At 38.9% G+C, this 62,318-nt stretch overlaps 1 long non-coding RNA gene across 1 annotated transcript; it reads left to right on the top strand.

Moving 5' to 3' along the window:
* Nucleotides 1–2,347: 2,347 nt before the first annotated feature.
* LOC126514227 (uncharacterized) lies at nucleotides 2,348–27,795 on the top strand. Its single transcript, XR_007595529.1, has 4 exons — nucleotides 2,348–2,439; nucleotides 7,523–7,598; nucleotides 25,336–25,534; nucleotides 27,454–27,795. It is a non-coding gene; the product is annotated as an uncharacterized lncRNA (long non-coding RNA).
* The last annotated feature ends 34,523 nt before the right edge of the window (nucleotides 27,796–62,318 follow it).

Below are 62,318 nucleotides of genomic sequence, written 5' to 3'. Positions count from 1 at the left end.
AAAAAAAACTTTAATAAATAAATAAATAAATTAAAAAAAAATAAAATAAAATTCAAAATATTAAGGTTAAAATGACTATAAATATCATCTTTCTGTGAGCATATGTTCAACTAAAACACCCTTAAATTGCTAGGAATGTAAACTGATATATTCATTTTGGGGAAATATTACATGGTACTTACTAACTTTGAATGTTTATTTCATTTATGACCCTGTTATTGTGATTCTAGATAAATACACAATAGAATTAACACCGTATTGACCCAAAGACCTCTATAAGAATGTTTCTAGCTACTTATCTGCAATATCCAAACACTGAAACAATAACAAGACAAAATATAAATTCCTATCAAAATAGATTAAATGCATAATATATCTTCAAAACAAACAAGGGTAACTACTGAAACATGAGACACAATGGATGAATCTCATGAATCTAAACTGAATCAAATAAATCAAATAATTATGAATATGCTATCACTTCTATTGAAGTAATCAGTGAATGGAGCAGGGATAACTCAGCAATGTGAAACCCACCACACTGCATCAAACTACACACACTCAAACACAGAGAGAGAGAGAGAGAGAGAGAGAGAGAGAGAGAGAGAGAGAGAGTCCAAACAAAGCAGCTGGTCATTCTGCCCTAATAACTCCCTAGCAACAGCCTAGCAACACATCCTGGAATGAAGGAAGTGAGCCAATCCAGCCTGGCCAGTTTTAGGTGAATATGCAGTAAGGGGAACTGTGTCCTTAAAATGAAGTTTTAGAAGAAAATCTTCTACTTGTCATGTTATTCCTGTGCATGATTGGCCTGTATCCCATGCATCACAGCAAAGGATACACTCAAACAAATTCTTATGTGACTCAAGACTAGGAATCAAAGGAGAAAATAACCCACACCCTAACCCTATCAATTAGTTTTCCTTCTTCCTGTACCCACAAAACAGAAGCTCAGAGGCTCTTAAGCAAATCTTTGTTAGGCCTGTTTCCCTTACAATATACCCAATCTATCTATACTTTCTCTTTGCTTTTCAGTAAAATCCTTTGTTTACCTTGTCTTATTTTACATGATGCCAACAACCTGAAAACTCATGGTCCATTCATCAAACACCATTAATACTTTGGTACTATATAAGTATCAGCCATGATTGATTTGAGATGGCCATAATTATAATAGTGGTTAAGCATTGTGGCATTGTGAGGAAGGAATATAGAGTCTTTTGGAATTATGTGACTGTTTGGAATCTTAATATAAATGTTTATTACTTTAGTTTAGCAGCACCTAAAGACTTTTAAATATGAGCTTGCACACATGTTATCCCTTGAAAAAAATCAAAGCAAAAAAAAAGAGAGAAATGGAGCTTCAACAAGAGGCACTTAGAGCAAGTGAAAAGAAGTAAAGAAATATTACTGCTTACTGGAAGCCAAAAGAAATATGAATGAAAAGAAGGAAGCCATATACCAGCTCATAGCATGGATGAAGATGGCAGTTTAGAACTGATCCCTAGATGTAGCCATGGAAGTCATTAGAAACTTTAGTGAAATTCCTTTGATAGACCAGTGAAGGAAAATCCTTGTTTGTCATGGGTTTCTAGAGAACTTTGTTTTTTATTATTTATTTATTTATTTATTAAATATTTCTGTCTCTTCCCCACCTCCACCTCCCCTTTCCCTCCTCCTCCCCCAATCAAGTCCCCCTCCCTCGTCAGCCCAAAGAGCAATCAGGGCTCTCCATCCCGTGGGAAGTCCAAGGCAAACCCTCTAGAGAACTTTGAAATAAATGAATTGAGATTACAAAGATGTATGATTTGAATACTTTCACAGAGCAGGCAAAACAAAGGTGGAGGAGAGTCAGGATTTAAGAAGGATGAGAATTACAGAGGCATGGTTCTGGGGGTGAAGGTAGCTTCAATCCAGTTCACAAATGTTGAGAGTAGCTTGGGAAAGAAACATGGACACTAGGCACAGGGTAAGAAGGCCAACATTGGTGAGAAAATGTCATGAGAAGTCTTATTCTGTTCTTATTTCTCTACTTTTCCCAATTACATTATTTACTTTCTTATTACTATGATGTAAATATAAAAGAACTTTAAAAAATAGTTTTTGTGTTATAGTCAAAAGAGGGCACATGACTGATGGGAAACACAAGCTGATAGGACCAGAAGTCTAGTTGATCACCTTGTAGCCCTTCTCAGGAAACAGAGAAGTTGGGCCAGGCTAAAAGTCTTCAAGGCCCATTAATTATGACTCACTTCCTCCAGGAAGGCTACACCTCCCAATTGTTCCACAATGGTCTTGACAACAACAACAGCACCTGGGGGAAAATACACAACTGCAGAATATAAAGCAAGAACTGATGCTGGAAGTAAGACATGATCGTGAGATAGGATTGGTTTGAAGAGAGAAAACAATATGAAATACCATCAGGGAGCATAAAAGGTAAGTTGAATTGGGGCATTGGAGAGATTGTTTGGCAGTTGAGAACATTTGCTATTCTTGTGAGGAGTCTGAGATTTGTTCCTGGCACCTATATCAGCCAGCTCACACCCTCACCTCTAGCTCAGTGATGTAGGAAGGTCATCCATCTATGTGTTACTTTCATTGGTTAAATAAAGAAACTGTCTTGGTTTTTTGATAGGGTAGGATTTAGATAGGTGGAGTAGACTGAACAGAGGCTGGGAGAAAGAAAGCAGAGTCAGGCAGATGCCATGCTTCTCCTAACCAAAACAGACAGTGGTTAGACTCATGATGGTAAGCCACAATCAAATGGTGATACACATTAATAGAAATGGGTTAATCAAGATGTGAGAGTTAGCCAAACAGAGACTAGATATAATGGGCCAGGCAATGTTTAAATAAATACAGTTTCCATGTAATTATTTTGGGATTTAACCAGGTGGCCAGGAGCTGGGAGGTGGAAAGTGGCCCATCGCTCCTTTTACAGAGTGGAGCCCTGTGATCCCACACTTTTCTCTGGCTTCAGAAGACACCTGTACTCACATGCACTTGTCACACTCAGGTACACATGTTTATACAAACTTCTTTTTAAAAAAAATTAAAAGGAAGAATAGAGTTGGTGAACTGAGTAAGAACACTCTGAGCACCAGACAACATTAGAGGCCAATGGAGACTCTGAGGTGTGAATTTGGTCTGGAATCAGCTAGTATAGTTGAGCAGAGAGAGTTGAAATTCAACCAGAGCTGTAACTTTGCCAACTGATGCCTAATAGTGCATAAACTCTCAAAGTATATGAGGTCCTATAGTCTAGAGCTGGTCTCCAGAAAAAGCCTCTACTATCCTCCAAAACATGATTGCTGTGGGATATCATGTAAAGATTTGCCACTTGTATTGGTTTAATAAGGTGCTGATTGGCTAGTAGTCAGGCAGGAAGTATAGGAGGGGGTGGGGGAGCAGACTATGAGAATTCTGGGAAGAGAAAAGGCAGAGATGCAGTTATAAGAAAGACACTGAGGAAGTAAGATGAAAATGCCATACTGAGAAAAGGTACTAAGCCACGTGACTATATNAAATTATGGATTAATTTAAGAGTTAGAAATAAGCCTGAGCTAAGAGGCCAAACAGTTTATATTTAATATAAGCCTCTGTGTGTATCTTTGGGATTGAATGACTGTGAGACCAGGTGGGACAGAAACTCTTTCTACACATGCTGGCCTTCTACCTCCTTTAAAACTGCCCCAACCCAAACAAAGGCCTCCCCTACTTGTCATTTCTCTTATTTCAACTTGAACTCTTCCAGTTGTTTTTCCTTATCTTCCACCTCAGCTATCATGCTCCATCCTCAGAGAGACCTTACCACACTACTTTCCTTCCTGCCTGCGTCCCCTTCTTCATCTCTTACAAGTTGTTACGCTTGGAACTGTATTCTGTCCTTCATTTGGTTTTGTCTTCCGCTTCTACCATGCTGAGAGCAAAGACCTTAATGGTAACATTTGTTTGTTACTGAACTCACTACCTAAAATGCTAGGTGGGATCTGCTAGTCTAAAGATAAACTTTAAGTTCATGAATTATTACTGCCTGTATATTCAATCTAGTCAAGTGAATAAAGATACACAACTGAAATAAGATTTCCAAAGTTTATGGTTCATTAGGGAATTCTTATATGATGTTGAAAATAGGGTCAGATCAGGAAAGAAATGGAGGCTTCCCCACAAATGCTTGGGACCCACACCTTGTACTTATAATTGTCTTATTTCCTTTATGATATTTTACAAAGAAAAATAATATCAATATTTACCCTCTTCTTGCCCATAGAGACAAAAGCTAAATAAAAGTGTAAACAATTATATTCACTATACAGACTTCAGAGTCCTCCTCCTCCGAGACAGTTAAAATACAACACAATTCTCTATTTTTTAAAAAATATTATTCATTTTAGAGTACTGTTCCTGTTGGCTGTTTTCTCAATACCTTTATTTAGCCATTTTCCTGTTCAAAATTCTGGCATTTCCCTGATGTGTTAATTTTAGCTGTAAACACCTAATCAGACCTTTAAGAATAATTTGTAGCTTGGCTAACTTTCTGGAAGAAATATGAGTGGTGTTTCCAAGAGGCTGGCATGTCTCCAATTATAAAGATGGAGAAAATAAAAACAACAGGATGGTAAAATGCATCAAGGAGCAGATCGCATTTTGTAGGGGAAGATAACGTTGTTTAGTTTCAGTCTTCAAGTCTTGCAATTATTCTCAGCACCACAGCATCCCATGGGTCTCAGCATCAATATTTATTTGCTGGGATACTTCACTGCCTCATAAACTAGGAGGTAACGGACCATTTTTATTCTCAGGGGTTGGGAGTCATACCGCTGAGTTTCCCAGAGTGCCATATCTCCCTCACATTTCTGTGAATGGGTTCTCACAAAGATGCAAATGGATCAGTAAGAAGCATTGGCCTGTGTGTGCTTGTCCCCTGGCTTAGCTATCAACCATTTCTAAATTTCCATTAAATATAATTCAACTCAAATTGAGGCTTTGGTTATCAAAATTTTAAGGTTGTCTGGTTTGGGTTTTGGTTTCATATAAACTTCTAAAATCTTTATGGGGAGGAATCATACCATTTAAAACATTAATTTTGAAACTGGTACTCTTGCAAAATGTAAAAAGAAAGATGTCTAAATATACAATATCTTTGGGGGCCTTTAAAACTTGCAAAGAAATCCTACACTAAATAATCAGAAGCAGTGAGTACATCTCACTGTTGCATTAAGGCTGCTTCATGAGAACAAGAGTCCTGTGGAGCCCACGGTGGTGTTTTCTGTCTCAATTTCTTAGACTTCCCAGGACATATAAAGTTATGTATAAATGTATTCCCTAGAGGAATCCTAGTCTTTGCATATCTTCTCTCCAAGTTACCTAGATGCCCCCCCTCCCAAACGTTTTATCCAATTCATACCTTTCATCTCTGCTATACTGCTGTGCAGAATTCAGGCACTGGACCAGAAACATCTCAACCATCAGATTGTTAGTCATGTATTTCAACAAGCAAAGTCTCTCAATAAATTGGCTGGTTCACACATTAAGCTCCATAGTACTGTGTTTTACAGGGTGTGTGTGTATGTGTTTCTGTCTGTCTGTCTCTGTCTCTCTATGTTCCTTTTCCTCTATCTTTACCCCTCCCTATACTCTCTCTACATGCACACATGCATGCGTACAGACACACATACATACACATTACTTCTTTTATACCAACCTCTGTTATTCACACATATACACATAAGAAGTCTAAAAAGATGTAGATTGAAAAACAAAGAAACTGTTTATATGATTTCCCAAAGATTCTGATATATTAGTGTGCACTAGCCATAATGAAGAACATGATATAGGGTGTAGTATTTTCCAAACAGACATGGCCACTGGCCTTGTTTGAAAAGAAAAATCTTTCATTTCCACAGTTATTGAGTCCTACCTATTATGCAGCATCTCCTGGCTTGAACAGCACACAGCAAGATGAGTAAGATATTTCCCCTACCCTAAAGAAGTTTATACTTCAGAAATCACATCTTATTCACTAGAAATGTACCCTCCAGAAAGATGGTAACTTTCCAGACAGGGATCCCTAAGTTGGGTTAAGTAAAGGAATAAAGAATTAAACATTCTTAACTCCAATAGAAAGGAGACCTTGAGAGAGGAGGAACAACTACTTGTTTGTTTGTTTGTTTGTTTGTTTGTCTTCCCTCTTGTCCTCTCGGTTCCTCCTCTACAGTCCCCCTCCCCCAATTCCCATACCCCCATCCAGTCCTCCTCTGTTTCTGTTTAGAAAGGAGCAGGCGTCCTGAGAGCATCATCAAAGCACAGCACATCAAGTAGCAGTAAAACAAAGCACCTCCTCATGTAACCCAGTAAGAGGAGTAGTCTCCCAAAGCCAGCCAAAAGATTAGGTTCAGCCCCTGCTCCCATTGTTAGGAGTCCCACAAGAGGACCAAGTTACACAACTGTCACATAAGTGCGGCGTCCTAGGTCAGTCCTATGCAGGCTCCCTAGTTGTCAGTTCAGTCTCTCTGAGTCCCTATGAGCCCAGGTTAGTTGATTCTGTGGACAGATTTTCTAGTGTCCTTGACCTCTCTGGCTCCTATAATCCTTTCTCACCCACTTGATTCCCAGAGCTCCACCTAGTGTTTGGCTGTGGGTCTGCATCTGTTTCCATCAGTTGCTGGATGGAGGCTCTCTGATGACTCTTGAGATGTTGGAAAGGAGGACCAAAGGAAAGAACAATAGAATACATGGGACACAGAAGCAAAAAGGGGCTATTTGGAGAAGGGCAGGAGGCCAGAGAAAGGAGGGTTGGGGAAATGGTTAATATTAGTGGGGTGGAGGAAAATGACAAAGCGAAGTGTCATCTAATCAAGGAAACAGCAGAATCAACCCTGTTACTTTCTAGACTTGCAAATTTTATTTTTTTTAAAGTTCTCAGTTCCTTAGAGGTACTGTCATATTTTGAGATCTGAAATAGCCACATAGTGACCAAGAGCCACCTTATTGCATGGTGCAAATATTATTTCCCCCATTGTACTATTCTCTATTGAGCAGAATTGTTCTAGAACATTCTGTTGCATCTGTTAATCCTACACTAGACAATATGACAATTCATGTTTTATATAACTGTTATTTCAAAGAACATAACTGTTTTCCACAATTTATCCAACTACTTTCTGTATTTGCCCTCATAAAATCTTAAGAAACTTCTCTCTTAATAGGTGAAAGTATTCATAGTTCTATTAATTTTTGTTTTATTTTCTTTCTTTTATTGAAAATTGGTTCCTTTTAATACAATGTATCTGATAATGATTTCCCCTCAACCCAACTCTTCCAATATCCCTTCTGTCTCCCTTCCCAGCCAAATCCTTCCTGTCTCTCATTAGAAAAACAGGAGGGCATATAATGAGTAATAATAAAATAAACAAAAACAAATCAGAATTGAAAAAAACAGACAGAAGGAAAAAAGCCAAAAGAAAAAACAAAAGAAACACATACAGACTTAGAGATATACACATGTTTGTGCACACAGGAATCCCAAAGAATGCGTTTTAAAGATGAAAAAACTTGAATTTGAAGAAATTGAGGACCACGTATTTCTGAGTCAGGTGAGTATTCAAAAGCCAAAAATCAAATTCAAATCATTTTATCTCTAAAATTGATGTTCTTCCTACCACAAGATACCTGTGGCCCTTGTAAAACCATAATAACATGTCATACCAGAGAACATATCATTTTTGCAGCCCCTAACGTATGTAAAAATAATTCAGCTCTAAATCTTTGTTCAGTGTTCTCCAGTTGTGTATCAATGACTCTGAGAGGGTGTCACGATTTTCAGAAGTTTTCATTAGATATAGGGTCATTTCATTTTCTGTTTGAATCTATACACTTTCTCCAATTATTGTTTTCTTCATAGGTAGAAATATTACAAAACAAGTTTTCCCTACACCAACCATTGAATATACAGAGTTCCTATCACTATATCGCAATAAAACTCTGAATTAAGAGCAAAGTTGGAATTTTCCAATCAAGCTGAAGATCACAGTTGCAAGGATGGATGTGGTTTTTAAAAGAGCACATTTTGAGTGGGTGTGTCAGTGTCTTGATGGATTGAAAAATTTAGGAATATTTATGAAATCTCTCATTTATGAATACATTGTCAAAGTAGTATGCTGTTGAACTTAGTCACACTGTTCAAGGAGACTGTGAAAGAGCAGTTCAGAAAACAACAAAGAGTAGAGTCTTAGGGATCCGATGCAGAGGGGGTTTCTTTTGAAGATTCAGGGAGAGTTTGTTTGTTTTGGATGTGTGTATTTCATAATTTTTGTTTCTTTGTTTCTTTTTTTACCTGACATTAGATGATCACATGTACCACTGTACCACTTGGATTTTACATGAAATTTCAGGACATTGACTTATAAATAGGATGATAGATAGAACTTTTTAGTCTTTTAATACAGAAGGGAGAAAAGATTCCTCCATAACACAGGCATGTAGATTAGAGAGTTTTGTTATTTCTTTTTCTGAGATTATAATATATTTACATAATGTAGACCTTTGATTTCTTCCCTTCCAACCCTCTTATCTATCCCTCCTTGCTCTCAATGGTCTCCATGGTCTCAAATCCTTCACCTCTTTTTCATTGTTACTCTATAGATATGTGTGCATGTAAACAGAGGTATAAAGTGTTCCTAAATAAATAAATGCAACCTGCCTATGATGTTACTTGTATATATGTTTTCAGAGTTTAGGATTAGATAAACAGTTGGCATGATCCTCCTGGAGAAGACTACTTCTAGTCTCAGTGTTTCCTTGCTTGCTCACAGTACTTTGTGCAGATTTGGGGCCCCCTGTGCCCTCCTCTGTTTACTTGAACATGCCTCTTGTTGTCATCCTTGCTCAGCTCATGTTTTAGACTAATTGGACTTAAGATCCACTCAACAAGAAGGAACTCATGCCTTGAACTGGAAGTTATCAACCTAGCCAGAGACAGTGAAGTCATGGATCTAGTAAACAAGCTACAACTGACACTCTACTAAACCAGCATACCTCCTAATTACCTTCTAAACATATTGTCCTTGTGCCCACAAATAGGTGTAGTCCTCTCCCCTCAGCAAAGAAACTTGGCTTTGTGACAGACAGAGACCAATTTAGAGAGTGTTTAAAAGCCCTTCTTCAATGTGCTGAACCTGTTGGCACAAGACAGTTGCTGAGGTGGAATTAGTATTGTCGTTCATCTGCATCTCGGCATTTCCCAATGGGAATCTCAAGCCTTCAAAGGAAGACACAGTGGCTTCCATTCAAGAAGGCTGAGTTGAAAAGAGAGAAATGGGTCCCTTGTGGAAATCAGCAAAGTTATAGGAAATCTGCACATAAAATTCCATTTGTCTCAGTTAGCAGGATTTTTTTTTTACAAGGTGGTTGTAGAATGAATGTATTGCAAACTCTAACTGGTCTTAATTAAAAAAAAATAAAAAATAAAAAACAGAGTCAGATATTGGGGTAAATGCTGAAAGATGAGAGTAAGTAGAGGAGCCAGCCACTAAAGAGACCTTTTATCTCTACTGAATCCTCAGACAAAAGTAGACAAGATCCTGTCTCCACAAATCCTCAAACTGAAGGCCTTGAGATCCTGTCTCCTCCCTCTTTATAGTCCTCTCTCCACTCAGCCATATCCTCTCCTGTCTCCGCCTCCCTAGTGCTGGGATTAAAGACAAGAGATTCCCAACTACAGGGATTAAAAGTGTGAGCCACCACCGCCTGGTTGTTTCTCTTTGAGACTGTTTCAATCTAATATAGCCCAGGGTGGTCTTGAACTCAAAGAGATCCATCCGTCTCTGCTTTCCTTGTGCTGGTATTAACAGTATTGCCACCACTGCCTAGTTTCTATGGCTAACTAGTGGCTTGCTCCACACTCTGATCCTCGGGCAAATTTTATTTCTTATAGCACAATCAAAATGTCATTACAAATGGTGTTAGGATCTGGCACATGTCTCTATCATAGAGCACTTAGCAACATGCACAAGGCCTTGATTTCTATTCCCAGCACCAAATGTATAAATTATTGAGTTCTTTAAAAACAGGTACTTACAGAGTTTTAGAGTTACTCATTGCATTAGTCAGGGGTCTCTAGAGGAATAGAACTGATACAGTAGCATATACTACAAAATAAATGTATTAGTTTTGCTCACATAGTGTGTTCTGAGTAGTCTAACAATAATGGTTGTCTTTGCCTTGGAGAGACTGAGAACTGAGCCTGCATGCCTAAGGATTCCCAACCTGGCACTGAAAGTTAGAAACTTCCTGAAGGAAAGACACTTTCAGTCCATGTTGAGAGTGTCCTGATGTTTATGAAGCATCAAAACAGCAGCAGCAATAACCCATGTAGTAGTAGTAGTAGTAGTAGTAGTAGTTGCTGTTGTTTGTTCTTACTATATGTTCTTTACTCTTTGAGTGGCCCGCCTCCCACCTCCCAAATAACCACATACTTAAACTTATTCTTTCTTATGAATGTCTGGCCTTAGCTTGGTTTATTTCTAGCCCGATTTTCTTAATTTAAATTATCCTGTCTATCATTTGCCTCTGGGCTTTTACCTTTCTATATAATTTCATTTACTTCTTACTCCATGACTGGCTGTGTAGCTGGGTGGCTGACCCCTGACGTCCTCCTCTCCTTCTCCTTCGTTTGCCACTCTATTGAGCTCTTCTTTTCTCCTTATATTTATTCTCTCTGCCTGCCAGCCCTGCCTATTTCTCTCTCCTGTCTAGCTATTGGTCACTCAGCTCTTTATTAGATCAATCAGGTGTGTTAGGCAGGCAAAGTAACACAACTTCACAGAGTTAAACAGATACAACATAAAAGAAGGAAACACAGCTTTACATCATTAAATAGATGTTCAACAGCATAAACAAATGTAACACTTCAGCTACTATTCCACAACAAACACTTACGTCATGATGAATTTGTTTCCAGAGCCAATCCATTTGACAATCAAGATTAACCTTTCCAGACACACTTTATAAGATTACAAAACAAGATCCAATAAATAAACAGAAAACAAAGCAATCAATGTAAAAGTTTAGGCCAAGAGACTAAGGACAAGGCTTGTGGCTCAGTAGTAGAGTGGTTCCCTACCATTTGTGAGGTCCTATGTGAGATCCCCAGCAGCAACGTGGGGGAATGTGTGTTAATAACATAGGTTAATATCCAGACAATCTGGCATATATTTCCTAAAATAAGTATTCTCCAGTATGCTTCCAGATAGATGGACCCAACAGTATCAAAGACCTACCCATCAAAATCTCTTACAAAGTTCTTTCTATTTCCCCTTTGGTAAACTAAATGTTAATGACTGCAGCAACCATGAGAGTTTTATATCAGCACATCCTGATCATACAAACCCAAATAATGTCAGAGCCTCCACCCTCTGTGTCCTCAAAAAGAAACCTGCGCTGCTGAACCTACCTACCAGAGACTGCTGCATAGACAAAAAGCAAATTCTTATTAGCTTAATGCCATTGTCTATCAAAGTCTGTTTGGTACAACAATCAGCACGACCCTGGCAAATACAGACATGTGCATACAGGAAAAAAAATCAGGGTTTATCCTTCCTCAGCTCTAAGATTTGCATGCCATCTTTCAGGCATTTTTAATTCTTTATCTAAAGTTTTGAACTGCTTGAAAAACGTTAAGCTTTCTTTTACTTATGGTGTTTCATGGGGAACAATAAAGAGTGTAGGATCAGAGCATGACTAGAATTTTATTGATGACCCAAGGCAAAATAAAATTCAGCCTTCTCTTTTGCAGAAATATTAGATCTGCTGCTCTTTGGGCAGTAAAATCTTGTTTTGTCAGCAGCTACTGAGAGTAGATATGACTCAGAGGACACATAAGAGCCTGCATGTTAGGTAACTAGCTGTTATGCTTGGAAAACTTCTCTTTTCTTCTCTTGCAATGTAAGTGCACTTGGAATAAATAATCACATTGGCTCTCAGAAGGGAGATGCTCGAAAATGGTGTGCCCCTCTATCTGTGTCCTAATTCCTTAAGGTAGATGAGTGATATGAGACACAATAAATAAAAGACATGCATCAGATCACAAGCGTTACATAGGTGAAGGCCTTAAAGATCACTGAGTGTGACTCCTTTTACTACAGAAGAGAGAGAGGCCCAGAAGGAGTGAGGAAACTGCACAGAGTTCCAGCTGGAATTGGCGGTTCCTTCAGAAAGCTTGTTTTACGGCAACTCTCGGCTCTCAATGCTTTAGAACTGTGGTTCCCCGTCTGTTGCTGTGACATTGTTTTTATTTTTCCTTTATAAACTGATACTATAACATGAAGATTGCATTAGGCTAACAAAGCAACACTTCCAAGACCTAAGAATAAATAGCTGGTACATAGATGATGCTCAACAAATGCTGATTAGTTAAGGTTATTTCCTTCACTTTTGACATACTGGCACAATGGCCTTGTGGTCTAAAAGCTTAGAATTTTTATTTTTTAAGTATTTAGAAAGAGAGACAAGAGATAAAGATGAAGCATATTTTAGAATTTAAACATGCTTTAAAAGGCTTGTTCTTCTCATCTTAATATGGATGTGTGTGGATTTGTACATAAGTGCAGGTGCCCATGCAGATAGCCCTAGAGCTAGACTTACAGGTGATTGTGAACCACCTAACATGGATATTGGGAACCAAACTTGGGTCCTCTAAAAAAGTAATATGCACCATTAACTGAACCATCTCTGCATCCCCAAACATCATGTTTTATAATACAACATAAACTACTTCTATTTTAAACTAAAGCCAAATAATTTTAAATGTGGCCATGATAACAACCATAGACTTAGGGTTTATTCTAACTATAAAATAAAAATATAACTGAATAGAATATATAAGTAATGGTTTGGGGACACTAGACGATTGACAATGCAGATTATGAAATGTAGACTATTGAGAAAAGCAAAGAGCTGGAGGCGGAGGAGGAGGAGGAGTCTGTCCTTCCAGACTGGAGCTTGGGAAAGCAAATGAAGACTTCACTTGTAGCAGAGGAAACAGCACAAACACCTCACTAATCATAAAGCTGTAGAACATCATTTTTAAAACACTGAAAATGAAACACTGTGGTCCCAGGTTTTATGTTTCAGAATAAAGACGAAATAATTAAATTTTCAGAAAATAAATGCAGAATACTTGTCATTCATTATCGGTCACCTTATAGAATGAGTTTCAGATTGAGGTTGCATGACCCCAGCTCTGAGGTCTGTACCTTAAAAAATGAGAGTCAAGTGCATTACTTTATTGTTCAAGAGCCAGAATGATTTCCATATACTTATGTGATTGGGAAAAATCAAAAGAATGACATTTTAAAATGAGCCAAAATTCAAGGTTTAGTAAAAACTATGTAAAACAAAATTATGTATTTATAAGTAAAGTTTTATTGGAAAAGAACCACTATAATTTTCTTTAAAATCATCCATGGCTTTTTCATTTCTCCTAGTGAGAGTTGGACCTTGTGACAGGGACTGTTTCACCCATACAGAGCTTTGCAGAAGCACCATGCAGAATGAAGAGCACCACTGGCAATAAATGTGTGTTTCCTATCTTTACATGTCTTAAGTTTTATTTAAAATACTGCTTAAAGCAAAATCAATGGCAATAGATTGTGTATTTAGCCTAAGTAGAAGTAAAAAACACATAAAACAAATAATAGGAGGGGGACAATAAAACCACAATGGTATGTGAATCTTAACTAACCTCTCAAGGACAATCTATGTTTAAGGGTACGGTCTCAAATAACATGAAGACCTTAGGAACCATCATCTGGGAGGCTAAGATATCCAAAGTAAAGTGTCAGTCTATTTAGGCCATGAAGGAGAAAGGGAGTGGTAATCACATCTCTTCTTTTTATAATTTTTATTTTATTTATTTATTTTACATCCCCTCCCTTCTCACATTCCCTCCCTCCCACCTCCCCTCTGTACACATCCCCTCCAATCCACTTCTCATCTTTCTGACCAGAAAGGGACAGGCCTCCCACGGGTATAAACAAAGAATGGCATATCAAGTTCCAATAAGACTAAGCACCACCCCTGCTAGTAAGACTGGGCAAGGCAATCTAATATGAGGAATAAGTTTCCAAGAGCCAGCCAGTGTTAAGGACAGCTGCTGTTCCCATTGTTAGGAATCCCATAAGTATACCAAGCTATACAACTGTTGTGTGTGTGTGTGTATGTGTGTGTGTGTGTGTGTGTGTGTGTGTAGAAAGCCTAGATCAGTCCCATGCAGGCTCCCTGGTTCAGACTCTGTGAGTTCCTATGAGCCAGGATAGTTGTTTCTGTGGATTTTCTTGTGATATCCTTGATCCCTCTGGCTCCTACAATCCTTCCTCCTTCTCTTCAGCAGGATTCCACAAGCTTGACCTAATATTTGGTTGTGTACCTGCATCTGTTTTCATCAGTTACTGGATGAAGGCTCTCTGATGACAATTGGGATAATCACCATTATGATCACAAGACATGGCCAGTTCAGGCTATGTATCCACTATTGCTAGGAGTCTTAGCTGGGGGTCATCCTTATAGATTCATGGGAATTTCCCTTGTATTAGGTTTCCACCTAACCACACATCACACAAGGGTATTAATCTCAGAATGAGCATTCTGCTATCATGACTTAATTATTCTCTAAACCTGTAAATATTATCACAACAACAGTAAAAAAACACTGATATATGAATTATAGGAAAGTAGTGGGATCACAAACATTAACTATTAGGATATAACATTACATAAAGCTAGATTTTAACACGTTACAATATCAAACTCTTAATATTTAAGTGATATATACAAAGAAATATGATAATAATAGAATACTAAAGGACACTCAAATAGAAAAAGGAAAGCAAGAATGGTTGTATTAGAAAAAAGTGAGTCTTAAACTTAGCTATATCATTAATTTCATTAAATGTAAAAAGATTAAAGATTCTAATTAAAAACAAAGACTGTTGGACTGGACAAAAAGCCAAGGTCAATACATGCTGTCTATAAAAGATGTTTTTGCTTATAAAAAAGATGTATTTGATTATAAAATGTACATTGATTGGAATTTAAATGATGGCAGAAGATATAACACACATAATGTATGCATTAGAGGTCATATTGATTATATTTAAAAATTAGACAAAAAGAGCCTCAAGAAGAAAACTAATTAGTATTATAATTAGGAAGGTTATGTACAAATGATGAAAGAATCAAAAAAATCATAAAAAATCTAAAGTACTAGCAAACAATTTGGAAACACTAGTTGGAACCACAGCACAATTTACATTATACTTTAAATTTTTTGGCATATTTTGTATGTGCATTGTGAGTTTCTGTGATCATAGGTGTGGAGACCAGAAGACAACCCAAGTGCTAGGGACAGAGTTCAGATATCTAAAACCTATATAAATTATTAAGTGGTGTGGTAGCTCGTCTGCAATCCTAGTATACAGGAAGAGGAGACAGGGGGTCCCTGCAGCCACTTGGACAGCAACAGCAGCCAAATCACTGAGCTCTAGGTTCACGTGAGAGACCATGCTTCATATATACAAGATAGACGATGACTGAAAAAGATACACAGCATCAAGCCTCTATAGTCATGTATACATAGTTGCATACACATCCACGAACATATGTGCACATGAACATGCAGACACACCACATATACACACATGCCAAAAGAGGGAACAAAAGATAGATCAGAAGGCAATTCGTGAGAAAAACTTATGCTATGTGCTGATCATAAACTATAGTGATGATATTGGCATTATACAGGGTAGACATTAAAGCAAGAGATATTACCAAGGCTGAAGATAAAGAAATCATAATAATGAAAGAATTCATTGTGAAAACTTAAAAATGTAAGTGCACTTAAAACCAAATCCTGAAATTAAGTAAAGCAAAACCTTACAGAAACTTTTAAAATCAATAAATAAATTAAAGGAATTTACAGGTAGAGCAGGGGATTTCAAACCCTCCTAGAAATCCATAAATAAAGAGAAAAATCAGTAAACAAAAAGACTGAGGGCCTATGGGCTGACCTGCAGAAGCAGAAGCATACACATCTGTTTTGAGAACACATGGTGTATTTACCAAGAACGCCCATGCACTGAGCCATAAATCATGTTGCAGTAACTTTAAAGGATTGAAAACTTCAGTTTCTGTCTATTTTGTTGCTTATTTAAAACAAGTTTGAAAGAGGCCTCTGCCACTGATCTCTACAAAGCCCACATCATTGTACATGAACATAAAGCCTAGCTTTAAAAGATATTATCAAATGCATTCTGAAAACAAGTGTTCTGTTTTTTACTTCCATCTTCTTTCATAAACCAAATGACATCCCAGGATATACAGAAGAAAACTTTTCAGCAAAAGTTATTTTTAAACAATCTATTGAAGATAAATGCTCCAAACCCAGCTACCCTGAAAACCCATCATGTTGTACTTATGTTACTAAAATGCAGCAGTCAAAAATCTTAAGTTTATTCTTTCAATTAATTGAAAGAGCTTACATTGAATGAAAGTGGTTATCTTAAAGGCAAGAAAGTGCTATAAAGAGTGACCCTTAATTCAAATAAGAATTAATTATGTAAGCCATGTATGGCTGTCAGAAGTGTCGTTTTCAGAGATATGTGGAAAGTGTATCTAGGTGAATAGCAATCTGTCAGATGGAACTGGGTGAAGCTCTGACATCAGTACATATGAGATTGCCCTGATACCCAACCCTCTTTTCACTAGCCCTGTGACAGTGTTCTGGTGCTGTTTCTTTTTTTAAAAAAAAAAAATGTGGTTTGGTCTTTGGAGTGGGGACTCTGTATATTTTTATTTTATTTTGCTTTTGACGGTGCTTGGACTCAAATCCAGAACTCCCTTATGCATGCCAAGCAAAAGCTCAATAACACCAAGCCTCACCCTCAGCCCAAATTCTTGCTTTTTGTTTGACTATGGAAGGCTTCTAGTATTGACATCTAGTGATGTTTTGACATAAGAAGTGATAGAGGTATTCTTGAATGTCAGAATGAGCATAAGAAATATACAAGGGATATTGCTTACTGAGATATTATATGTGTTGGTAATGGAGCTAGATATCTAGGAAGGACAAGAAAGAGAGAGGAGAAGGAGTCTAGGAGGTGGGGCATAACATGCAACTAGATGAAAAAATCTCTACTCTGTAAAAGACGGAGGAGGAAATGGATTGGGAGCAATGATTAAATTGAGGCTGGTCCCACAGGGCCTAGTAACAAGGCAGATAGTGAAGATGGTTGGAAATACTACAGACTTCTCAGAAATAAAGGGCAGATCAAGAAAATAAGTTTTGTAAATTGGATCCCAAGCCTGCAGTCTGCACAGTACTGGAGCTGAAAAATTAGAAACAGGATTTGTGACCTCAACAGACCAACAGGTCAGAAATTGGACCTCGAGTTATGCAAAAGTAGATACTCAAATGCTTACTTAGAGCAACTAATTTTAGCAAGGGGAACTTAGAAAAATTAGGTTAGTTGACATTTTAAAAGGTGTAATGACTGAGTTCTTGCCCTGGGAATATGAATATAGTCGGTGAACTAATCCACATGGTGAGCGGTAAGCATAGGAAACCTCACCAAGTGTTCAGACGGGCGGGTTAGTTGGAGAAGGAGCACCAAGATGGGCTTAAAGTTCAGACTCATACAGAGTTGTTATATGGTAGAGATAAGGCCAAGAAAAGGATAACACTGTGGGCATGCTCAGTTAACTACAAATAAATACAAGTAAACACCGTACCATTTCCAACAGAGGAATGATTTTAAAGGAGATGTTAATTTTTATATTGTCTTTGAACTCAAGTGTCTCTGTATAAGTAGGAATGCTGATAAAATGTCAAACGTGAACTGCAGAAATGAAACTAGACTCATAGCAGAAGACACGGGCTGACCATCTGGTAAACCTGAGAATTAAGCCTCAAACACATAAGAGGTCACTTTAATTACTATCGAGTTAGCACCTTGATAATTGGGATTTATTAAAAGAAATAATATTGCCTGCTTTTGCTCACTAATAAAAGTCACTTAAAGAATGCCAGCTCCAGATTTTGTGAAGAATTTATTTACACAGAAGCCCCAAAATTTCCAACTTGAAAGTCTCTGGGAAGAAAGTCGACATCAGGCCCAGGGACCAAACAAAGGAAGCAGGTCACATTTGCTGCTGAACGTCATCCGCACTGGAATACAGGTGGACCCTTCCCTGCTCACAGTCCTGTCGGTGCTAAGTCCACTTGTGGGGAAGGTCAACTTCATTGCAGAGTCTTCTCCCCAATGCCAAAGAAACAGATGAAAAAATGAACTTTGGTTTTAGGTTTTAAAACTGACTTAATATACTTTTATTAATGTGTTACAATGGACTTTGAGACTCTTTCTTCTCTAGTCCCCTCTTTCCCTGTTATAGAAAAATGTCATTTTTGTCCCCCTCCACTGTCCACTGACAAACCAAATGTCAAAAGTAGGACTCTTTCTAAAGTCTGGATTTTGCATCAAACCCAGCATTTAGTTCTCCAGCTTTATGCGGACCTCCCTTACCAACCATGTTGTTGTCAAAATAAGCCCTGAACAGTGTCTTCAGCATCTCGGGTTCCCTTGCCAACAAAATGTCACTTCCTGAATCTGGGTACCTCCATCCCATCATCACTCTGAGTTCCCAAATCGTCTAGTCGTTGGCACACCTTTACACCGAGAGGGTACCTACCCAGCCATGTTTACAGGAAGGATTCCTCCAAAATACTGTTAACTCCATTCTTCCCAAATGACTAAGAGTACACACATAGCCCTGTACCTTTTCTCTTAATAAGGGCAACGATATTATGTAAAACTACTTTGTTACCCAAATCTAGGCCATCGTCTATGAGATAGAGCTGTTAAAACAACCTGCTTTGGATTTCCTAGTCTCCCAGGAAACTGGGTCTACAAAAGAGATGCTGAGAATGAATGTGTCTCCTTTACTGACCGTTGCTGAGCAAGCACTCTTGAGCGTACAGAGGAGAACCAAGCTCATTACAGAGGGGAATGAGAACAACACACAGCTAATGATGAAACTAATGAGTTACAAAGTCACTTCCCTTTCATTTCCATGGGGTGTAAAAGTGGGAAGTCAGGATACATCATGTCTGAGGCCTCCTCAAGCTCTTACAGTCTTTAATCTGTGGAGAGTAGCTATGTCTAACAGCACATTTCCTGTTACACTCCCAAAATCTCCCTGACTACAGACCATAACTCCTGTAGTACTAACATAGATCTGGTTTAGCACAAACACAGGATTTTTAAACGAAGCTGGAAAATTCATCGTGTATGAATTGAGGAGTCACACTTAAACTTAATAATCTGCAGAGCATCTATAAGGGCTCCGGCTAAAAAGAGTATTTGACAAACTCAAATTTATGACTGCTTCTTATTCATCAGCTTGTTTCCAAAGCTGAAAGCGAGGAGGAGTTGTGAATGCGGTATTATGTGGAACTTATCACTCAGGAAATGATGTCATTGAATAAGAAATTGAAAGAATTTTACTCATCGTTTTGCAATCTACAGCCATAGATGAGCAAACACCTGTCAGAAAGGAAGACATGATGCTCCATTGCTCTGGTTACGATTGAATGACCCCAATTTCCACTCATTGGTGTTTTGAAGATATGATTCCCCTTTTCAAAATATCTTAATAGTTGTAAATGGCTTGTTTTCAATATCAATACCTAATGTATTTTTCTATCAGATTAGTTCGTTATGGAATAATGTACATCAATTTCATGCGTAATTTGCCTTCTTATAGCTGAAACATCAAGTGGAAACATTATCATTAAATGTTGATCTATGAAGCAAAAGAAATGTCATTTTTTAAAATTTAAACTCAGAACCATGTTTATTGAGCCAGCAAGAGCTAAAGAATGCTGCAGAGAAATCATACCCCTCCCCAAGGAGACTTCTCCTCCCAGCACAGCGCTCCACTCTCACCGGCTGCTTGCCGCTTATGGCAGAGTTTTTAGACACAGAAGGCTGTCACTCCCTCAAAAGAGCAAAGGTTGTGCTAGATCTCAGTGCTTGGCAGAAGACCTGAGAGCCACACCAGACCCTGCCTGCTCTGATTCAGCTTATTAACCAAGAATGGTCGCTGGTCGTTTAACTTCTAGAGACATGAGGAAAGAAAGAAAAAAGAAAGACACTTCAAGCCAGAGGGAAATGATAGGAAGTTGCCATCCCAGTGTCTAATAAACAAGTCCCGGGCCATAGTCAGGCTCATCAACTCACATATTGTTTAGAACTTCTGCTGGTGCGTCAGAAAGCAAAGCAAGCAAGCCATGTTTGCTAGCTGACCCTTAGATAGAAAGTACATCAACCCAAGAAATTGCCTTTTGCCAGATAGATGGAACATCAGTATTCTAGCCAGCAAAGACAAACATCGGTATTCTAGCCAGCAAAGCAAACCCTTTGATTCATGCTTGCTAGCATAGATAGAAGAAAGACAGACAGACAGACAGATAGGCAAATGGGCAGATCGATAAATACAGAAATAGATGAGAGATAAATTTAAAACAAATCCCCTTGGTTTTAACAACTGAAGTTCTCAAAACAAAAATTTTCTTTTTCTTCTATAACTTCTTCCATTTGTCTTCAGGCTCAAAACTTAGTCAACACCAGTGTCGCTACTCCCTGCTCTGGCCGTTGCCTTGCCAGGAGTCCACCACCCTAACCGCATTAAAGTCGTCCTCTTTTTGGTCTTTGGAGCTGCTCCAGCCATATTTCTTCATAGCTCTTACCTGGCAATGAGCACTTCCTCTTCTCCATTTGTGTGTCTCCTTAGAGCATGATCCCACTGGGGCTCGAGTCCGTGTGTGGTCTCTTCACTGTCCTGCCCCATTCCTGTAGAATATTTACTACAGTTGGTACTAAGTATGAATAGTGAATAAAAGAAGTGAGTAAATTAGTAAATGAGGACACAAGAGATGGCAAAAGTAAGGAAATGGATTTTTGGAGACATATATTTATCTGCCCAAAAGATCTATTTCTTCTGAAAAATAAAGGCACAACATATAGAATAAAAACCCCATACCAGATGCTACACTGTTTTTCATTTCCTATGGCTACCATAACATGTCAAAAGTGACTAAAAGAGCATAAATAAGTTTACCTGCTCCAAAGATCATTAAGTCTAAGATTAAGGAACCTTTTTTGACCAAGTAATTAAGTTACATTTCCCTAGAAACTTCTAAGAGATGTTTCATCCATTGCCTCTTCTAGTTCCTGACGGATGTTACTGTCTTCCTTGACCATAGCTGCGTCATTCCAACTCCAGTTTATGTGTTACTTGGTCTCTCTCTCTGTCTCTCTCTCACTTTCTCTTTATCTCTGATCTCTGTCAGTGTTTCTGTCTCTCTTTGCCTCTGTCTGTGTGTGTAGATCATTGACAGTACACACTTATATGTGTGCACACATTTGTCTGAATGTAATGTGTATATGAGCATGTGTGTTTGTTTGTGCACATGTGTATGTGTGTGTATTGCATTCCTCTCTGTCATTGGGTTTGAGCTCTTTTAGGCAATTTCAAAACCCTTAATTATATCTGCAAAAGTCCCTTTTACAAATTTGGAATAAGAACATGAATATTTTGGGGAACCTCCATTCAACCCTCTGCACTTAACTAAGCCTAGTGACTACACTGTCTCTCTTGTTACTTCTTGGGCAAGAAAAATTCTGGTAATAACATAAAAAGACTCACAAGTGAAAGCTCAGTCTATCCAGGTTTAAGTATCCCTGTAATGAGTATGTCATTCTGCTGAGCAGGGTCACTTTCTAAATTGCTCAGCCCGCAAGCTGAATATATGAGAATTCCCAAGTCACCTTTCTGTCTCCCTTCTACCTGCTTACAGATCCACTTGCTACACAGAAACAGAAGCTATGTCTCGGGTCACCAAGAAATCCCCAGTTACCCTCAGAGTTAATTGAACACCATCAGACAGGCTCTGTGAAATTAGCTTCTTGTTTCTTCTCAGGCAGTTTTGTTCAGTGCTCCTTAATGGTTCACAGAAAGTTGAATGCCTCCCATAAGCAGAACTGACCCGCTGGGTGTATAAGACATGGTGAAGGGGTCACGCTGTTTTCACTTCACTCTGGCAATCCTAAGTGTTTGCATATTTTTTTTTAAGTTGGGATGCAAAGAACACTGGAGCAACTCTCTTGGTGACAGGAGAACAATAATTCAAGAGAATAATAATAAGGAAGTGTCAGATCACTTATGTCAGACCTGTTGATGTCATGAGCGAACACAGCTGTGTGTGTGTGTTCCCCCACCCCCACCCCCCTTAGGATGGCCTGGACTAAAATTCAAAGTTAGTGCATTGTGAACATTCCCTCCTCATGGCATGAAAAAATGAATGCCCTTTCTAAAGAAAACAATTTGCCCCTCTCTGTAGCTGAATCAAACCTGGTATAGACCATCTGAGTCAGAAGAAAAAAAATAGAAGCAAGGGAATGGGAGGGGTCGAAAGCCAAGCCCCTAGAAATTTATGTCAGAATTTATGCTTACTCCCCTCTACTACAAACAAATATTACACTTTAATACCACAGAGGCGAAAGGAAAACCTTTGACTTGTGAGCCCATAGACCAGGCAGGATGAAAAAGCAGCCTCCATCCAACAGGCAAAGTCTGCCCTTCACCTTGGTGAACAAATAGAAGGCTTTTTTCTGTTTCTTTCGCTGCTGCTGAAACTTAGGCTCTGACTGACATTGTGAACAAAAAACTAACAGTGACTGAGTGGCTTTTGTTTACCAGATCATTCCATGGTAATGACATCATTTTTGTGCTCACAACCACCCTTGAAGGGAGAGAAATTGCCCTCATTTTTTTAACTGAAGAAACTGATGCTTGGAAAACCTCCTATCTCCCCAGACTTCAGCCAGTTGATTTGCAATGGCACAAGGAAAGTCCAAACAGGAAGCTCATCTAAACCAAGTTCATTCCTCTGCTACCGCCAGCATTTATAAACGTATGCATTTAACATAATGACAGACTAAACCTTGCAATCAAGTTATTACAGCGTTCGGAAAAGGCTGCAAGTGACATGTTGTTCTTATTGAGGACAACCAGGATATGACATTGTCTCCTTCCATTATGCACGGCCAGCAGGCTGACTGTCAAATGCCAACCACTGTGATCTACTTAGCAAGGTCGACTGCTTGATCGCTATGAATAATTGGATGCCATTAATAACGGTCAGCTCCAGGATACAGGAAATTGGTCAAGCATGATAATTGTATTTTGAATTCCAGCAGATTACTTCCTGGGGAGGAGAAAGAGATTGTATGAGTTACAGTTTTTCTAAGTACAATAGAGATAATTGCTTCCCTAGAGGTGAAGGGACAAACCAAGGACTCCTTTATCTAGTGAGAAACACAGAGGTCAAGGTTTTGCAAGTCATGACCGATGAAGGGAAGTTTAATCCTTGCTACACAATATGAGTCCTTGTTTCCTTACTCCCTCCTTCGGGTGGGCCAGAGTTTTACATGCTAATGAGTCTCTGTCCCAATAAGTCAGACCAGTATCTAATTAGAAAGCCTACTATAATTGACTTCTATCTGAAAATGTCCAGCATCCTTCTTTTGCTTTTTAAAATACGTTAGACATCTACTGTATATTAAGGGCTGTAAATTAATACTATAGGGTTCTATGAAGCAATATTACATTTTTAAAAGACACCTTAAAAATAAAAGCATTTTAATAATCTTCAGAGATGAGATATTAAAGAGATTATTTTAAGATACATTTATAATCATGTGGAAAGGGGGTGTGTTTGAAAGTAATTTAAAATAAAACTTAAAATTAAAACTTTTCATTTCTTAAAAATGATTTTAGAGAAGAATAGTATTTGTGTAGCAAATAAAGAGAAGTGTGTGTGCACATGTGTGTTGTACGTGTGCAACACATGTGTGCATGTATGTTGGAGGCCAGCCTGGTCTACAAAGGGAATTCCAGGACAGCTAGAATTGTTATACAGAGAAACTCTGTTTCTAAGAAACAGAGAGAGAGAGAGAGAGAGAGAGATTTCTAGAATCAAATACAGTAACTCTGATCCATTCAGGAACACAGACCCAGGTTACCCCAAATTCCATACTCTAAGGTGGAAATATTTTAAGTAAGCTTTTATAGTAACTAAACAAGGGAAGTCATAAATCAAGGATTTTTTAAAACACATTATCTATTTAAAACAATAGATAGATGAGCTACAGAAAGTCTCAGCTGCAGGCTTCGGATGCTAGCAGGTGTCATTCTTAGCCTTTCCAGGGGTAGTAGCTAGTGGTCTGTTTGTACATTCCTAAAGATGTACCTAACGGTCACAGAGATATTGGGTCACTCATAAAGCAGAGTAACAAATGCCTATTAAGAAGCTAAAAGAGGCCCAACATAAATTATAATTAGACTCCAATCCTGCAACATTCCAACCCCTCCAAAATCTTTGAAGTTTTTATCAGTTAATCAATTAAACTTGGAGCAGGTTCAGCGTAAGTATGAGTCTTTCCAGGAAAACTCATTCACCACAACAAAAGATTCCTGAGTCCATATTAATAACTAGCAATCAGAAATATGCAAATAGTGTCAAATGATGAGTGTTTCACTAAAATTTGCATTGACTCCTAGGATGAAATATTGTCTGGCCACAAAAAAAGGAATGAAATACTGGCATGTACTCCAAAGATGCTTGCACACAGAAGCCATTATACCAAATGAAAAGTCTTGTCACAAATAACACCATGCTGTGTGGGTCTGTTTCTGTGATATGCAGAAAGAACAAATGTCTGGAGACAGATGATAGACCATGGCTTATTAGCGCTGAGGCAGAAGTAGAGAGAATAATGTAAAAAGGAGTTGTTAATGTGTATAGCCCTTCTTTTAAAGTAAATGAAGATGCAATATAATTAGATTATGGTAGTTGTCTTACACCTCTCTATGAATATGCTCAACAATATTTAAGTACATACTTTCAAAGAGGAAAATTGTATAGTGTATGAATTATGCTTCATATTTGTTAAGCTATTTAAATAGATCAAATGCAAGCAAAAGCTGCATTGGCTGTCATATGCTTCCTAAATGACCAAATCATGTCTTCAGAATGCAGATCCATGGGAGTGTTGAAGGCCCTGCATGACTCAGGAGCTAGACATGTTCCCTGCAGTTTCAGCTTTGGAGTCTCCTAGGTCCAATGATTTACAGATGTATAAACTCTCTGCAGCCCAACCGTTTGGTATTGCTGTCTTTTATTTTTGGTGATTGACATTTTCTTTTGCATTTTCACAGATACACCCTATTAGTTCACACACAGAAGATGCTGCAACCTATAGGGAGTGGGAATACAAGCCTCGAAAATGCCTGCTTTCCCACGCAAGCACCAAACAGCTACTGAAGGATCCCAAAACATGACCAAGATCTAAATGAACCTCTGAAGAGTATTGCATGGAAGGTTGCATTGCTTCAGGACATGAGAAAAATCCCATAAGTAGGTGATGTTCTATCTGTAAAAGTGAAGACCGAGATCCCTAATTCCCTGGTCCTTAAATATGCCTGATATGCTAAGCAGTACACATAAACAAGTACAGAGAGTCAGTTCTTTGCCTTTTCCTTTTACAATTAATGCCTTCAACAAAAAACCAGCCTACAGTTCACAGCCCACAATCCCAGAGAACCTAGACAGCAAAGAGGATCCTAAGAGAGACATACATGGATCTACATAGGAAGGAGAAAAAGACAAGATCTCCTGAGTAAATTGGGAGCATAGGGGTCATGGGAAAGAGTAGAAGGGAAGAGGGAAGGAATGGAGGGGAGTGGGTAGGAGGAAGGTATAGCACAATAAAAGCAATTTAAAAAACAATTACTGCCTTTTCCAATAGGGAATACTAATGGAGGAGGGTCATCTGTCTATGGGTTAATTAATAAAGAAAACTGCTTGGCCTGATAGGTCAAGAACATAAGTAGGCAGGGAAGATAGAACAGAACGCTGGGAGGAAGAAGGCAGTGAGACAGCCGCCATAGCTCTCCTCTCCAAGATGGATGTAGGTTAAGAATATTCCCAGTAAGACACCACCTCGTGGTGCTACACTCATTAGAAATGGGTTAATCAAGATGTGAGAGTTAGCCAGTAAGAGGCTAGAGCTAATGGGCCAAGCAGTGTTTAAAAGAATACAATTTGTGTGTTGTTATTTTGGGTAAAGCTAGCCTGGTGGTGGTAAGCGGCCCGCCGTTCCAACTACAGAATACCCATTGTTTTTTCTTTTATTAATAATATTTCTACTTATTCTCCAAAAATTCTGTACACATATATATTTTGATAAAATACATCTTCCACTACCTCCCTCCAACTCCCCATGGAACCCTCCTTCCTGGTCTCATTTACTCTTCTATTATTGTTACTAGCCTGGTGTCTAATTTGTGTTGACCACATGCACATGGATGAGGGCTCTCCACTGAGGGTGTGAGCAACCTCCTTCTCCCCTCAGCAGCTATCAGCAGCTAAAAGATTTGTAGCTGTGAGTAAGGTCCTTGGGCATCTCTGCCCTATCTCTCCTGGAATATTCACTGTCTTAATCCACTGCAAGTAACAACAGTGGCTGTGGGTTGATGCATGTAACAACCATGTCACACTCAGAAAACATTTCCCCCTCTATTCACTGGAGACTACAAATGTCCATTTTTCTTGAAAAGCCAGCTTGAATCCCATATAGGTCTGGTGATGGTAAAAAGGGAAAAACAGGTCTCATCTCCACCTCTATATTCACAAAGTCCTCAAGAAACCCATGAAAATCAGAAGACGCCTCACATACCATTGTCTCCCACACCCACACAATGGTGACAGTGACCACCACCTTCCGAAGGAACAGGGACCAGAATCTGTGCACTTGTGAATGTGAGGTGTATGCGTGTGATTTGGATATGACATGTGTGATGCTTTCTGTGGTGTGTATGTGTGTGGAGTGATCTGTGTGTATATGTGTGAATTGTGTGTGATGTGTGTGTGTGTGTGTGCATGTGTATGCCTAAGCAGGGAGCAGAAATGGAGAGACGAATTGGGGATTATTTTAACTGTTTCCATGAATGAAGGAGATGGGATGAGTTTCCCGGTGATTAAAAAGGAAGTGTGCAAGAGATGAACAGTGAAATGTGTACTTTTGTTTTCTTCTGCATCCCAGGCCTAAAATGGAAAAATCGGTGTTTGTTTTGTCCATATGCAAGTTCTTTCATCTGTGATCAATTTGTGGTTTCTAAGCTCCCATTGTTGCCATTGTCTTATGCTTCTGGTTGAGTTATTTTTATTCCTCTTCCCCTTCACACAGTAAGCATGCCTCTCCACAAAAGCAACGGCAAGCCCTTGAGATGGAGTAAATTCTAAGCGACCTTCTTGCTGTCTTTCAACTACTACAGGCCTACCTGAGCAAGAGAAGGAGGAAAGGTGAGAGAGGAGGAAGAATGTACAGCACTCCATGTTTTATTCATTTCTCCGGAAAGCTGTGGATATTAACTAATTACCCAACTCAGGGCATCCCTGCAGGATGAAGAAAGGTAATCCTGTTGTTCCCTACTTTAAGAAACACTGAGTCAAAAATAAATTATTAAATGAATCATGAAGTGTATTTAGAGAGGGGTTCAGCAGAAGGTTGTATTTTTAAGAGAGTGTTCCCCTAGTGCATGTAAAACATGCCTTCATTTATAAAACTTGAGGCATTTTTCGACAGAATGCCATTATTAAGAGCTCCAAGTCTGTAAAAGCAGGTGTGCTAGGGCTTTAATTGTTAAATCCATAATAAGATTCCTTTAAATAGCATAACGTTTCTGCAACGCAGCTCCTAGTGCTAAAATATGAATTGGTCTGCCAGCAATTGATTAAATGTAAATTTTGGGGAAGCACAACTATTGTCAGAGCTAAATATGCCTGTGTTTGCCTTCTTATTTCTGTGAGAAAATGGGAAAATTGAATATCTAAGGAGGAAAGGGGCAGTTATTTTTGATTAAGTTTTGTAATTAAGTCTCTGTGCTCTTATTGCTAAAATCTCAATGTGCAATGCTAATACACAAAGAAGACAGAGAAACATAGGACTTAAGAATAGATAATTTCAAAATTATTTCATCTTCCTTTTTGATCATGTTTTCTGTTTTAAATCTTTGCCTCCAATTTTTGAGTAATTCAAAAGAAGTCAGTGAAAATCCAGTGCTCCAGCACGTGAGTCAAAGCTGTGTGATATGAAGCAGAATGTCTAGAAGTCAACATGGGAGTGTCTACATAGAGGAGTAGGTTTCCCACACATGCCGTGATCTGAGTGAAGATCCCAATGCCGGCACTCTGCTGTTTGCTGATCAAGGCAAAACAAAAGAAAAGCGTATTGGAGCAGACTGCTCTGCTTTTCAAATAAGTGCATTGTCTTTCCAAATAGAACCCTGCAAAGATATCTGCAAATCCAGAATTCCTTTGCCTGGTCTGCAAATGGGCTTTGCTGTCTTTGTTGTCTGTCACTGTTGTTACTTCCTTTTGTTTTGTTTCTAAAGCACTAAAAGTTCGCTTTCTGCTCTGGGGGGGGACAATCCATATAGTAATAGAACAGCCCTCTCTAGTCTAACTGACTCCAACTACTGTGTAGCCCCCTAGGAGATCCTACTTAAAATGGTTTAGAAACTTCTACTTTATCTCCCAAAAGAAGAGTAGAATGCCAACCGGGAGGAGATCTGCACACTCTGAATGTGTCCCAGTGGACCGTTGGAAACCTCAACAACCTGAACTGGCAGTAATACTGCTGAGCATTTGACCCAAAATAAAACAGTGTGGCCAATTTCAACCTGAACATACGAACAATGTTCCAGATAATTTCAAGGCAGACAAAAATCTGAGCTCATAGAGGATTCTAAACTTGACTAAGGACTTTATCTTATTAATGTACACCCTTGCTCATGATCAAGTGACAAGGCCAGGTAAAAGGAAATATCATTCTTGATAAAATAGGAGCTTGGGACTAAATTACAGGAGGGAACACAATTGCTTCTAACAATCTATTTAAAGATTCCATTAAAAAATGCTGGTTCAATTCTGAATCTTGAATGGAGCTACATGAGTTCCACATGAATTGAGATGATTAAAAACAATGCTCTCAGACAATGAGAATTAAAGTGAGTTATGCTTGCAAAAAACAGATAAGGGAGCTTCTGGCAAAACCAAACCACCAGGTCTGAATATACATATTGGGTATTCCAGGAGAGGGAGGCTATGGTTGGATCGAGATTCTAAAGAACATAACCGTGCTGTGAATAGGGACAGCCATGCATGTAATTTTTGTCAAGACAAATTGGCTGATTAGAGCTGTAAGATATTGTGATAATACAAAAGGGGGAGCTGGTGAGAAAATTCACTAAGCTTAAATGAATACTAAAACTGAAAATGAGCAGAGATTATAACATCGCTTCCAAAATCGGAACTGAGAATAGTAGCTTTGTGTCCGTAGCGCTCTTATCTTAGCAGTGTTTCATGAAATCAGTAAATCATAACTTTTATACTTGAAAGTGGCCAGAACAGATGATCCAGTCCAAACACTTATTCAAGACTTCTGTCCTCTGAAACGCATCCTGCTCACTGACAACCCCTGTGAACATTCCAGAAATGCCATTTCCTGCTGAGTGGGCCATTCCAGGTTTATTAGGAGTGACAGTGTAGCTGTCACATCACAGGACAGGACAACGTTACTCGGTGACTGTAGTGACTCTGGAACAAACATGCATACTGAGATACCAGTCATATAAATGCATAATTTATACAGCTACTACAGGACAAAAACACTTTGTAGTCATAAATGATGATGTCACTGGTATATAAACTTATTATACTTTTGCTGTTCTATTAAAGGCTTCAGCTCTAGTTTTGGCCTTGAGGTCTCTGCTTCCTTCCTCAGAAGGTGAGAAACAAGTCTCAGATGCATGCTTTGGTCACCACAGACTCTGTCCTGTTTCCTGCTACCATGGAGGGTTCCTCCTCAGACTATGAAACAGAGTAAACTCTTCTCTTCAATTTCTTCTCTAAGGTGTTATATTATAAAGGACAAAAGTAACCTATACAATGTCTGCAGTTGTAGACATGCGAATTGCTGTGATCAGACCTTTAAACACCATATGCTTATACACGTATGTGTTCACTAAGTACATGTAATGACTGTGTCAATTCTAAATTTAAAATGTATTTTAAAATAAAAAGGATGGTCATATATTGGGAGGTTTTTTTGCTCACTGGTATAGGTTGCAATCTGTTGTAGCTTAGCAGCTTTCTCTCTAAGTTCAGCATTATGGAAACTCCCTCCTTCCCCAGAGAAGCTTCCTGCTCTCCACCTGCCCTTATCTGGAGGCTGTCTCTGGGCGTGGAGGACTGAACTTATCTGAAAGCTGTCTCTAAACTAGATGCCTGTCTCTAACACTAGATGCCTGGCGTATCCTTAGCTTGAACCCTGACATAGATGCAGGCTAGAAGGCCCCCTTGCTGCCCACACTAGGAGCCTTATGATTGGGTCATGCCTCTTCATGCAAATTAGAAGATGTCCCTGCCACTGTCCCCAGCCTTTATATTAAGCTTTCTTCCTGGAATAAAGGGAATTTGTAACATTTAACATCTCCCTAAAGAGCTATCTCCACCAACTCTCAAGTCATGGGACCTGGAAGAGAGGCTCAGAGCAAACCACAGTCATAGGGATGCTTTCCCTGAAGTGACAGTTAAGTAATTCTCTCAGGAAACTCAGGTGGATGGCTAGGTCATGAGAGCCTCCATGAGGAAGGAGCACTCTCATCAGTGGGAACACAAAGGGCCAAGGCTCACAGATGACTAAACTGGAGGTTGGAATCAATGCACATAAGAACCATCAGGGATACTCTCCGGCCTTGAAGAAGTTTGTTTTTTCCTCTTCTTCCTAAGAAACTGTTGGCAAGGTTACAAGGAAACTGGTCTGGCTTCTCCACTGTGAACTACCCTGTAAATTTGATCTAGCCGATCTCTTGCAACAGGACATCCCCTGGGCCAGGTGCTGTCTAGCGAGACCCTCATGCCTCGGTGCAAGCCAAGTGTGCTCTCGTGTGAGAGGCAGGAAGCACTTTGTACCTCTGCAATTCCTATGAAGCCTCACTAAGTCTCTACCCAAATCTGGGTATGCTACACACCTGCAATCTTGGGATTTGGGAAGCTGAGGCAGGAGGATCATAAACCCTAGGCCAACCTCTGCTATATACAGAATGACACCTTGGCAGAGGGAGTATTTGTTGCTTCCTACCCTCAAATTGCATGTGTATTACCATGGCCTGATATTTACAAATGAAATCTGGCCCTGAGCAAGAATTATCCCAACAGGCAGCGAAGAAAATCCATTTTACTTCTTCTTAAAGAAACCCCTTCATCTGTGGAAAGTATTCACCTGGTCTGAGAGGCTGCAATCAGAGCCACCCGCTGCCATCCATTACCCTGTGGCAAGGAAGAATTACAGCAGCCCAGGATCACCCTGCAAGGTGTGTCTGCTAAGTCCAAGTTCGTGGGTCGCGGGGAAGCAGGCTCTGGCACAGGTTGTTCTGATACCCAGGGCAACCATGATTAGCCAATGCATCCTCACAACACATGAAGTTCCCGGCATCATCAAACCTTATTCTTTCCTCAAGGATACTTTACATTCGCAAATGAAGCCTAGAATCGGAGTATGTCTTACCAGTTTGGGATGTATAGATCACCTGATCTCCCTGTCTCATGGAGGTCTCCAACTGCAGATTCTTAAGTTCTATTTAGAGTCTGAGGCTGGTGGATAGAGATGAGGTGGCCTTTAGCGTCGATGGATGAAAAAGTTTACCTTTGTTTTTACTGTCAACAAACAGAAACTTAGAGTATTATTTGTAAATAAGCTAAAAAATTACATAGTTAAACCAGTAGTATTTTTTATATATAAATCCAGCCTGTTATAGTTATTTTTCTGGAAAAATCTGCTTAGTCACAAAGAATAATTTCTGGCAACTGTTAGTAACGTGAATGTTTGCTTTGTCACCAACAGGAAATGGGTATTTTCATATCATATTTTAATTGATCTAGATTCCCCATTGCATGCTTACAATGCTTCAATAGGATGTAACAAAGAAATCTCATTATTAGCTCTTATATATATATTAATAAAATATACATATTGTGAGTTCCATTTGCTATATGTTGCCTTTTTCAATATAATTTTAATGCACTGTTATACATTGCATATAGATTGCATATCTATATGCAATGTATATATATATATATATATAACTGACTTCATTTGCATCTCTATTTATTATACTTTAGATATTAAGTGCCAAAATAAGCATTGTACTCGGGGGGACCCACGGTACCAGAAGGGGAATAGAACAACAAAGAAAATGGACTAGGATAAGGAGGATACTAAGCCCAGAGGCAAGCCTCAGTGTTGTATAAGTCTCTGTCTTGCCCGGTTCCCACAATCGTTAAGTCCCAAAGAAATCACACAGAGGTCTACGTTAGTTATAAACCGATTGGTCCATTAGCTAAGGCTTTTTATTAACTCCTATAACTTATCCTTGTCTATACTATTGGCTCATTATCCTTGTCTATACTAGCCACATGGCTTAGTACCTTTTACGGTGAGGCAGTCACATCTTGCTTCTTCTGTGGCTGGGCCAGGACTGCAGAAGAGCTTTCCTCTTCCCAGAGTTCTCCTGTTCTCATTGACCCACCTCTACTTCTTGTCTGCTTGTCCCGCCTATACTTCCTACCTGGCTACTGACCAATCAGCATTTATTTAAAATATAATTGATAGAATACAGACCATTGTCCCACACCACCTCAGGACTGAGGAAGTTCGGAGAGTGTTTTCACAGGTTGGTGTTTGACCCTACAGGATAGAGAATGACACGGGGACTTTTATGAATAAGGTCCTCACCAAATGCACTGCTTCAGGGGACCAGGGATACCTGCTAGAAACTGTCACTTGGTGCACAAGTATCCCACTTCCTGAAAGGCATACAGACATCAGAGAAGAGGGGTGTTGACTCATGGAGCCATCACTGAGCATACCCAAGTGAGCCTGGCCTTCACTGTCTCTGGCTTCACTGTTCACTGGTTATTTTTTATGTTAAATAACTACCCCCGAAATCTGCTATCCTTTACACCATTCCCTTCTAAGGTGACTTTTAAGAAAAACATTCCATCCCCATTCCTTGATTTTGATCTTCATATTTCCTATCATGTCTCGGGTTATTTCATTCATATATTGCCTTCTCCACTGTGAAGCTTGGAGCTGTCAATATCTCAGTGAACACATGCTATTTTCAAAGCTTCAGATGTCTTCATATCACACCAGATGTACTCCAACAGGTGCAATTAGAGGAGGGAGACAAAAGAGTTGGCAGAGAGAGGAGCACAGCCCTCTCAAGCGATCCTCCAGCGAGTATGTTTGACTCCCAGCAATGACCTCAGGCAACGGCAAATGACAGGCAAGTTCAGATTCCTTCCCACTGTGGCTTTAAAATTCAACTAAATTGAAGAGTTCACAAACTGACAAAAAAAAATCAGTACCCAGAATATGTCATTGGAACAGGCTGAATTTGAGTAGGGAAAGGATTGCATTGCCCATGAGAAGGAGATGTGGAACCAGACCCTCCTTAGAAGGTGAGAGAAGGGTTGGTTCCAGGAGGGGAGGATAAAAATGAAAAGGACTTTCTGCAAATCACTTTTCCATAGAATATTGTCATATATGTTAGGTCAACAGCAGAGACCTACGAAGGACAACTACACAAGGTCAAGCTTCTGTGAAAGCAAACAAAGCTTTAAAAGAGGAGTCTTGGGTGGTTTTTTGTTGTTGTTGTTGTTCTTATATTTATTTTTCAGTTGCAAACTGATTCTTATTGACTTAAGAAAAATATGGATATTTTTCTTAAGCAGGTTTTTAATCAGCTGCTGTGCAGAATGTATAACCTCGTGCCTCTTAGGATGATGTTACAGAGGGAGAGATTGAGAAGTGCACTCATTCCCGTATCCGTTGGTCTTCCTTGGGTTTCCCAGATGGAACTTCTCCTTCACCCATCAAGTTTTAATTTTACATAACATCATACCAAAGAGGACTGTCCTCACCAGAAAATGAGGATTGTCCCATATGCCTCCCTCCTGCCCATCTCTCTTATATTTCTTCAGTACATGAATCTTGTATTTTAAAGCTTTATTTCTTTGCTTACCTCTCCTCTTTTCTCCATGAACTACTCAGTCTTTAATACTGCCATATTCCCAGCTAGCCAAAGAGCACCCAATGCATAAGTACTCAAGAAATACTCACATGGATCAAGTTAATATAAGTGAATGCTCAGGATAGGAGTGCGTCTATGGCAGAATCTGTCTGCAAAGTTCTAATTTTTGGAGTCTGAACTTGAAGCACGTCAGCCCATAAGAATTCACATACTCAAACAAGTCTTTCTAGAGATGAAATGTCCTAGAATGGTCCAAGTGTTGTATTTTGTACCAGTCAGCTCAGCTATTCTTAACCTGCCACAGTCAGGGAAGGAAGGTCGTAGTTAAATTCTGAACTTGAAAAGAACAAAATCCCATGATTGTCATTTCATATATTGATTTCCTACATTATAATCATCAAGAATTGCAGAATAGCCATGAATTTTAATGTAGGTAGGCTTAATTCCGTACCCAACGCTCATGTATTGAAATGCTAACATGCTAAATGTTTTTGCTTGGAAATGGGGCCTGGATGGAGATGATTAATCTTAATCATTAAGATGATTAAACTTCAATGAAAGCAACAGAGCATGACTATCATATGAAGAACTGTTGCCTTATTGAGAACAGGACGAGGAACAGACAGCCTCCCCTATCCCAATAAACGTTCATGGATGAGTGGCCATGTGAAGGCAGACAGAAAAAACACATCATATGCAAGCCAGGAAAAGATGCCCATCCTGCTAGCACCTTTTTCTTGGTCTTCCAAACTCTAGAATTGTGAAAAGTAAGCAGATGGTTTGACCTACCCAGTGTCTTATTTTATGATCGCAACCCAAGAACAATAGGAAAGCTTATATAGTACCCTCTTGAGCAAGCCATTAAACATTTAAAGTTCAATTTCCTTTTTGATTAATACCAAGGAAAGAAAGGTTGGCCTGAGTATTAATCATGCTAAGATATGAATGCCAAGATAAGAATCAAGACACCATTTTGAATATAGCCAATTAAAAAATTGTGCACAACAATTGAGAAGCCTGGGGATCATTTTATGCAAAACTACATGGGAGGTCATGATAGAGCCCACTGTGTTGTACTGACCCTTGGGCACTTATTAACATCCTACTAATCACTGTGTATCCTCAACTACACAAAGATGGTTGAACAACTAAATAGAAAACCAAATGGTTTCTCAGTACCACAGGACAAGCAATGTAGTAATGAGGCAAGCATACTATCAAATAAAAAGTGAATAAATACAGGGAAGGTTTTTCAATTGTGACCAATTTATCTTGAAACATGAACTATGTATCTATTAGAAATAGTCAAGGAACAGATCAAGTTCTCTTGTAATAAATATTCAATAATCATCTGAATTCCAAATAGTGTGATTTGAAAATAGATAAACATCATTTACTTGGATAACTCACATTATGTGTTTGGGTCCCTAATTCCTCTCATGTCCAAAGGGCTATGGCCATTTTTTATGTAAATAACTCTTTTAAGCCTCAGCATCTAATAAGAGAGATGTGCCTTGAGCCTGGTCACTCCACTTGACAACTGGTTATGCTCTCACAAGTAAGTATCCAAAAATCAAATAATATAATGTAGACTCTTTTCCTTTGATTGAAAATAGATTTTTTTCTCACATAATATATCCTGATTCTTCTACTCTACTGATCCCTCTACTCCTCCCAGTTCCTTCTTCACCTCCCCTCCTATTCAAATCCAATCCTATCTGTCTCTCAGAAAATAAATAGGCATCTAAAAGATTATAATAATATAATATAGTAAAATAAAACAAAATCTAATACATTGGAATAGAACAAAAAAAGTGTACAGAAGGAAAAGATCACAAGAGAAGTTCAAGAAAGAGAGACCTACTTGTTCGCACACTTAGGAATCCCATAAGAACACTAGACTGGAAGCCATACTATATACACAAAGGACCTGTAGGGTAAAAAGAGTGAAAAAAACATATATAAATATATATGAATAGAGTGAAATTTTAAAATTAGAAGAAACAAATTATAAAGAGAAAAGCTATGACATGGCATTTTAAGCCAAAAAGCCTCAAGGATATCCTTGAGTTCATTTTCTGTTGGCCATCTACTGCAAAGAATAAGTGTATACTTAAGAATAGTTTGTTTTCCCAGTAAGATTCCCATTAAGAACACTAAATTTTCATTCACAAGTGGTTATCCATTGGAGGTAGCTTCTTGGTTACAGATGGAAGCATGTGTCCTCTTCTACTTTGAGCTCTACGACCCCATCTGGTACAGGCTGGTGCAGACCCTGTGCATGCTCAGTCTCCTTGAGTTCACACGGATACAGGCCTTATTTTCTTTGTGTCCCCCATTCCCTCTAGCTCTTAAGTTCTTTCTGCTTCTTCTCCCATGGGTTCCTTGAACTGTGATGGGAGGAACGTGATGGAGAAATTCAATTTAGGACTGAGTGTTCCAAGGTTTCTCATTCTTCATAGTGTCTGACTAAGGGTCTCTGTATTTATTCTCATCTGTTGTAGGAGGAACCTTCTCTGATGATGGCTGAACAAGGTACTGAGTATTGTTTTTGTCTTTGAATAGTAGTATTTGGTTTTACTCTAGGTTGCTGGGCTATCTAATCTCAGGTTCTTGTTCACCCAAGCAGTGTTGAGTATGGGTTTCATATTGTAGAATAGGCCTTAAATAAAATAAAATATTAGTTGGTTACTTCAAAAAGCTTTGTACCACCATTGCGCTAGCATATCTTGCAAGCAGGATATGATTGTAGATCATAGGGTTTGTGGCTGGCTTAGTGTCAATTGTTCTCCTTTGGTAGCATTCAGAGTACCTTCCTGTACCAAAGGTGATAGCACATAGGAATGAAGGCTCTATATAGACACTGTGTCTACTTCTCCATGGTCAATGACTTATGTATGGGTTGTTTTCAGCAATGGGACCTTGTTGCTAGTTTGTGGAGAGCAAACCACAATCCTGGCAACAGTCAGTGTTATTTTGGGGGTTCCTATGTGACCCCCTTGACCGAGCTAAGCAACTCGATTAGCTATAACCCAATCCCAGGATAAAAAGTTCCATTTGGTAACATGAGATGTATATTTGGAACTCTAACTTTCTCACTTTGGGGGAATTTTGTTTATATTTCCTTCATATATGTATATATTTTAGAAAGTTTCTACTGTATTAGATTTCCATACTACCCCTCAAATTATATTTAATTTTACCTGTTTCTCCCAGTATTCCCTCGGTCATCCTTTTCTCCCTTTCTCTACTTGATCCTTCCGTTCCAGACCTCCATCCCCACTCATTTATAACTATCCATTTTATTTCCCTGTCCTAGAGAGATATATCGGTTTCCTCTAGTCCTTTACTCTATGCCTAACCTCTGAGGTTCTACAAGATTGTAGCTTGGTTACCATTGACTTAACAGCTAATACCTACATATAAGCAAATATATACCATACTTGCCTTTCTGGATTTGGGTTACCTCACTCAGTATGATTTTTTTTCTACTTCCATCCATTTCATTTTTTAGCAAATGTGTAATAGTCCATTGTGTAACTGTATCGCTTTTTTAAATCCATTCTTCTGTTGAGACATCTAGGTTATTTCTAATATCTAGGTATTTTGATAGAGCACATATGAACTTGATCAAGGAAGGATTTCTGTCGTAGGATGAAGTGTCCATTGGACACGTGAGCAAGGATGGTATAGCTGGACCTTGAGATAAATCGATTTCCATCTTCCTGAGGAACCTCCACACTGATTTCCATAGTGGCTGTACAAGTTTACACTCCCAGAGCAATGGATGAGTGTTACCCTACTCCATCCACATTCTCAACAGCATGAGATGTCACTTATTTTATTGCTCTTAGACATTCTGAAAGGTGTGCGATTAAATCTCAAAGTATTTTGATTTGCATTTCCCTGATTATAATGTGAAATGACTTATTTTCTTCTATTGTGATTGAAAGTTTTACTGTGTTTAGCAGTCTGGGCTGACATCTGTGAGCTCTTAAAGTTGTAGAGTATCTGAGCGGGTCCTTCTGGCTTTTATAGTTCTCCATTGAGAAGTTGGGTATTAGTCTAATAGGTCTGCATCTATATCTTATTTGATCCTCGTCTCTTGCAGCTTTTTATATTCTTTCTTTGTTCTGCATGTTTACAGTTTTGACTATTATGTAACAGTAGGGAGTATCTTTTTCTGGTCCAGTCTATTTCATGTTCTGTATGCTTTTTGAACCTTGATAAGCATCTCCTTTTTTAGGTTAGGGAAATTTTATTTTTTACTTTTGTCAAAAATATTTTCTGTGCCTTAGGCCTGTGTTTCTTCTTCCTCTGTTCCTTTTATCTTAGATTTTGTCTTTACATAGTGCCCAGAGTTCCTGGGTGTTTTGTACCAAGATTGTATTTAGATTTAATATTTTCTTTGACCAAGGTATCCATATATTCTATGTCTTCAGTGTCTGAGATTATCTCTTCCATCTGTTGTATTCTGTTAATGAGGTTTGCCCCTTAGATGTCCTGTTCGAGTTTCTAAATTTTTCATTTCCAGATTTCCCTCACACTGGGTTTTCTTTAGTTCCACTTTCATGTCTTGAACTGTTTTATTTGTTTCCTTTCATTGTTGGTGTCTTCATAGAGGTGAAACTTAGGGTTTAGATTTGGAGGAGAAGAGAGAGGGGTAAAGATCTGCTGCTAGCCTACAAAGCCAGCATGCTATGACCCCAGGGAATGCCTGCTGGTGTTAGTGGCTAGGATAATGGAATGAGTGGAGGGAAAGAAAGGTCTTGGAAAAAGGTCTACATGATCCATTCAAGATGGGGTCAGAGACAAAGAGGAGACTGTAGCAGGTATTCCACTATAGAGTCAGGGATAGGCTAGGGGGGTGGATTTGGAAGAAAGGAGGTAAAGGTGAAGATCTGCGGTCAGCCTACCTGCTTCCCTGGCTGGAATAGCCTGCAGGTCCCCAGGGAAAGTCTGCTGAAGTTGGGAGCTGGGATAAAGTGAGAAGTGGGGGAAAGGAAAGCTCCAGGAGGTAGTCTAAAGTGATATATTGGAGGTGAGTGCAGGGAAACAGCTGGTGGTCTGGATGATCCTGCATTGATGAATGTAAACTGACAAGTAGTAAGAGTTTTTAGCTTCAGTTCCTCAGCCATCACCACTACACCAGAAAACCTGTTTTGATATAACTTAGTCCACTTCTATACAAGCCAAATTCCAAGCACTCATCAATATATTGTGTCTGGTCCAAGTGGTACATGCAAAGACCTTATGAGCCTGGGAGAGGCTTACAAGGGAGGATGGGTGTTTAGACCTCAATTCTGAGTGTGAAACCAAAGAGAATGACTGGATCTGCAGTGCCCACTTGCTAAACACCTTTCAAGAAGAGAAGAGTGTGCTAACTGGTTATTTCACGATTCCCTAAAAGGCTTGCATGAACTAGATGTTAAGTCAAGTAAAAGAAGTTGTGTCCTGACATAATGAATTGTGTCTCTGCCCTGTAGATTTCTCCACAGCATCCTCTTGATATGATCTCCAGTCAAGAGTCTGACAAGATGCAAAAATATACTGTTTCTCTTACTGTCTGGTTGCTGAAGCTTCCAATAGCAGACAAACGGTCTTTCATGTTTATTGTGTATGCTCCTTCTTTATGTATGTATTCTACAATCTAAAGCAAAAGTTACAGATATTTATAGTTTGCACCATGTTTTGCTGACCAGCTACACTGAGATACTTAACACATACATTATCTCACAATGTCAAAATTTTTTTTTGTTGATGAAAATGCTTAAAATTTTGAGACAAGTGTGGTGGTTCACTGTTGTAATCTCAGTGGCAGCAGGAGGATAAGGAGTTCAAGGTTATCTTTGGTTACATAGCAACTTTGAGCTAACCTGGGCTATTGGACATTCTTTGGGAGAAACATGAAAGAAACGGAATAAAGGGGGGAGGGAAAACAAGCACTTAAAACATTGAATGCCTTCGTAGTGTTGAAGTTGCACAATTCCTTGTGACAATAGATCTCTTAAACTTACTGTCCTGGTCTAATACAAACCACCACCTTCCCATGATTTCCTTGAAATTATTGTTATGGAGAATTTTGCCACATTCATTTGACCACACACACACACACAAACACACACAAACTCACACACACACATGCTATTGCCATTGGATAGGCACATGCTTCAAGAAAGATTCATTGGCTTGAAATCTCTTGCTTAGATGTATATAAAGCAAGCGCTCAAGAGATTTTTGCAATAGTATTTTTCACATTATACATTGAGTAAAATATTAAAAATATGATGAAATTAGCGCATTAAATTGATTCATAATTTTTATTCTGTTCCCCATTTTCCATGTTAGTTTTACTTTGATATATTTTGGCATATCTTTCCAGATTTTTCCCAAAAACATGTATGTGCTTAAAATTTGCATGTGTTTGTTTATGTGTATGTAAACATACATGTGTATATGTTTTGGGTTTTGGGTTTGTTTTGTTTCCTTTTCTGATTATTTGTTTGTTTGTTTTTGAAGACAGGGTTTCTCTGTGTAGCCTTAGCTGTCCTGGAACTCGCTCTGTAGACCAGGCTGGCCTCAAACTGACAGAGATCCACCTGTCTTTGCCTCCTGAGTGCTGGGATTAAAGGTATCTTCCACCACTATCCAGCACATGTATGTATGTTTATATACATATAATATGTGTAACTATTCATCATTTCTCATTTCTATGTTTTTCTGCTTTGTTTGTTGTTTTATTAAACTATCTCATTACTATGTTAAAATTCAATCACATAAACTGATATTTCTTTAAAAGCCAGAAATAAAACCATTCTCTTTAGCTCATTGATGAATTTTCATTGTGAGACTCTCAGTATCCAAATTTAAAAATAAAGAAATGAAAATTAAATAATGTATCAATATTCCTAAGACCAAGTAGTAGTAACCACTGTTATTATTGCAGGGATTGCAGGGCCAACTATCTGAATTATTGCACCATTTTGTTAGATATATGACTTTGAAAGCAAATGATAAATGAAACCCACATTCTCTTGCAATATGTAAGACAAGAAAATGGAAAATACACCCCTTGCTAGTATGACTGGGGGTTAAGAATTCTGAAAGTGAACTTCCCTTGCAAGGTTCAGTTTCCATGACTTGCGTCCCCCAGGAGGTTAGAGGCAATTTTCTCCAACTTTGTGAATCTCCCTTTCTAGATTCCTTTTCCTGGGCCTACAATGTTTCCCAAAACCTTAGGTTGGGTCAGGTCAGTATGACTTTCTTTTTTTTCTGATGCCTCCTCTTTCTTCCTGATATTCTCCTTTTCAGCCACTCACATTATACAGATTCTTCTTTCCTCCACCACTCTCCAGCCTCCCACCCTAAGGCATCACTCCCACCAGCTCTCAACAGAGGCTTACCTCCCTGGAACAATTAGACCAGAAGGTGATGCAGAAATGGTATTCTGCCTGAAAAGGGGGATTTCCCCAGGCTTTGATTGTTTCTGCCTCCCTGTGTATCCTAAGAATGGGAGATCGATAATCTGTAGAGGATAAATCCTTGACCAAACATATCTGGAGCAGGGCAGTGAGGAAATGGAGGGGCACTGAAGAGGAATAAAATGATGTATCTTGCAGAAGGGGCATAAACATTTGTGATAGCAGTTCCTCGAGATACAAGTCCAAAATTCAGATGAATGTCAGCAATTAAAATATTCTTCTTCTCTCATAGAAAACATGACTACACAAGCAAACCCCGGAAAAACAATGATGTGTTATTATATACTGCAATATATATACACATCCTTTGTTCCAAGAAATATACAAAAATCCCAAAGCCAAAGCCAGAGAAAATCACAAGGGTACTAGCAGCACTTGAGGCTCTGATGCTAGCGATCACAGCAAAAACTGAAAATATTCCAACTATGGGCCATGTTGACAAAGACCAGCACACCAATGGCCTACTTACTTAAGTAGCTATTATCCACATAAGTATCCAGCTTTCCCAAAGTTACAGAGCATGGCAAAGAAAATGAAGATACACTGGAAAAGACTTGAATAGAATACAAATGTTAGAATTATTCATGGCTGTTTCAAGGAATTCATAATATCTATGCTTAAGATACAAAGGGTGGTAGTGGAAAGGAAGCTGACAGACTAGAGTGGTCAGGTCAGAGGAACAATGAAAATCTCCAGCAAAGAAACTAAACTAAATGTGTGTGTGTGTAAGAAAAGAAACAAAGAATGTCTTTGATGTGATCTTCATTAAAGTCAACACACCCAAGAAAACAATTCAAACCTGAAGACATATCACTGGAAATTTTCAAGCCCGAAAGGAAAAAACTAAACACAATATCTAAGACTCACAGAACAACATCAAAAGCATAAGAATAAATGGAATGTTTAAAGTAATAAGTAATAAGAAAAGTGAGCCTTCCCAAACTAATGACAGAGCCCAACATCCCAAAGACACCAATTGCAAGCAAAAGAAAATTGGTCTTAAAACAAGATAAATATAAACCTCAGAAGGCCATATGTAGAATATGAAAAACAATGGCAAGGGGAAATTTTTAACGAAACCAAGAAAAATGAAACAACTTAACTATAGCAGAAAAAAACAAAAATTATAACATATTTCTCATTTGAAATAACTCAAAGATAGAGTCAAATATTTGAAATGCTCAGATGGAGAAAAAAATTCAAACCTAGGACTCAGTAATCAGCAAAAACAAAACAACCATTTAAAAACTAAAACACTCTCCAAGACAAATACAAATGCACAATCTATTGCTAACAGTTCAACTCAAAATGAAATATTAAAGAAAACCTAGAGAGATGAGTCCGTGGATGAGAGAGTGCTTGGCACACAAGTCAGAAGATCTGAGTTCAAACCTCCAGCATCCATACAGAAGATAAATGTACCTGCAGCTTGAGAACCATAGGGAACAGAGACAACAGAGCTCCTTGGCTTGCTGGCTGCGAGCTCACTCCAGGTTCAGTGAGATCCTGTCTCTAAGGAATAGTCAACAGTGACAGACCAGGAGTCCCAATACCCTCTCCTTTAATTTGCTCTCTGTCATTGTGATAAGCACAGTGACCAAAAGCAACTTGGAGGAAGAAAGAGCTTTTGTGACTTATGGCTCCATGTTCATCCTTAAAGGAGTCAGACTGGAAACTCAAGCGGGACACTGGAAGCAGGAACTCAAACAGAAACTGCAGAGGAGTGTTGCTTACTGGCTTGCTTACTTCCTAACTGATTTTCGTCAACTTTTCTTTTTTTTTAAATCAGCTTTATTTATTTTTATTCTGACAGCCGTTTCCCCTCCTTACTTTTCTTCCAGTCCTTTTCTCACCTCATGTCACATCACATCACGTCACCTCACCTCACCTCTGTACTCCTCCCCAGTCCACTCCAACTCTGTTCAGAAAGGGGAAGGCTTCCCATGTATATCAATAAAAACATAGCATATCAAGGTGTTGTAGGACTAAGCACCTCCACTTCTACTAAGGCTGGTCAAGGCAACGCAGTATGAGAAATAGATTCACAAAAGCTAGCCAAAGCACTAGGGACAGCCCCTGCTCACACCCTTAGCAGTCCCACAAATAGACTAAACTACACAACTGTCACACTTATGGAGGTTGGTCCCATGTGGGCTCCTTAGCTGTAAATTCAGACTGTGAGTTCCTGTGAGACAACTCATACTCACTTGCCTAGGGATGGTACCTCCCATAATAGGCTGGACTATCTCACATCAGTCAAGACAGTCCCCCACAGATATGCCCACAGGCCAGTCTTACAGAGCTGCTTCTCCAACTGAGGTTCTTCTTCCTAGTGGTGTCAAACTGACTATCAGCCTTAGCCATCACATCCTCTTCTGACCTCTGCACACAGAGAATATACCAGGGGAAAACTTGTGACTATATCTAAAGCCTCAGTGACCCAGCATACATCTCCACCTCAAGATTCTGAATTTAGGATATCCATGACGTTCATGAGATTTTATCATATAGAGAAACATTCATGGGTTCCAAAAATAAATACCTGGCTGTCTTTGGGCCATTATTCAGCCTATCACATGGGGTACCACTTTAATGCCACCATCTGCTACTGAGCCTGATCATTCACATGTGGGATGAAGCTTGTGAAGTTGCTTCACATTAACAGCACAAGATGCCAGAGGCCTTAAGAAAAAATGAACTAAAACTTTTTGTTAGACTTGAAAGTGTTGGCAGGCGTGGGCCTTCTTTATTTTACAAAATGAAGAAGTCAGCTGTCGTAGTCTTGCTTACACAGACACTTAACTGCAAAAGAGATGTTGTCTTTGTGGACGTCCACATTAACTCACAGCAGGACTGTAGTTTTCAGTGTGAGGGTTTAGTTATTAAGGAAAGGAAATAAGCGTGTTTCCTTTAAAAGTTGACTGGCTTGCACAATTATAGAAAAGACAATAAACTTATATTCATGTATGCATGTGTATGTATGTACATGTGAATTCATATGTGCAAATACAAGTATTCATGTGTATGTGGAAGTTAAGTACAATCTCCAGGGTCATTCCTCAAGAGTCACCCACCTTGTTTTGTAGACAGCTTCTCTCACTGAGAAGAAGAAAGAAGACAGTTTATTTTGATTGGAGGCTAGAGAGGAAACAGGGTAGAAGGTTGTGGGATTAAATATATACATATGTGAAGTTTATGGGAGTTTAAGGACCATTTGCACAAACCAAATAAAAGACACTCACAGTCATAAGAGTGCCTCAGGTCAGTACCTGCCTATGCATACTGGTAAGGTGAGCATCCAAACTGCCTAGGCTCCCACAAAGCCAATATGTGCAGTAGGATCAAAAACCCATTGCCATTGTTCTTGAGTTCTCAGTAGTCCTCATTGTCCGTTATGTTCAGCGAGTCCGGTTTTATCCCAGGCTTTTTCAGATCCAGGCCAGCTGGCCTTGGTGAGTTCCCGATAGAACATCCCCATTGTCTCAGTGTGTGGGTGCACACCTCGCAGTCCTGAGGTCCTTCCTCGTGCTCTCTCTCCTTCTGCTCCTGATTTGGACCTTGAGATTTCTGTCCGGTGCTCCAATGTGGGTCTCTGTCTCTGTCTCCTTTCATCGCCTGATGAAGGTTAATATTCAGGAGGATGCCTATATGTTTTTCTTTGGTTTCTCCTTATTTAGCTTCTCTAGGATCACTAATTATAGGCTCAATGTCCTTTGTTTATGGCTGGAAACCAAATATGAGTGAGTACATTCCATGTACTGTTGTTACAGAAGTCAAAATTATTATACACACACACATGCAAAAATAGTAGCATGTACTCAGTGTTCTTTGGGGCACTGCAGTTGCCAAAATTATTCTAAATAACTTTTAAATCACAATTTTAATCTTTAAAACTATTGGCTTAGGAGAAGCATAAAGCTTCCTTTTGAGACTAGGGAGAGGCTCCTGGAGAGTGAATTCAGATCCTCACCTTGCCTGGGCTATGTAAACATTCTACATTGAGAAATAACCAACTAGATCTATTTGTCGTAGACTGAAAGCCTGTGGAACACCTCAGAATATTCTCATCAACTGTTTCCCATAACAGGGCTGAGCCAATATGGCAGCCACTGGGCTTATCCCAAGGGAATGAGGACTGTATTTCAGCAGATAATGCAGCCTGTGTGCTGAAGACTCTCAAGTAGCATTGCAATATTTCCTGGCAATAAAGCGGAAGAAGATAAGTTGTTAAGACAAAGAGGTGAACGGCAAATTGGTGATGCTAATGCCTTGCATCCGTACCAGGCTGTACAGTTTGCAAAGCATGCTCACCTATTTCCTCAGGTGACTCTTCATCAAAATTATTCTATTAAAAAGTTAGAATTAAATCCTGTTGTTCACCAGTGAATAAAATGAGGTTTGGGCTTTCTTCTTTTCTCTTTCCATCTGAGTGGAAAGCATTTGTGGTTGTCTGTCGGTCGATTTGGCCAATTCAGTGAACCAAGAAACCAAATGGAAAAATTATCAATAACTGATTCTGAACACTCAGTCTGGTCGAACTAAGCAATTCAGAACCAGTATGGGAATGGATTAAAATGTCACAGGGCAAGTGCCGTGCAAATGATGTCTACACCTGCACCACCATCTCACTAGCCACCTCCCCCATCACATTAGCCCATGCCATGGAACACTTAGGACTCATGCCATGTCCTTCTGAAACTGGATGATGGCACTGCTAATAACAAATGTAGGCAGGCAATAGCTAATTGACAGGTGAAAGATGAATTAGAAGTTTTAATGCATTTTGCAAACTTGGCCAGACCAATCTCAAATAACAAAGTCCCGAGAAATCAATAGTTTTCAATATATCAACGAGGATTCATCCTTTACCTCTTGGACTTCTGGAAGCTTCTTTCTACATGCTTGTCTCTTATAAGACACAAACTCACATAAAAACAGCAAAACTTAACCAGGTCTCCACATCCTGACAAACACCTCCCACCACCCAAGGGGTTCGGCAGATGTCCCCAGGTCAACGAGCACAGACTCACTGTTTCAGTTGGTCAGGAACAGCAGGTCTACAGGACAGGCCTACATGACAGGTCCTAACATGCTCCAGCTAACTTGGCATCAGTGTGAAGTGTCCTTATGTTCAGACACAAGGTCAAGCCCACTATCGGTGGGTCCTGTGCATTTCTGATCAGCTTGATCTCCTCAGAGGAACATTTCCCAAGTTACAGAGGGAATGTTGGTTTTACAACCACTAAGATTAGTAACAGGGCTAACACCTACCATGTACATATAAAATTGACTCAGTTCATAGCAGAAATAATGGAAAAAGCAACACTCTAAATTCCCAAATTTTGGGAAAGAGTCAAGCAGCCTCAAGACAAAACTTCGTGTAAAGGGAGTAGATGAGCATTAGGTAGCTTCCTTGATTTCTCTGTCCTTATTTTCTTAGACAGGGTCTCTCACTGGCTTAGAGCTCACTGATTAGCTATAGGATGTAGCAAACAAACTCCAGGGCTCCTTCTGTAACTCTGTCCACCATGATGGGCATTGGAAATCCAAACTCAGATCTTTAAGCTTACATAGCAGGCCCTTTACAAAGTAAGCCATCTCCCCAGCCCCAAGCAAAGAGCTTCTTATAGTGAAGCAGTCTCTGGAAATATTCTCATACTCATCTTCATAAGCCCTGAAAGGAAAACCCAGGCATGATTTCAAGATACCATTAGCATATGGCTGTTCGACACTGTGCTTAAATGTGACAGGATAATTTGGTGACAACTGAAATGTCCTGGTGCTGACTGAGCACTGATAACTACCGTAAGGGAAACCCTATTCCTTCCACACAAAGTCCTGAGACCTACCTGCTACTCTTTCCTCTCCTGTCTCAAAGTGTAGTAGTCAGAGTTAACAATGTTCCCCATAAGTTCAGTAATATAAGCACTTGGTCTCCAGCTGGCGTTCTTTGGCAAAGTTATGGGACATTTAGTAGGTAAAGTCTTGTTCAAGTAAGTATGTCTGTGTCCCTGGGCTTTGAGAGCTTCACCCCGCTTCTAATTTGCATTCTCTGTTTCTCTTTATATAGATGAAGATGTGAGATCTCTCAGCTTCTGGTGTGGGACAATTCTGTATTCTGTCAATTATGTTTTAAATAAATGCTGATTGGTCAGTATCCAGGCAAGAAGTATAGGCAGGACAACCAGAAGGAAGTAGAGGCAGGTCAAAGATAACTGGAGAATTCTGGGAATGAGGAAGCCCATTCCTTTCCAGTCCTGTCCAGACACCAAAGAAGGAAGATGTGACTTACCCCAGTGAAAAAGGTACCAAACCATGTGGATAACATATACTAGAATAATTGGCTAATATACGTTATAAAAGCTAATACAAAGCCTGAGCTAATGGACCAATCAGTTTATAGCTAATGTAGAACTCTGTATGATTTTCTTTAGGGCTTACTGGCTGTGGAAACTGGGCAGGACAGAAACCCCAACAAGCAAACCCTCTTGTTAGAAGCTTCCTGATTCAGTTACCTGCTATATGCTTCTCCTGACCTTATGGAAACTCCCTCTTGTAGTAGGCAGCCACTTGTTTGTTCCTGACTTCTCAGCCTCCAAAATAACCACAAAGAAACTATATTAATTAAATTGCTGTTTGGGCTATTAGCTCTAGCTTCTTATTGGCTAGCTCTTACATCTTAATTTAACCCATTTCTATTAATCAGTGTATCGCCACTTGGATGTGGCTTACCAGCAAACTTGCATCCAGCATCTGTTTGTGGCAGGGCTACATGGCTTCTCCTCACTCTACCTTCTTTCTCCCATGATTGAGTTTAGTTTTCCCTGCCTAGCTCTATTCTGCCCCATCACAAGCCCCAAACAGCTTCTTTATTAACCAATGGTATTCACAGTATCCAGAGGGGAATTCCATATCACCCTCTCGAATAGTAATCCAAAGTAGACTCACTTTGCTCTAAGGTCCCTGCTTATAGTATTTCATCACAGCAATAAATAATAACTAATCCACTTAGTGACAGGTTTAACAGTGTCCTTAATTTCTGTAGCATATTGTTTTTTACCCACCTTCAACATTTAAGGAAAAATGAATACTGACTTCAGTAGAATCCAGTGGTAAATTTTGGATGCCCTGAATGTTTTTTCAAAGATGGTATCTACTTACATCTACCAAGTGCATTGCTATCTCTAAGCTATTTGCCATCATAAAAATATATTACTGTAGGTATCACATTTGAGAATGGTAACAAGTACCTTTCCACAAATTTCTGCAAATCCATTTGTTGCCTTTCTATCCAAAGTTAGCATGCTGAGAATGGTGGTTTCTATCCCCCTGGCCTTCTTCTGTCCTGCTGACATATCTTATCACTCTCGGGTACAACATTTACATTCATCAGGGAAGCATTCGCATCCTCTGGCCAGGTTCCCTGTGTGATTTCCAATTCCTGTGGTGAAGCAAAGGCACATCCAGATCTCTGGTGCTCTAATTTCCATTTGTCTCCATTCTCTCATTCTACTTTCTTCCAGATGCCCACCTTAAACCTTTTGTTTTAATTTGGTCATATTGACAGACAGTGTCTAAAATGGAAGAAGAAATCTAGATGAGGAGGCTTAAAAAAAAGAGTAAAAAGAAAGCTTTCATATTCTGAAGGTGTTAAGATAGTTATAAAGCATATTCCTTTAGTCTAGGAATATGAAATAACTTTTTTTTCCATCATCTTTTTAGCTAACAGGTATAAAGGATTACTGTGTGCTGATTATTCCAGATATCATATCTCATTCAAGTCCCAAAAAAACAAACCTGCAAGTTGGATATCATCTCAATAGGGATGGGGAGATTCTATCAAGATGTCCCTACATCTGTGATAGGTGGCTTAGCCTCTTACACTTCTTATCCTGTGTTCATCATATCACTGTGTAATTCAGCATCTTCTAGTCTGCTACATTTTGAGCTCAATAAAACAGAAGTCAAACTTTCTAGACCTAGTTCTTTTCAGATTTTTTTCAAGGTTTCAGACCAGTGTGGGTATAGACTCCAAGCTTCCCAATTGCTTATATTATAGCTCAAGCAATGATCTGAAATATAGCTCAATGATATAACATTTTCCTTATGTGTATAAGGCTCTGGGTCCAATCTCAAATCTGGTTTCAAAGGAAGATAAGAGTAGAAGAAGGGCTGGGCAGTGGTGGTGTATGCCTTTAATCCCAGAACTTGGGAGACAGAGGCAGGTGAATCTCTGTGAGTTAGAGGCCAGCCTGGTCTACAATGCAAGTTCCAGCACAACCAGAAATATACAGAGGAACCTTATCTCAAAAACAACAAAGAAACAGAGTAGAGGAAGGAGAAAATAGGAAAAAGTGGTAGGACAATTAAAAGTCTATTTGGGGAAATTTGGGATTTGAAAAACAGCCTATTCTGATATAATGAGAAAACCAGCCCCGAAAAAAACCCCTTGTACCTAAATAAATTCTAAAACAGCATGCGTTATCAAAGATTGTTTTTGGATGCAATGAACTTTGTTCACCAGTGTGTCCCTGCAGCTTGATGCCATAGGAGAGATGAAACATACCCTGTTTTAAAATGAATGACAAAAAATGGAATAAGAGATACACCCTCAATCTGTTGATAAAAGCTTCTTTTTCCTAGCAGGAGTTATCTCCCCTAATATGTGATCTAAGGACCCCAACTGCACGCTGCTGTTTTTTAGTACAGAAGCTGAGAGCTCCATGAACCTCCTTCATTTCCATACCTCCAGCCACACATCAACACGGGCTTCTTCCAGTGTCAGTATGGTAAAGCACAATATAGGCCCCCCAAAATGAATCAGGTCACATCTCCACCACACCCCTCCTTCAACAAGAACATTAATTCCCAAGTATATTCAAGCAATAACCTATACTGATTAACATCATGAAATTCATTTCCTTTAATTACTCAGTTCTAATATAGCCAATTAGCATTATGAAAACTGGAGCTATAGAAACAATGCCTGCCTGGGCATCTTAGATGAGCCATACAAATGAATTAGTGATTTTATCTTAAATCCAAGATGTAGTAAGCTCCTTAGCACTGACCCCCAACACGTATGGGGGCCAATCATCCCTAGCTGAAGTTAAAGCTGAAGGCATGGAATATATAAAGGTCAGACCCTAGGCCTCCTCCTTATAGAGGTGGAGATGTGCAAGTCCTCAACTTGGGGAAGAACAGAGATCCAACTGCATGCAACCTGGAAGCTTCATCATCCACACACATCTAAAAGGCTACACACAAAGGTTCCAGGTAATTCGGGGACAAGCAGGGTGGTGAGTGGTGTTTCTTGCTCACTGGGGACACTTAGGAGGTCTTGGCTTTCTCATCCTAAAAAAATGACTGCTAAGGTTTCGAAAAATATGATGTTAGGTCGATTGTATCTTTTAAATCTTGGACAGGAAACATGAATTAATGAGATCAACAAGCACATTTGGAATCTAACAATATCATCTTGAAAGAAAAAAAAAGTCTCTAAGGCAATGTTTTTCTGATTCCAGGATCTGCGGCAGCCTCCTTTCTGAATTAAAAATGGAGTCAAGGGGCAATGAGTCTACCACGTGCCTGCTTAACCAAGCTGGGAGATATGCTAATTAATAGAACTTACTGTTAGCAAAACCCCAGGAAGGCCTCATTTGTGAGATAAAACTAATAAGCATTAATACATGGTTCTTTTTATTAGAGCAGATAAGTCATAATCTAATTTTGTGCTACATACATCTATTGGTGCACTCAGTCCTATATCAGGAGCTATATAAAGTATATGAAATGTAGGGGGTATACAATTGTCTGATTAGATTACCAGTCATTCTTAGGAAACAAATCTTATTCTTTCATAGCATCCATATTAATGGCTCCTGCTTAAGAAAGAAGGACAATCAAGCACAGGGAAACTCTGAGTTACAAAATACAGCCAAAGAACCATTACAAAAATAAATGCTTGCCACGCACAGAGAACAGACTTATGGAGTGTAAGCTTTTGGTGACTTGGACTTTTAATAAATTCATAGAAGGCATGGCGTCTCAATATTAGTCCTCTCAAAGTGGCAACAACAAAGAGTTCACTGAGCCTCCCTCTCAAAGAAAGTTGGAGAGAGATAGAACATTGGTAAATTGCCTGCCATACACCAAACCATTTTCAAGGAATACACACAGAGCATTGAATCCTCACATCTGTGATTACTTCATAATTGGACCACTTTATGAAACAATATTTCATAAATATTTGAATAATAATATGTGATATACATCATTTAGACAAGGAACATTCAGCAATGATTATTATACTAAGTCTCTGCTCCCATGGATACGGCCAATCAATATCAAATCATAAACAAATGGATATTTAGTAGGACTATTTACCACAAAGAAAAAAAAAAGGAGTCAAAGGGCTGATCTCCAAAATATACAAAGAACTCAAGAAATTGGTCATCGAAAGAACAAATAATCCAATAAAAAAAAATGGAGTACAGACCTAAACAGAGAACTCTCAACAGAGGAATCTAAAATGGCTGAAAGACACTTAAGGAAATGTTCAACATCCTTAACCATCAGAGAAATACAAATTAAGACAACTGTGAGATTCCATCTTACACCTGTAAGGATGGCCAAGATCAAAAACACTGATGACAACTTAAGCTGGAAAGGATGTGGAATAAAGGGAACCATTCTCCATTGCTGGTGGAAGCGCAAACTGGTACAGCCCCTTTGGATATCAGTATGGTGATTTCTCAGAAAATTAGGAAACAACCTACCTCAAGACCCAGCAATACCAGTTTTGGGTATATACCCAAAGGATGCTCCATCATACCACAAAGACATGTACTCAACTATATTCACAGCAGCATTGTTTGTCATAGGCAGAACCTGGAAACAACCTAAATGCTCCTCAACCGAAGAATGGATAAGGAAAATGTGGTACATTTAAACAATGGAGTACTACACAACAGTAAAATATGACATCTTGAAATTTGTAGGCAAATGGATATTTTATTATAGTTCCTCATGTTGTGATGACCCCAACCATTAAACTTTTTCATTCTTATGTCATAACTGTAATTTTGGTACTGCTATGAATCATACTGTAACTATCTGATATGCAGGATATCTAGTATGTGACCCCTGTGAAAGGGTCATTAGACACTACATGGGTAAGAATCACTGGTCTAGAGGCAAAGGAAACAACTTTTAAAATAAATACATATTTCACCAAATTTGCTTTGAATGATTTCTAAAATCTTACTATTCTAAGTTCTGTAAAAAGAAATGCCAACATTAAATATGTTTGTTTAGTGAAATTCTGGGATCAATAACATAATTATAACTACTTGACAGTACTTAATTTATGAAATGGTACACTATTACTTGCTAGAATAAGGGGTAGGGTATCTATGTAGGTGTGATATGTGTATGTAAGTACAGGCACACTTGCCCATGCATGTGGAAGCTAGAAAAGGATTTCGGGTATCAAGTACTCTGCTCTATTGCTCTCAACCTTGTTCTTTTCGGTCAGTGTCTCTCACTAAACATAGAACTAAGCTAGCAAGCAGACATCAAGCCCAGGAATCCTCCTGTCCCCCTCCTCCATATCATTGATCTTTCAGACACATACATGGTAATTCTCAAACTATTATGTGGGTGGAAGACCTGAACTCAGCTCTTCATGGTGACACAGGAGGAGCTCTTATCCACTGAGCTATCATACTAATCCCATGATACAGTTTTGAAATCATCATTAATTAATTCTCTTTGGGGGAGGCTTAAGGAAAAGCAGTAGGAGAGAGTGATGAGTTTTAACAATGTATAATGACATATTATGAAAATGCACTAATAAAACATTTCTTTGTATGTTAACTAAAATTAACAAAAAACAAAGTACAGAAATATTCCTCATTGAAATCTAAAAATTGCACTGTTGTTCTGATACACGATGTGAAAGATTTGCATTGTATTTCATAAAAAGTTTGTTAGACTACCACCACATCATAATTATAATAAATGATGATTCACAGTCATATATTTATTTCATGTCATTTATCCCTTGATTTTCCCCCAACTTTAAATTTATTACTGACATTAATTAAAGTTAAAGTAGTCAAAACCCTGGAAGCATCTGCAAAATGAAAAGCTGTGTTTATATTTTTAGAGCAGTTTTCTCTAAAAACTTTCAAAGTCTGGGTTGATTTTGGATGAGAATACAGCCAAACAACAGTCATTATTTGAGCAAGATCATTTTTGCAAACAGATCTAAAATGATGGGACAGCACAATGGCTCAGTGGGTAAAGGTGTTTTACAATAAAAAAAATGGCACATGAAGTTTCATCCTAGGAATCCACATATAGGTCGAAGGAGATTACTTACCCCCACAAAATGCTTCCTCACACATATGCACATCCACACATACCCACAAATACCATACACACTAATAATATTTTTTAATTAAAAGAGCCTGAGGTCTTTATTACTGTGCTATTTTTATGTAGATGTCACACATGGAGTTGGAAAGAGATTGAAAGGGCAAAACTAGGCATTTACAACAAGAGACAAGAGGTAAAATTGAGCTCTGTGGTATTAAAGCTACATTCCACACTAATGAAATGGAACCAATAATAGCTATTAAGAACCAAACTCTGATGACAACTAGAGTCTGAATCCCCAGCATTCACATAAAAACTACCTGTACTCCCCGTGTGCCTGAAACAGAGGGATGGGATATCTGGCATAAACTCAGACTACCAGAATTAGTAATCTCTGCATTGAATGCCTTGATGAATAGATGGAGAGCAGTTAAGGAAGACACTCAATGTCAATGTGACACCCATACACCTATGTATTCACACACATGTGAACACACACACACACACACACACACAAAAGGAAAGGTACTAACAACCCAAAGGTTATTTTTTTTTCTCAGTGAAACTTTTTTAAGGGGTTACATCATTTGAAAAGTAGTTATCTTTGGATGGGCTATCTGGTATTTCTTCTGTTTTGTTCCCCCTGTGAAATACATGTTGATGAGTGTTGTCCTGCTAATGAACTAATAGAACCTTTCACCTGATTTAATGTTCATCTCCTCAATAAGGAAATTTTCTGTTGAAAGTAAGTGTCTTGAGTCTGGCCTGAAGAATTAATAAGGCTGATCAGCAACAAAATGGTTTAAGCAGAAAATCTTGAGATTCTTTCTTCTAGAACTTCCAGAGATGTATGGATCCAGTACATGGGAGAATTTGGAAGGAATAAGGAAGGAGGAATAGATATATTATAGTTTCAAAAATGTAATATTAAAATATATATTTAAATAAGAAAAAAAAGAGTCCTGCATGAGTGACTAGCCTAGAAGACTTCTAAGACTCCTTCCCAAGCAGCCAATGTGAATGCAGTTATATTTCAGTGGCTGGAATAAAACATCATGACAAAAGCAACATAGAGAATAACAGGATTTACTTGGTTTTTATTTTCATGTTCCAATGCATCATTTTGGTAAAGTCAAGGCAGAAACTTAAGCATGACATCCACAGTCAAGAGCAGAAAGAGACAAATGTGCCCACGCTGTGTGCTTACTCTCAGCTCAGCCATCTCCATTCTTACACATCTCAAAGATCCACTGCCCAGGGAATGGTGTTACCCACAATGGGTGGAGTCAATTAACAATATCCTACAGACATGCCCACTGGCCAATCTGGTCCAGATAACCCTCTAACGGAAGCTCTATATTTCCCCTCCTGGGGAATACAGGCTGTTGTGGTAAGCTGATATTTAAAATTAAACAGCACAATGAGTGGGAGTCTGTACTCATTATAGAATTTTTTAAATGGAGATACTGTTGTTTTTTCTACTGTCATTTGATGTGTCTTCTGCATCTTTTACCACAGTCTGCCTTCCAAATTTCCATCTCATCCTCATCTTTCTTTGTATACTGTATCAGGGATCTCTTCATCTTCTCTCTTTCCCTATAGCACTCTAAATTCAAAGGCACGGAGAAATGATATCTTAAATATATCTATTTCTTCTCCAAATGTTTAACTTCTAAGAAGCCTACAAATGTATGTTAAATGCAAAGAAATTTTGCCATATCTATCTTAATTCCTTACTTTGAAGCCCCAAAGACATCTCTTCACTCCTTTTGACATATCCTGAAATCAAGTTCATCCCAAATGTGGATAAATTTAATTTATAAATATGTCTCTTAGCTACTGTTATCTTCCCAGATCATTTTCCAGCTGCAGACATAATTCTCTTTGGAGCCAGGCTATTTCAATAATTTCTATGTTGCATTAAGACAACCATCTTTTTTTAAAAAATATGTTGGAAAACATGGAATATTGCTCAACATCAATTTTCACCACATCTTTCCATACCTTCTCCCTCAAGAAACAGCTTGCATACTGCATGTTTATTCTCTGAATACACTCTGGTCCCAGAGGAATGGTTGATTCCATATGCACACATGAAAAACCAGCCTTAACATCCCAGGAAATATAGACAGCCTCCAAACTTCAAGGTTCAACTTTATTGTGGCATAAAAGTAATGTGTGTTCAGTAGAAACTTTGAATTTTGAATATTGAATTTTGATCTCTTTCCTGGTTACTGATATGAAGTAGAACACTCTCATGGTTCTGGGCAGAAACAAGGGACAGGTCCAATTATCCATGTGATAATAAAAGTAAACAAATAATTTCTCTACTAGAACACTGTGTTCCTGAACTCTGATATTCAATATACTAGGTACAGTAAATACATGATTAAACTATAGAATTTTAATCCGTCATGGACTGGAAAAGGGCAAGCAAAATCTCCAACAATGTCCATCAAATATATTAGTCACTTAGTCTTTGTCAAATCCTTGTTGATATGTGTTTAATGTGATATTTAATTTTAGGTGAACTTAACCGAACCACAGTTACTAAGTACTAGGTACTTAGATAAACATCCCTTGGGATGTCTCTGTAGGGTATTTTACAGTGAAGTTTTCATTTGAGTTAAGGGTCTAAGCAATCCTGTTGACATTCCTAACCAGGGTATTCCTTTCTCCTCAGTTTAAAGGCATGACTGAAACAAAGAGACTCTAAGACAACCCTTCCCTGATCTTACTGCTGAACTGGAACACTGGTTTTCTGCCCTGAGTCTAGAATTAATATGATTGTCTCTGCTGAGGACCCAGCTTACCACCTCTGGAGATCTTGGGATTTCTTGGCCACCATAAGCAAACGATTTTTGGTTTTTATAGCCAGTGTCTCTCTCATTCTGTCTCCATAGAACCCTGACTAATAACATCACTATCATAACTATTATGAAGGTCTAAAAATATTCTTGCGGTTTCCTTGCATTTTCACTCTGTGCCCAGCACCTGACTATACTGTTAACTAAATCCACAGAGAAAGAAAACCCTCTGTTGTGATCCCTTACTGAGAAGATAATGTATCAGTATAAGCAATATTGATCACCAAATCCATCAGACAATGGAAAGGCATGCCTTTCCTCTCAGCAGAGGACCACTGAGTCAATTCTTCTAAGGTGAATCCTGAGTGTTTTCTATCACGACAGAATTTTCAAAATGGTCAGGAAAGGTGCAAAGGAGTAAAAGCCAGAGTTCTACTTGTCAAACCAAAGCAGAATAAAAATTAAAAAACAGGAGCATTGTGGAGCTGTTGATTCTCAATACAAAATTTTATTTAAAATATATATACTAATTAAATTGTTCATTCATGTGTGTGTGTGTGTGTGTGTGTGTGTGTACCAAAATAAATGTATGAAAGCCAAAAGACAACCTGCATGATTCAGTAGTTCTTTCCTTTCACTGTGTGGGAAAAAACTTGTTAGAAACAAAGCTCAGGTCATCAGGCTTGATGGCTTTGTTTTTATGTATTGATCCATTTTGTCTCCTCTTTTTTTTTCTTTGCACAAGAATGATGAAGGGAGAATGCAGTGGGTACAGAGGCCCCATGTGGAAGGCATCTCCAGAGGTACGGGTCAAAGGGTAAAAAAAAGCAAGAATCAGGCATGTTGGTCTTCAAAGAACGCCTTACTAAAACAATGGTGCCGCTTCTTTCTTTACAAACTTTAGAAGCTGAGTTACTCAGCCACAGCCAAGGTCATTTTTCAATAGAGTCTTTAGAATTCAAGAACAGATGTACAAATCTGACTTAAAATATTTCTTCCATTTGGCCATCCAGTTGGGTGAAACTTATCCTGACCCTGGGACAATTAAGATTGTTTTTCATAAAATTAATTCCAAAATTTGGTTCCCAAATAACCTTCAAGGAGAGCCTGACATAGCCTTGTCAGGCCTCAGGAAGTTTCTCTACTCCCACTTTCAAAAAAGCAATGTTGTTTAACTGTGTAAACAATAAGACACCAGGATTCCAAATTTAAAAAGAAACCTTGAAACATCCTGATACAAGTGCTAAACATCCTGCTTCTTGGAAAAAAAAAAATCAACCTAGAACCTAAATATAACCTGGAGTTGGCACAGCATGTGAACACTGATTAAATCTCGAAAAATCCTCCCTGCTCTTACCTTGGAGCAGTAAGCGCCACTTTCTGCGACTTTACAAACAGGTTGTCTTCTTGCCAGCAGTTAGATCACTTCTTGTGATCGATCTTACATGGATAACTAAGACTGATTATCTTTCCTGGTTTTTGGTTTTGCTTACTTTTTATGGGGTGTCATTTAACCTTGTGTCTGCAGAAATTGTTCTGAGTTCATTGAAATACCCATTTTCCCATCAGTTTTGACTATTTTAGAATTTTTTTCAATGAAATTGTGTTAAAATCCGACTGAGACTTGCTATCTGCATAATCAAAGTCAACATAAAAATGCAGAGAATTGAAAGGGGTATTTAATACTTCATGCAAAGAGCATAGCTGATTAGTGTAAGCTAGTCTGTTGCACAAAATTAGCCCATTATTTAATCCAAAGTTAACCACTAGGATAAGGATTTCTGCATAGATATGCACAGGTTGAAATACATCCACACCAAAGTAATTCTCGGCTAATTGGAAAGACCGAAACATTTATATAATAAGAGTTAGGAGTGAACTTAAGAACAAGTCATAATAGGGGAGAGGCAGGCAAAGGAGCAGAGAAAAATGTAGAGCTCAATAAAAAATCAAAAAAAAAAAAAAAAGAGGAAGACCTGTATGTAATATAGGATAAGATCCCATCTAGCGAGTTCCTGTGACGTCAGGGCTTGGTCACAAGTGTAGCACAATCACATTCCACATGAATGCATACAAAACACTGAAGATGGAATCTCAAGAATGTTGACAAGCACAATTTGAAACTGTACACAGAAAGCAAATCGTAAACTTCAAAATTGTTCTAGCGATGAATAGAATAAAATGCAAATCCAGAGGTGAAATATTAGTCAGATTCCAAACTGGTGAGTAGCCAATAAGAATAAAGTAGATGAATACAACAGCACATGGCAGAACACATTTGTGTTAGTGCACTCATTTTCCATGAGCGTAATGATATGTATTGTGTATGGGTCCTGCTATTCCCATGCTCAGTCAAGGTCATCACGGTTAGAGTCACATTAGTGGTATCATGGTTAGAATCACAGTAGTGGGAAGTGTTACATGCATCTAAAACATAGAAGGAAGGGCTTTCCTCTCTCCAACCAGAAGATATTGTCTCCAAAATATGTGATTCTCTCACTCAAAGTGAGGGTAAAAAAAAAGCCAGATTGAACCTTTGCATCTTAGCCCCAAATGAAGATACATCGGAAGGGACAATGTAGGCATGTTGTATGATGTGTGTCTGCAATCTCAGATCCAAGGCCAGGACAGACACAAGAGAATCCCTGAAGGTCATTAGTCAGTTACTCTCCAACTGGATTATGAGCTCCAGGTTCAGTGAGATGCCTTGTCTTTAAAAAGTAAAAACACACAATGGAGACTAATTGGTGAAGACACCCAGCACTGAACACTGCCCTCCATGAGCACACACACACATGAATCTGCTGCACATGCACACACAAACATGCACATATACCACAGAAAGAAATAAAATGAGTAAATGAACAAATAATGAAAGAACTTACATACAAATGCTCACAGCAGTATTAGCAGAAATAATTGAGAATTACTGAGCAGATGAGCCAATTGGGAGTCTGAGAAGGACCAGCTAGGGCAGTGGTTCTCAACCTTCCTCAGACTGCAACCCCTTAAGACAGTTCCTCATGTTGTGGTGACCCCCAGCCACAACATTATTTTTTTGTTGCTACTTCATAAGTACAATTTTGCCACAGTTATGATTCATAATGTAAATATCTGATATGCAGATGGTCTTAGGCAACTGCCAAGTTCTGTGCCCCACAGCTTGAGAACCACTGCCTTAAACACCATATAATTTCATGTAATCACAAGATAAGTAAATACCGTAGGATAGCAGGAGAGAGAGAGAGAGAGAGAGAGAGAGAGAGAGAGAGAGAGAGACTGTCACATCCACTTTTATGAGCATGTGGTTGGAATTACCCTTCTTCTTTACTGGTCACTGTTCATTATTCACTGTGCCTAATTTGCCAATTAAAATTGGGAGACGAAGAGATAGGTCAGTGAGCAAAGTGTTTGCTTTAAAATCATGACCCGATGAGTGTGATCCGGAGTACACATGTAAAAAGGTGGAGATGGTAACATACTTCTAGCCCAGTTCTGAGGCAAAGGTAGGAGGATCCGTGGGGCTTTATGACTTGGCAGCTTAGCCTACTCACCTAGTTCCAGGCCCCAATGAGAAATCTGATGCAAAAAAAGCAAGACAGACCTTCCTGATGAATGATACCTAAGGGGACCTCTGGCCTCCACACACACAGGCTTCCACAGATATGAGCACATACACCTACCAAATACACACAAAAATAAATATTATTTATTAAAATTTATCACAAGAATGTGCATATAGGGGGAGGAAAAGAGCATTTCTGAGGTTTGGCAGTGGATGAGGTTTCAAACCTCACATGAGCGTCATGAAATACAGTCCTTGTGGATGATGGGGGAGTAGTGTACTTCTATTCACACTTAAAATTCAGAACACAAGTCCACTCGGGTGCCTGTATGCATCATACCTCAGTGTGGCCCTCCCAACAGAGTTGGGACACAGACTTATAAAAAGGCTAAAAATGGTTCTGTTTTCCTAAACATTTTGATGACTGCAAGATAATTTACATAATATGATATTAACGACAGCAGTGCTTCCTCAGGAAATCTTAAATCCTCCTAATAGAGGAATCTTGGCAGCTTCTTCTTTGCAAACGCCTGCCAAACAGGAGCTGTGGGTTATTTAAATTTCCTTACCAGGCTGAAGTTGTGGCCAACAGCTTCAGCATTTTAACACTCTCTTCTGCTAACTAGACTCAACACTCCCCAAAAAAGTCTCCCCCTTTTTTTCTGCTTTCTTTTCCTGTTTCCTGAGAGTTGACATTCTCTGGAGTTTTGCATTTAACAGAATTCCAACTTTTGGGGGAAATATTAAAGAGGCATGGAGAACACAGTGTGGACGCAGACCTGGGTTTGACCCAGGTGCAAAGCCTCCAAGCTGTTTGACCTTCAGCAGAGTACTTGTTTCTTCATGTATAACACGGTAAAAGTTAACGTGATGGTGGGGGGCCATTGTACTTATTGAATCAACCACGCTACATAAATAACTAATGAACCAGCAGATAGAATCTTTAAAACGTGGTTGTATTTCTCGTTGTAGCCATTTTAAAGGGGGGAGTTTATTACATTACAAAACACAGCACATTTATGAGCTTTTGAGACAGCCTAGGGTGGCTTTGAACTGTGATCCTCTTGCCTCAGCTTCCAAGGGCGACTGTCGGTCTACATCCCTGAGCTTTCCATGGCTTGTACAATCTTGTTGATAGCATGTGCGATAAATTTCAAATCCACCCTGCTCGGGAGAGAGATGGACTTTAGCAGAATCTAAACTCTTGATCCTTAAATTAAGTTTGGCAAAATAACTATGTGCCATTTTATTTTTATCACATATTGATAAATTAATGTACATGAGAGTACAAACTTATGTTAAAATTTTTTGGTATAATGTGGAATGATCAAATTAACTAATTATCATATACAATTACCTTAATTATTTATCCTTTTAAAAATAATATTTCTACTTAATCTCTGAAATGCCTTGCATTTCTATAATATAATTTGGTATGCCCATCCTTCCACTACCGCTACCTTCCTCCGATTCAGTTCCGCCTGCTGCACTCCAGCCCTTTGCCCTCCTGACTCCTGGTTTCTTCTGTTTTGCTACTAGTAACCACGTGACTCTAACCATCCCACAACTCCATTAAGACCAAATTTTTCTATGAAGCCCAGACTGGCCTCAAACTCAGAGTCCTCCTGTTTCAGCCCCCAAGGACTAGGAATACAGATGTGCTCCACCATGCCCCACAAATATCTAACATGGTTTGCAGTAAGAACACTTAAACTGTCCTCTCCTGCTAACCTGAAATCCATACGACTCAATTCTTGGTCAAATTCACCACTGTGCAATAGGTCTCTCAATAAGAACAGAGAAAAGGAA

This window comes from Alexandromys fortis, unplaced genomic scaffold, assembly GCF_014885135.2.
Source record: "Alexandromys fortis isolate MF-2015 unplaced genomic scaffold, M_Fortis_MF-2015_v1.1 scaffold_148, whole genome shotgun sequence".
In the NCBI taxonomy this organism is placed as follows: Eukaryota; Metazoa; Chordata; class Mammalia; order Rodentia; family Cricetidae; genus Alexandromys; species Alexandromys fortis.
This window is presented reverse-complemented; position numbering and strand designations above follow the sequence as displayed.